This window comes from Poecile atricapillus, chromosome W (assembly GCF_030490865.1).
Source record: "Poecile atricapillus isolate bPoeAtr1 chromosome W, bPoeAtr1.hap1, whole genome shotgun sequence".
Taxonomy (NCBI): domain Eukaryota; kingdom Metazoa; phylum Chordata; class Aves; order Passeriformes; family Paridae; genus Poecile; species Poecile atricapillus.
In genome coordinates, this window is record NC_081288.1 from 102,508,405 (window position 1) to 102,580,493 (window position 72,089).

Consider the following 72,089-nt stretch of genomic DNA (forward strand, 5'->3'; position numbering starts at 1 on the left):
AGGAATAAAAGAAAATCCAGATTACATTTACATATATTAATTTCATATATTCATATATTCGTTTCCCCATTCAAAAGCAATGTCTTTCATAGATGTGTGTGACTTCTGCATATGCATTTAAAGAAGTCCTGAACATAATTATTTCATTTCTTTTCAGCCATTAACAACTGTTGCAAAGTGACATTATTGCAGCTGGTAACATTTAATATTTTTATTTCTATCCTAAAACCCACCTATTTTTCCATCAGTCATAGTAATGAAAAATCCAGATCCTGTCATCCACACATAAACACACTGCTCCAAATAAATTTAGTATTATTTCCAATTTTCTAAGGACAAAACACAGGACTGAGCCTAGAGTTACATTCATGCAAGAAAGGATGAAATATTTTTAAATTGAGGGAAAATCTTGAATACACTTGAAACCATTTAGAAATATGAGGCTGTATTTTGATATTTATACTTGCTGTCTGTATTTCATTTTCTTGTAAGGAGAATTTTAGGAATTTGACTGTAATCCAATATGCAGAAATTAACTACATGTCCTTTCTCTTCCATTAACTTTTCTTTTTATCCTTCAGCCAGCTCCATTTTCTTTCTGTTTGTATAATAATGATAACAGAATGGTACAAGTGTAAGAAATAAGGTTCTGAACATGCAGAAAACTGAGGGCAATTTTTGAATAGCAGCCAGAATTCCAGGTTTGTAATGCTGGCACTAATTAGCTCAATTTTGCATTTAACTTGTTGGTCTTCAGAAGCATTTTCATTTATTCAGAAAAAAAAATACAAACAAACTCATGAAGTTGTTACTGAGCTGACAGCAGGAGAGAATTTTGAAGAAGTTTGCTGGTTGAAGAAATTATGCATTCAGGTAGGTAAATGAGGTGTCTCTGCTGTGAATGGAAGTTTCTAGAGCTGGCTGCGTGGAAGCCAGTGAGTCAACAAGTTGAATAATAACAAAAATAAATCACAGATACCCCCATATTACACCTTAATCACATAATTTATCATGGCAAGATAACTCTGGAAAAAGAGAGACAGAAAATGTGAAATATTAATCCTGGGGAGCTGGAGAACATCTAGAAAGTCCTAATGTAGATCCATGAATTTCAAGATTGATATGGATGTTGGCCCAGCAGCCTTTAAAGGTTTTTAGCCTTGTTAATCTGGATTGGATTCTGGTTTCTCAATAGCGTAAAACAAGGATCATTATTTCAGCTAAGCTACATCATAGTTTTTGTAATGTGATTGCATATAAGACATTACTCCTTAATCACATTCTAAAAGTTAGAAAGGTGTTGAAGGCCTTACCCAAGACTTTTAGGGCTGAAAATGATCATTCATTAGTGGTGACAAGGAAGACACTCCACTCTGCATCAGTGAACTCTTGGCATTTTCTTGTATACTCTGCAGAAAAAAAAGTAATTGTTAATGAAAACAAAAACTGACCTAGGTAAAGCAATGGTTGGATTTGGAATGACTGTTTTCTTATTGCTTATTTAGGCAGAAATTTTGCACTTAACACCCTGTCCTAGTTTAGGGCAAATTAGGGAGGAAAACTCCAAATGGGGATTTCCTCAGGGAAATGCCCCTCCCCACCAACTGGTCCGGGAAAGGGAAAAAAAATTCCTTGGAGAGAAGTGGAAAAAGCTGTTTATTTAACAGAAATTGAATAATATTAAATAATAAAACCTCTTGCTGTTCGATGGGATGGCAAGTCTAGGAAGAAAAGTCCTTTTCATGTGGTGTAGCTCGGCTCGCTCAGGTTCTTATCAGTCCTTTCAGCGCTGGAAAGTGCCGAGGCCCAGGCCCCGGTGGGCCACAGGCGTGAGCTCCCGGGGTTTGGCTGGGTGTTCAGTCCAGAGCAGGCTTGCACAGATCCAAGAAAAAAGGAAAAAAAAACAAAGGTCCAGGGAACTCCTCTGCCTCAGCTAGCTAAAACTAACTAAAAACTAGAGAGAAGCTCTGTCCCGCTCTCTGTCCATGCTGCAGACACCACAGTCCAGGAGCGAGATGTGTGGGAGTGATGTTTTTCTTTAACACAAACTGCACTTCTTCTTCCCCCTCTCTTGCTCTCAAAGCCAGTCTTAAAGGTGCAGAACTTAATATATAACATAAACCAGACGATTGGAGATACCAGTATCATAAAGTCACCCCAGGACACACCCACTCAAAGATCTTGCAGTGGCAGTTACCCCACCAATCTTTTAACTCCATTTATTTTACTGAAGTTGACACTTATTTCTTCTCTGTGTGACCAGGGACAGGCCCCAAAGGAACGGCTGGAGCTGCATCAGGGGAAGGTTAGAGTGAGTATCAGGGAAAGGTTCTTCCCACAGAGGGTGCTGGGGCACTGAACAGGCTCCCCAGGGAATCGTCACGGCCCCAAGGCTGCCAGAGCTCCAGGAGATACACAGGGTGGGGTTGTTGGGGTGTTTCTTTTGAGGGAAAAACTTGAATGCACAAAATAGCTCCTGGACTTGGTGTTTAAATGGATTTTTACATTCTATAAATATATTAATAAATGGAAGCAGTATCTAATAACCAGTCAGAAAGGGTTAATTGGTTTGATTCAACCTAACGTTCCTTCCCAATTTCAGACACCTGTTAGAGAAAAAGGGCTGTTAAACCTGCAGATTACAACCATGAATATGTCAACTCAGAGAGGAGCTGAGCTGGCCTAAAAATCAAGCTAGTTTCTAGACTCATGGAAGGACTTCTAGCATCATCAAGTCCAACCATCAACCTAGCACCACCACGTTTGTCAGTAAACCATGTCCTCATGTGCCACATCTACGTGTTTTTGGAGCATTCCAAGGATGCTGACTCCACTTCCTTGGGCAGCCCACTCCTGTTCTAGTACTTGAGAAGCTGTTCAATGAAAAAAGTTTGTATTATCTAATCTGAATCACCCTGCTTTAACTTCAAACCACTTCCTCTTGTCCTGCCATTTCTTCGCCAGGAAAAGAGACTGACCCCCACCTGGCTACAACCTCCTTTTATGGGTGTTTAGAGAGCACCAAGATCACCCTGAGCTTCATTTTCTCCAGACTAATATAGAAAAGGCTTCTCCAGCCTTCTCATGGGAGACCCGTACTCTTTAACCAGCTTCATTGTCCTTCATTGTGTACCAGTGTGGGTAGATGGTGAATGCTGCCACCTTCCCAAAAGCATCTTCTGGTGAAGGCGTTCAGGTAGGCACACAAGCAGTTACACAGTCCACACACACACCATGGACAGCTTTCAGTGAAGAGTCAGGAAGGGTCTTTTGTATGGAGTTCCAACAGGGTTTATCAATCCACACATCAAAGGGGTCCCAGGACAAAAGACAAAACTGGGTGGAGAGCCCAGGTTATATAAAGGTAAAATGGGGTGCATCAAAGGGGCAGGGTCCAATGGGAACAGGCAAAAGTGGTGCAGGGGCAGGGATAGGGACAGGAACAACGAATAGGAAATCAGGGGCAGAGGATAGCACCAAACTGGGGCCAATGGGGATTGAGAGAAGGGAGAACATTCTAGGGAAGATCCATATAGGGTAAACAGGGGCTGAACAGGGATTACATCAACTTGATAAACCCATGGGGGAATTAATTTAACAATACATTAACATATAATTGTGAAGACCTGTGGGAGAGAGGCCTTCCCTCACCTCAGCCTCGGGAGGTGTTATTTGTTGCCTCCTTTCCAGGATTGGGGTATGGGGATTTTAGTCAGAGGCTTTTGGGACTCCACATCTTTGGATGCAGTCCAGCCTCTTTGGACACAGGCCAGGCAGCAATTCCCAGGGTAATTCTGTCACAGACAATGCACATGCAGACTGTGCCAGTCCTGGTTTGTGTGCTGTGTTAGCTTAGCAAGATCCTGACCACACCTGGGGTCTCTGAGAGCCCCTGGAACTGGACAACCAGTAGCCCATTCCTCATGGCATTCTGCTGCCCAAACCTGCAGTCATCCTCCCCTTTTGTCCCTGCTTGTTGCAAGAGTTATGGTGGAAATAAATTCCAAAGAGACTGGGACCCATTGAGTCTTCTGCATGTATGTTGTAAATCTTTCTATGTTCTAATACTTTCTCTTAGGATGATAGTGTGCATGGAAAATCCAGGTAAGATGAATGATGGCTTTTAAGTCATTTATATTTCAGCACCTCTGAGAAGGGCGTAGAAAAAACAGGGTAGATTGACTCATGGCTGTTCCCATTTAGAAAAAGTCACTTTTCTAAATCAGCAGTGAGACACAGAGTATAACTGACAATAATTAGCTACCAGGTAAGGAATGGCCGGAGTGACTTCCCTGTCCTTTAGAATGAAGACTTCAAGCATAACTAGATGGAAAATACAGCTGTGTGCAACAGGCTGTTGATACTTGATCGGGTGCAACTGGATGAAATTACAAGGTGTGTTAGACTTGTGGTTTGACTACAGTGGCTATGTGTCGCCCTGAAAACTCAGCTTCTGAGCTTGCTGGCATGGTTTTCTAAGGACTTTCCCAGGACAGTAACTATAAACATAGATATGTGTACATTCTTTCTGTTACACGTCCTGTGATGGGCATCTCTCATGGCCAGTGCAGTGAGAAAGTGTTATCCTGACCATCCAATCCCTGGCTGTGGTCAGGAGCCTATAAATCCTGGGAGGAAAAATAAACTCTGCTCTTTCTTTCACCACACCTTGACCTGTGTCCGCGTGATCTATTCATCTTCAGCGGTAACAGCTATGGAGCTATTTGTACCTTTTAGTCTAAAGCAAAATGCTGTCTCCAATGATGGGAGGAGTTATGAGCTATGTTCCATCCCAGGAAAAGGGCTGGACAGCTGTACAACATCCGTTTTGAAAGCTTCCTTAAGAGCCACAAAAAGCGGGTGTTTTTTTCACTCTGTCTAAGACTAAAATAGTGTGTGGCAGAGAATCCTGATTTATTCTTGTCTTGTTCTGAGCTACATCCCAACTCTGTCAGAGAGGACAAGTGTGCACTAAGAATTCTCTTTCCTGTTTAAGGCATCTATGCCTGAAGAGTTCATGTAACACAAGAACGTATTAAAAAAAACATATTAAAATATTAACAAATGTATTAAAGTTCCTAACAAGAGAGAAGAAACGAAAACTTTGCAGGATATTACCCAGCCACTGGATGACACAAAGGCAGAGAACTGACAGGAAACTTGTGCTTCACTTATCCAGTCTGGATCTGGCCTGCGTTTTGCTTGCTGTTCCCATCACAAATCACAGAAAGCTGTTACAAGTGCCAGCCAAGTAACTTCCCTTTGGACTTTGGAATGAATTTGTCTGTCCAGGAGTGACTGCTTTGGGCAAGATTGAGCTGTATTGGAGCTAGCTGGGAAGGAGTCAGTTTTCTTCCTGGTGCTTCCCGCTCCTCTCTATCATTTCCTGATTTTCCTGTAGCAATTTACAGCTCATATCTAATAACTTAAGACTGAGACACCTTAAAGAACCTTGAAATCAGGGATAATCTTAAGATGTAGTTGTGTCCAGGGGATGCTGAATTTAAAGGCAGTGTGTGGACCAACAGGATAGCATTTGCCCTCAGACTTTTTTCTGTGTTTAGTGATGCTCCACATGTTGTAGATCTCTGAAAAACCCATCAAAATGCTTTTCTTTCTGGACTTTTTCTGGCTCCCCATAGGATACTTTAGCTTAATATTGCACATGTGCTTCAAAATGTTTCTGTCCAGTTACACTGAGAAATCAAAACAAGTTGAAATAATTTCCAGCCACCAGTAAGGTCCTAGTGCCACTTGAAGTGCTTGTGCACCAGTAATAGCAGAGTGACTCATTAGTTTTTGTAATTAATTCCTGGGCCAACAAGTCAATAAAGATTAGCAGAAAATAAATCAGGCCTACATGGCCTGTCCTCTCTCTGGATTCCTAGGAATGCCCTTAGGCAACCCTGCCCTGACAGACGAGGGAGAGGGCTTACCTGGCTGAGCCCACCTGCATGCACACAGCATCAGATTTTTAGACCAATGAAGGTTTTAACCCTTCGATTTTCCTTTCTGACCACTTGTCCCACTGCCTCCCCTTCATGTCCTCATTCTATGTGTGTTCACGTCCCAGAGGTGTCGTCATGTGCAGCTGCAGGGCAGGACCTGAAGAGATAGCAGTGACCTGAGTGGTGGCACTGGCCTGCCACCCTCTGCCAGGGCAGGGCTCTGCTGGCTGCAGTGGCACTGTTGTGATTAGCTCTGATTAGCTGTTTCAGTTGTAGATACAGCATGAAGCATCCACAGGCGATGACATCTTAAGAGGGATGGAGGGACTGAGAGCACTCAGATGCTGCAGGGAAGCCCTGTCAGGAAGAGAACTGCTGTTGGAAGTGTACACGGATCCAGTACAGCCCATTTCAGTAAAGCAGCCATGGCTAACTCACACTCCCTGATAGCTGGGACCTGCTCACTAAGGCAGAGTCTCGATGTGTTGTGGGCAGCCCTACACCCATCCTGCCACTGAGTTTCTTTAGAGCTACACAGAAACCCAGGGTGAGGTTCCTAAATTCTCAGCATCCAGACACTGGATGAATGACATTGGACCCAAATGGTCCAAGCACTCGTGCTGCATCCATCGTTTTGCAGGCTGTCTCTATTAAATAGCCATTGGCCATAAACTTAGACAAGGCACTTCATTTGTAACATTAAAATAAATAGGGATTTCACTGAAACATTTCAAGGGAAATTCTACTCCCAGGTGCATCAGGTGAAGTTAAATGCTTTGTCATTTAGGGACATGTGGGTTCATCAGACCTGGAACAATGATGAACTGGAGGCATTTCAGATCTTGGCCACGTCAGTTTTACCACTCCATTCATTACCACAACACTGAAATATTTCACAGCTTTAGGACATTTCAAAAAAAGGAGAAGCCTGATGCTTGAGAGTGCTAGCTAAAACTACTCAGAACCCTGTGGATGTGCACCCAAATTTTCACCTGTGCAAACAACACATGGCTTTGCCTGCATATTTCCACAACATCACAATGTGTTTTCAGCATGTGCTGCCTGAGAGGGGTTTGGAGGGGAACAGAGTGGCCTCAGCTGAGAAATCTTCAGCTGAAGGAGATGTACATGGTACTGCCATTTATCAAGCAAAGAAGAGAATGGTGAGTCTGAATTGGAGCTTGCAGGGCAGAGGCAGGAACAGAACAGACAAAATTTTAAAGTCATTAAAAAATAAATTTCTTATCGGACAAGGTTATAGATGGTAGAAGGTAAGCCAGATATGGAGACAGGAGGAGCTGGACTGAAGCAGGGTCCAGCTGCCCAGCTAAGTTTGGCTCAAATAATGACGAATCCCCAAAATCCAAGTTTGGCACTGCTCCCCAGCAAGACACACCTGTGAAACCTGCTGGTAATGTGTGCAGTCCATTAGTATGGATAGCAGAGACCAGGACAAGGAGAACTTGGCACTGGGAAAAGCTCCTCAGAGTCTGCTACAGAGATCAGGCAATAGGTACTGCAGTCCTGGTGTCTGTATATACATGTTTACGTACACACACACACACACACAGACATACATTGATAAAGAGGAAAATCAAACTTGGAGGGAGAGTTCGGCACAGTCTTCTTTAAACTTGTGCTCTCTGTACAATGCAGTTATAACAACATATTTTATGGCAATGTAGTTAGCATGGTTTTAATAATAGCTTTTTCCTGCAAGGTGCTGAATATTCTCTTGTTCCTTAAGTTGTTGAAATTCAGGATACTGCTGCCTTGCAGGGATAAGCCTTATTTTCCAACTACAGGTAGCATTTGGGGACAACAAAATTCAGTTTCATTTCCCCTGGACTGCCATTACACATACTTATAAAATATAAGATACTACAAAAAGCAACTGAAATGAGCTAAAAGAACTGGAATTTTTCTAGCTACTGTATTGCTTCTGTTTTACACCTTAGCAATTTCTGTTGTGAATGATTAATTCAGGTTCAAGTTGTTAGATGAGGAAAATGCACTGATTCAAAATGTAGCAGGAATGCAGGAGGAAATGGAAGAGAATAAGCATGGTAAATATGCAAAACATTTTACAATGAGATCACTTCTTCCAGGTCAAGGCAGTAAAGTTTTACTGGCTTGTGCTACATGCCTATAACCAGAATGATGACTCACAAAATCAGCCTCAGAAATCTGTGTATACAGATTAATATGCACATTCAGAATAACACAGGAACTAGATTTTTTATGTCTTTTGGACATAGTTTTGCAAGTGATAACTCTTTAAGGACAACTTTACAGTTGAGAAGGTCACTTCTCTTTTAGGGTGAGAAAGGAAATGGGGGTGGGGGGGAATCAATTTTACATTGCTGGCTTTTCTGGAGATTGGATTAGAAATAAGCAAGCAGAGAATCTGGTAAGTGTCCATACTCATTGTGAGCAATCCTGGCTGCTCAGGTGTTTATCAGAAGGGTATGTCTATTTATTAACTTCTCACCAGGGCTTGTGGGAGTACATCTGGGAATCAGCTCCTCTGACCAAACCCAAGTTGTTATTTATGATAAAAAAAGAACATTAGTAAAGCTGGAAAATTCCCAAAGCATTGCTTCATTTTAAACCAAGATTTCCAAGGAGGTTTTTGAGTTGAAGATATTGAAGGGCCTTGGCTGAATATGTTGGAGGAGTCTTTCAATAGGAATAGTGAAGCCACTGGATTTTTGAAGAAAAGAATTTAAGAAAAGAATAAATTAATTTGTGGCCATTGAAAGGAAAATTGAAAATACTAAACATTCTAAAATGTTTTCATTCAAAACTGAGCTATTTGTTTTACTGTGATACATTCACATTGCTTAAGGTCACATTAAACAAAAGTGAAGCTTTCCGTTTGAAAAATATTAATGATAATTTCCACAGATTCAAATTAAAACAAAACAAACATTTGAAAACAAATAATTAATGGAGAGCTGCGTCTTTCCAGACAGTGACTTTTGTATTGATAAATCTGCATATTCTATGGAAATATTTAAAAATCTTCAACCACTTTTAGTCACAAAACACACGGGATTAAAAGCAATGTTAAATATCTACATAATACATCTATTTAAATATCTGTTTTCGTTTGGGGACTTTTGTTGCTTATACTCTTCTTATGGAGACATATAACATCTTAAAAAATGATTGTGCCTCTAAATATCTCTATTTTTAAGATTCCTCAGGCTGAAATCAGAAAATCTTCAAGACACTGGTTCCAAGCACTTTGAATCAATTTGTATTTTTGCAATTTCAAGCTGTTATATAGTTGATAAAATAAAACAAAACAAAATTTCAGTCACATAAGACATTGTTTTTCTAATAATCAGAATTATTTTAAGATGCATCTTTTTTCCTTAGAAGATAAGAATAGTTTCCAACAAAATATAACTTAAAGAATAATCACATTAAGAATATTTTAAGCCATCATATAATGTTCATTCTCATTATTTTTCACAATTACATTTTGACCATTACCTCATATCTTTATCTGGAGAGCCAATAAATTACAAATGGGATGGATTTTTCATGACGCGGCATTTTGGTTATTTATTAAGTTAGCTTTAATATTTCAGTTGCCTTTATCAACCACCTGAAAAAAAAATCAGTATCTGATAGGGCATTGTGGCAAAGTATATAAGCATGAGGTTTGTGCTGCTCAGTCTCAATTTGTCACTTTGAACCACCTGACTAAAAAGTGACTTTTAAATCTTTCTCCTATCCCTGTTATCTGATTTTCAGGAACCCAAGACTTAAGCAACCATGTCCAACTCCGGCGAGCCAGAGCTCCTGCACACATTTAAGGGGATTCCCTTTACCACCAGGTCTTCTCCAGAACTTTTAAAATCCTTGGATACTTTTGATGCTAGAGAAGATGATGTCCTTTTGGTTTCCTATCCCAAATCTGGTAAGTTCTAGCTTTCAATGTTGCAAGAACTCTTAATTTTGTGTTTCATGTTCCCTGCTTAAACTACTTGGGAGATGTCTGTGTGAAAGAAACAGTAGAGGATGTTTAAGTATGTGAATATATTATTCTGTCAGTAAAAATTCATATTACAAGAAACATGGGTAATTTCCCTACATTTTGGTTCTGTAATTGAAAACAATCTCAGGTGTTTTCATGTTGTAAAGCAAGTATATATTCCTAAGCTTTAAGTAAAATCTGTACTTGAAAGATTTTCTTGAGGACTTGCTACATTCAATTATGAGCAAGTCAAGAACGGTATGAAGTTATTTGTGTGGCTCTTGACTGTAGATTTATTAATTTCTTATCCCCTCTCCACCCACCTCTCTTGCACAGAGGAGCATACACCTAGGGGGAGCTCAATCAGTACTTTCAGAAATAAAACAGACTCAAATTATTGTAAGGAAAAAAACCCCAAACAAACAGGTTATTCTAAACTAAATTATAAAAGCAATATAGCTACGTCTCAGCTGACAGCAGTTTGTCTAATGGGATGAGTTTGGTACCAATATTAACACTTCTCTCAGAGTTACATTGTAATTCAAATATAGCCCTAATTTTTTTTCAGTGTTTATATATTTGGAGTCAATGGGATTATTTAGTCATGTAAAGCTTCTTGAATCTGGAGGATTAGAAATATAACTTGTTTGCTAGCAAGGTGTTTCTGTATGAAAAATGCATGTTTCACAGTAATAAATATTCATCCTTTTTTGTTGTTGTTGTTGTTTGTTCTGTTTTCTTAAAATTATTCTTCTTTAGGCACTCACTGGCTTGCAGGAGTTATAACAAAGCTTTACAATACTCAAGTCACAATAACATCTCCCATTGAATTTGGAGACATTTCCCGACTGGAGGAGCTGAATAAACTCTCATCAAAGAGAATCATCCCAACACATTTAGACTACAACATGTTGCCTCCAAATTTTAAGAATAAGAAATGCAAGGTAAGGCAAAAATGATATCAAAGCAGTAAAATATGTAGAAAGTCTGCTAGGAATCTGTTTTGTCCTGCTGATCCTTAGTAATTTTTGAATAATTTGCAGTTGTTAGAAGTGTTTTGCTGTGAATTTTGAAGACACAGCTGACCACCAGTGGAAGGCACATGAGCAGAGACTTGGACTAGGGATTAGGTTCTGCTCCTGCCCCACTGGTCCCATGGGGTGACTTCTACACCAGGCACTACACAAAATAGGACATCAACATCTTTCAGTCAGAAATCTCTCATTAGTAATGGGGGTATACTCATGACCCCATTTCCTACTGTCTTAGAAAATCCTGGATACTCACAGGCTGCTCTGGGATTAAAGGTACTCTGACCCTCCTGCTGGAGCTTTCTGAAGAGACCATAAAGGTATTGGGCAAACAGAGGAGAAATTAAATGTGGCAGGCAGATTCAGAGCACAGTTTTGAGTTCACAGAATCACAGAATTACCTGGATTGGAAGAGACTTTAAAGATAATCTTGTTCCAACCCCCATGCCGTGGGCAGGGACACCTGCTAAACCAGTTCCTCCCATGCTAATGTGGAAGATCTTTAAAAAATAAGCTCTGGGTCTCAGATTTTATATTCAAAGTCAAAAATTTCAGGATCACTCAGATCCAGACTTTTGGAACACAGCTGTTTTGAATGAAAGGCCAAAATTTACGTTTTGCAGCTACCCTTTGAATGTTAATTAGCTTTCAGATGTGAGAGATATGAGATAATGTACTGACTCAAAGTTAACACAGGCTCTTTCATAAAACATAAACATTACCCATCTCTGACCACATGGAATTGTTTACTAATCACCATGGACTCCTTACTAAGAAGAGATTTCTAATTTAATGGCACGGTCACTGAAGGAGGAATCCTAAAGGGGTTTTGACACTGCAAACAGCCTATGACAATGCTCTATTTACACACAGAGCTCCTCTAAAATAACGGGAGGATATTATTGTTAATAACTACATTTTCTTCACTTATAGATGATCTACATTAGCAGAAATCCAAAAGACACTGCAGTTTCCATGTTTCATTACTACAGAGATAACCCAAACCTTCCTACTGTAGACACCTGGACTGCTTTCTTTGACCTGTTCTTAAAAGGCAATGGTAAGGGTAAATGTTTTCTCTTTGTTGCTCATGTCAGTTTATTATGCACAGAAAGACTTAAGAAATTTGGATGGTATGAAAATTCCTTATTGAACTCCTTATTCATATGGGGTTGGTGGACATACATCTTAATGCCAAGCTAAACAACAGCAAATAATAGGATGCTCTCTTCAGCCCTGCAAGGAGTCATTCTGAGAAGGAGCTGCATCAATCCAGCACAGCTCTTTGCAGGTTTTTACTGCTCTTTGCTGCTCTGGGAAAGCTGGGCTGTGTCTGGTGACAGAACACATGAGGGGACTGTGACCAGGTTGCAGGGACAGCTGTGACTGCAGGTCTGGTGTCTTCTCCAGGCTGGGAGACAGCCCAACAAAGGAGCCTGGACCTGTTTCTTAAGCCCTTTTGCACACTCTGTCTGATGTGTTTTCTCAGAAATGGGGTCCAAAGACCAAGGACAAGAGGGAGATTTTTTAGAAGTGGTGGGATGGCAGCTGGCAACAGGACCTTGTTCACGTTGTCCACTCCCATTTTTAGTGTTTTATTACTCCTTTGAGGACATATGTCACCACAGTGATGATAACAGCAATAATGATTGATCACCTTGAAAACTCCGAAAGAAAAGTGCCGCTGCAGTCATCACAGGCTCACATCAGAGCTCCAAGAGTCAATTTTTTTACTGCCTCCTCCAGGCTCTTTCTCAGATCTGGTGTTTTCACAGGACCTGTTTTCTTGCTTCTGGCATTTCAGAAGCTTCCACAGTCCAGAGCAGCCCTAAGGCCCATGCTTCAGTGATTTGCAGGATCTTGGCTCGTTAGAATCAACTCTGAACATACAATAGGGAAAAAAAGAAAAGAGAATTCTATTAAAGGCCAGGATGGATGGGGCTCTGAGCAACCTGCTCTGGTGGAAGGTGTCCCTGCCCATGGCAGGGGGGTTGGAACTAAATGATCTTTAAAGTCCCATCCAAATTGAAGCATTCTATGATTCAATGATTAAATTTTAAAATTACCTCCTATTTCCCCATAACTTATTAGCCACCTTCTGTTTCCCAAGTGCTTATGTGTGGCATAGATAGATAACTATGTTGGTTACAAGAGAAATTTAGGTGAGAGATGATGTGGAGGGAAAGGTGGTAATTTTTGCTCCTAGTAGAAGCATTTCAAGGTTGTGCTGCTTGATCCAAATCCTGCAGTACTCTTGCAGAGATAATATCAGTTCAAAATAAGGGTTAGGACACACTGTAATGAATTCTCTGGAGTCTCCAAGGCTCTCCTGAAGCCACCAGAACTGTGCTATCACTGGCCTCATCCCCGGAGTACCTGGCCAGCAGAGCACGGTTTAATTGCACACTGTGGAGCACACATGCCTTGCACTTAGAAACTGCTTCATGTGCTGGAGAGGGATACAGACTGGAGCATTCAGCTTATTTATAGCTATTAATTATAATTTATACTTAATTACAACTCACAGTTTGTGACTAAAATTATGCCCATTACAAGATTAGAATTTTCTGGTGGTGGTGATTATAAAGCAAAGTCATAGTTCTGGGGAATGCTGGCTGAGCTTTCTCTGCTCAAGCCTCTTTTCATTGCCCTGCAAGAGGTTTTCATCATGCCTTTGAAAGGGAGAGGTCAGAATTTTGGTTTTTAAAAGAAAGCTGAAATTTAGCTGTGTTCCCATGGTTTACCAAATGGGGCATTCAGACAAAACAAGTCAGCTACAAACCCTTTTATCTGTGTCACTGGCTGAATGAGGCATTTGCATGAGTTCTTTAAGTAATTCTTCAGTGTTTAAAAATTATACAGCTTCCCTTCTGCTGGGATGAAAGAGAGGTAAAAACAGTGTGCTCCATTTACCAGACTGTTCATCTTCTGCTGAGGTGATCATATCTCTGCAAGCACAGACATGCAGTCAGTCATCTGTGAAATGTTCAGATCTTGTTAGGCCGCTACATTTTACTTCATTATCGGCCTTTCCTTAGATCAGTAGCCTGCTTCCACTACAGAATCATATGGCAGAATAGTATCTGGTAGGAAAACAAATTCCAGCAAGAATGGAACCTCTTTAGAAGTTACTTTTGTGAACTTGTGACACTTGACACAAAGAGCTGCCTCTGTTTTAGAGGAATATGGGATGCATTTTATGAAGGGATCATTCCCCTAAATGTGTGAGGTAGCATTACAGCTATTTCAGAAGAAAGTTTATCTGGATATATTTTACATGGGTTTTCCTTTCAGTTGTTTGTGGATCCTGGTTTGATCATTTCCTAAGCTGGGAAGAACATGAAGATGATAAAAACATCCTCTTTTTGTTCTATGAAGACATGAAGAAGGTAAATATGCTCTCTGTTCTTGGTGCAGAAGGCGTTACTTGTAAATTAGCATCATTAAAACATCAAAGAGAAAGTTAAAATGAAAAGGGAGAAGGAAGGAAAATGTGAATATGTATCTTTGGGTGTAGTTTTCATGTGTATGGAATTTTGTATTAAGTCAATAATTCTGACTATACAAGTTACATAAATATCAAATCTTGTGAGAGTCACATTTCTTAGATGTGGAATGGGACTCAGACAATATTCCTCAGGCTCAGGCAGAATTTAAGGTTCTTTTTTTTCGTCCTATGGAAAGACCAACCAAAGACATCTGTTGAGGGCCACACGTTAATTTGCTATGTCTGACATTTCAGGTGAAATTTTCAAAACGTGATGTAAGACAACAAAACTAATCACATTTGGGACTTGTGTTCCCAACAATAAAGAAAATTAGAGGCTGGAGGGGTAGGGAAAACTTCTCTATTCTTAAAAAGGAAAAATTAAAATATCAACATACCTTAGCTTTCAGAGAATGGAATTTTTAGGCGAATAGAAAACACTTTCTAGTGTCTCCATGAAAATAGATTTGTTCATTTTTTGGGGGAAAAAATAATTCAACTATTAGGAATATAAACAAACCATTTGGGATGCCAAGTCACTTGTCAGATCTCTAGATATAGCATGTCCAATGAAATAAGCTCCTTGGAGTAGGCTTTGAGAATTCGTCTATTTCCAGGTGAAATAATTCTGAGAGACAACATTTTATCTGAACTGGGAGGTAAAACATTGACAATGTGACTGTGTGTGATATGACATACTCTGTACTTATTAATTTCTGTGAATATGGCTACGAGGAGAATCAGGTTTACTGTACCTGTCATCTGCACAATCTAATGACATATTTAGCTTTGCTTGAAAGCAAATTAATGTGTAACAAACTCATTATGTAATAAAAGGGATCATTTTCAAATCAGCTAAAAGTCTGATATTCAGCCCAGAAACATAAAAGCTGTATTTTTCTTATACCTTAGGATCTCCCTAAGGTTGTAAAGAAAATTACTTTGTTCCTGAGTTTAAGCATCAGTGACAATGACATCCAAGACATCTGCAAGAAGTCCTCATTCTCAGAGATGAAGAATGACACAGAAAAGGAGAACAGTGATCCCAGCCACACCGTGTGTGCTCTGACATCGAACAGGAAACTGATTTTCCGAAAAGGTAAATTCCTTTATGCCTCATACAGAAGAAAGAGTGGGAATCTAAACAAAGACCAGAGTGCAGGTCTTTCCTGGAGCCTTTCGGTCAGCCCTGGGAAGTCATGACAAGATTCTTTGATCTGAAGCCTTCTTAAAGATTTCATCCTAACTTCTCTGGCTGCAAATTCAGACTTCTGCTAGAGAAGCACAGACGAGTCTGAACTACAGCATGGCTATTGCTCCGTTGGAGCTGTTGAGCCAAAAGGAAGAGTTCACCCACCATTACTCTTTATCTGTCTTTTTTCTGAAAGTTGACCACTTCAGTGTTTTACATGAAGTTTTTACATGAACATGTCTCTCTGGTATCACCTGCCAAGGCCATTTAGTTGAATAGAATCTGAAAGAGCCAGACACATTCCTTCTGAATGAGACTGCTCTTATCACCCCTTATCTTACCAAAATATTCTTGAGGAAGAAATATGCTGACAACAACAAAAGAATGGTCATAGGTAACTTCCAGACCTTGGAAAATTTTCTACAGTTTTCAGCTCAGATGTGATTTTGAAATACCCTCAGGAGCTGTTTTTTTGCTCCTGGCATTTCAGAAGCTTCCACTGGTTTGGATAACAAGTAAATCAAACCCACTGTTTTTACATAGATTTTGATTATTTTGATTCAGTTAATTTTCAAACAACAATTGACGGTTTAAAACTAAGAATTGTTTCAGTTAATAAACAGAGAAATGTTACCCTCCATTAATTCATGATGGTTTTCATCATGAATTTGTCAGCAGAAACAAATGGCAACATACAATCTGTCCATAAAAAAGAAACATATAAACAAGATGTATTTTTCTAAGTCAGTGAACTTTGTCAAAGATATGATGAATTTGGAAAAAATCCCAACATTTTCACTTCTATGTAGTACCTATGCAAATCCCAGATGTTTAGTTTCAGCCAGTTTACAGAAGATTTTTATACATTTAATGCTTCAGGCTCCCTTTTCCTGTCCTTTGTGACTGAATACTATTTTAGTCAGAAAATGGGATGACTACTTTAGTCAGGTTTGGGATGCAGGGTCTTTAGAGCATGCTCATGGGTGGAGACTATAAGCATTGTCTCACAAAAATGTATTGGTTTAAAGAAAAATTTCCTTTTTGCTTAAACTGGGTAACAGTTGAAACACTTTTCTGATCACCAGTGTCCATGGCCACCTCAAAGTATATAACTGCCCACTTACATAGCTGGACATGTCATCCATAAAAAATCCTAGAAATTAGAAGCAGGGGTGAGGGGGGTTTTAATTTGTCAGGCCATTCTGGGCTCCTTTTTTAGCAATCTTTTGCCAGTGGCTTTTGGGCTACCACTCATTTAATAAGTTTAGATGGTGACTACAATTATCTGTAAAGGTCCCTTCCCACCCAAACTGTTTCATGAACCTATGATTTTTTAGACTATTTACAAGACCATGCAGTAGAGAAACTTTTTGGGGTGACAGGACAAGGGGGAATGGCTTCACACTGACAGAAAGTGGGTTTAGATTGGATATAAGGAAGAAATTGCTTCCTGTGAGGGTGCTGAGGTCCTGTCACAGGTTGTTCAGAGCAGCTGTTGCTGCCCCATCCCTGGCAGCATTCAAGGCCAGGTTGGATGGGGCTCTGGGCAACCTGCGATAGTGGAAGGTGTTCCTGCTCTGGCGGGGGGGGGGGTTGAACTGGATGATATTCAACCAAAACTGACTTTCCAACCCAAACCAGTCTATGATTCTATAATTTCCTCTATTGACTGTGAGAAAACCCAGGCAGAGACTTTTAACTACAGTACACTAAAGCATGGCAAGATGTCCCTCTGCCCAGATGACTGGGAGCTGTAACTCCACCTTGGAAAGCTGCTTTTCTTCCTCCACCACTTGTGTTGCTGGCGCTAATCAACTCTGAGGATGAGGGTTCATCAGCCTTTATGGTGATGATCCAGCACCTTCCACCAGAGTCTCACTAGAACAATTCTGATCCTGACCCACCACAGTGACTATGGTTAAGAATATATTAATAATCTGCATCAACTGCAGCATTAACAAAATCAGGCTGGTTTATAAATAATTTTCTGCTCCACATATTGCTCACTTCACTGTTCTTTCTGTTCCTGCTTTCCTAGGTGCTGTTGGTGATTGGAAGAACTACTTCACTCCAAAGCAGAATATTAGGTTTCAGGAGATATTTAATGAGAAAATGAAACTCAGCAAGATGGCAGACAGTTTTATCTATGAATTCTGAGTCCACGTGAAGAATAATATCCAGTTATCAACAAACATGCACCAACCAATTGGTGGGAAATTCTGAATGGGTGCTCCCATCAGTTTATGTTTACAACTGGAAGGTTTGTAAACATGGGGTTTTTGGAAACAGGAAAGTTCTGACACAGTGCCAGAGCTGAACTTAGTTCTCAGAGGGCAAGGTGTACATGGCTTCACAGAGTCAGGTGTCAGACCCATTGTTTGACAACCAACTCTACTTCATAATTTATTTATTTTCTTTGCTCCAAGGGGATATGAACTTTGTAAACCTGAATTATAAATTTTACCCAAGATAATATGAAGAGAAAAACAAAAAACAAACTTGCAAGAAACTGAATATATAAGAAATCTAAAAACACATCATAAGAAAACAACCAAAAATTTGACTCCAGACTTGTTCCTTCTGTGATACAACATGATTTGGGAGTGCCTATCTTACTGGACATTGGTTTTGATAATTAAGTTGAAAACTGCATTTGAAGATCTGAAGTCTGTTTACAAAAATGTTTCTTTTTTTAATTTTCTTTTTTTTTTCCAACAGTATATAGTTCTTTGATGTAACTTATTTCTGGATTAGGTACCAAAGAGTCTTTGTGTTTTAAATGCAACTGATACAAATCCAAATAAATTTCAGCACCACACACTGGGCAACCGTAAATGCGTTCATTTTCCATTTGATTTTCTTTGTGCAAAATGCTTGTTTTGGTGAGAACTATTTTACTTCCTGCTTCTTGAGCAACAGAACGAATCCACAATGCACAGACAGTGTGGTGGTTTTAGCTCTAGCTAGAATCAGCAGGGTACTTACTCATTTCTTGCTGTGAGATATGGATTAGGAGAAGGGCAAAACAGGCTCAAAACTAAAAAGGAACAAAGAAAGTTTATTAACAGAAGTACAAGAATAAGAAACCAGAATAAAACTTTCAGAAACCTTTTCTCCCCTTGCCCCCCCCAACCTTTTCCTTTCCCAACTGACACCATAGAGACAAAACCTGGGATGTTAAAGCAGTACCAACCATACAATAGTCTTTTCATCAGTCTCTATGGGAGAGGAGTTTTCTCTTGTTATTCCGTGGAGAGTTCTCCACAAGAAAAAGTTTCCTGTGACTTTTCATTTCCATGTCTGGCAGCCACCCAGAAAAAACTCTGCCATCATGTTTTTCTTCCATTTTCACATCACTCTAAGGTGTGTTCATGGGCCATGAACTCAAGGGGTATTATTTTAAGGATGAGTAATTCAAAGGCAAAGGCTCTCTTCATCTGTTTCTATGATCATCTCTGGGAACAGAGGTTTTCTCCTTTTCTCCCTTGGGGCAAAGGGTCTTCATCAACTCTCACTTTTCTATCTCTGTTCCAGCATCTCATGGGATTACAGCTACTCCACTATCTGCTTAGCTTCATCAATGGATACCTTTGCTCAGATTCACAGTTTGAATAGCTCATTCCGCCCCAATATTCTTTCATGAATTAAAGGAGTCATTCAAAACATTATTGTCCATCTCCATGGCCTTCCCAAAAGAGTATTTCAGCTTATTAAAGCATCTCCTCATTCTCCTTCTATCTGAGGCTGACTCCTTCCTTTACTGACCCTGATGTTTCATGTTGTCTCTTTACATGTTGATCACTCTCACTTTCCTCTCTCTGTAGAGGGAATTAAGTCTGCAGGTCTCATCTGGGTGGTGAAAAGGTTAAATCTTGCCCAGATATTGTGGATGCTCATGTGATCTCTGCTGGGGCAGCGGCTGGGGCTGTTTGTGATGGAGGCTTTTTCAGTGGCTGTGCTAGGGGAGGGTGGCGAGCATCTCAGCAGCCACGCTAGCACTCAGAGGCAGCACGCTGTGGGCCGACGGCTTCCCCTCCCCCTACTTGGCAGTCTCTGGTGAATCCCAGCAGTGGCAGAATTTCAGCTGAGACAGGGGCTGGCCTAGCCTGGCAGCGCCACTGTACAGGGCTCAGTGGGCTTCCCGAGGGGGCTCAGCCCCTCTGGAAAGGGGCTCCTGACACCCCACAGTCCCCATCCCCTGCTCGAGAGCTGCTGGGCTCTGGCCCAGCCCCCCTCCTTCCCAGGCTGCATAGGCCGCGGGGGAGCGGGCCAGCCACACCACAGCTCTGTTACCTTTCAAGACCGGAAAGAAAAAAGCCCAAAGTTCCTGTGTTTCGGTTTAAAAGGTGGTATTCACAAAGTGATCTCACTTTTCAGTGGTCCAAAATGCTGTCAATTCTCAGAACTAGCCAGCTATTGGCCTGATCTCAAGCAGAGAAGAAACTCCCAGCAGCCTCTGTCAGATAAATCGCTTCTGTGGATGTTTCCCACTTTTTTCCTAAATGCCAAACTATCACAGAGAGCTTAATTCAAACAGCACTTATTTATTTACTCTGCCCTGATGTAATAAATTATTGTTGTATTAAAAATTCGGAGTGTATATAAGAAAGATATGTTTTGTAGGAACAAAACAAAATATAAAGCATGGAAAAGCCTCTCCTCAAAGTAGGATGAGGCTTTTCTCCAAGGAGTTGCTGATTGCCAGCAACGCCCAAGATAACTAACCAAAACCGGCCCATCAACCCAAACAAACACACAGGACACGGACCATCAGGAAAACAATGAAACTAGCTCGGGAAATTATCTACCTCCGGACCCAAGCAACGCCCTGCGGATTCCAGTGGGTAGAGAAACCGATCAGTGGGAAAAAGACAAGTTCCAAAAGAAAGACTTCGCCAGACTTAAACATTTCTGTGTTGAAAAAGCAATCAGGTGAGACAAAGGAGGAAACCCGGCCGAGATACCCATCGGCACCAGCCCGGATTCCACCACCCTGTCATGAAAAACCTAACATTGCAACACACAGAGTCTCCTTTGCATATGAGGAGATTCTGGCCGGACACGAAATAATGTCATCATTCTATGTCAGGAAATCCATTCACTGGACAATCAAGGACACTTGGTGAATGGAACCTGCCTGGAATTTTGGCCTGAGGACTTAAAAATCCTATAAAACCCCAATCCTGAGGATGCTCAGACGTGGATTTGGGAAACCTATACCTCTGGTGTAGACCCCTGTCCACCCAGCGCTGCGCTGATCTTTTTATTGTGGGTTTTTATCGCTATTTCTACTTATTATTGTTTATTAATAAATTTCTCTTTGATTTTATCCCAAAATTGCCTTTGCATTTATAACAGATTGGTGCCGTGACTCGGATCGGAAAAACTGTGGGAGAACCTCGCTATCCAGGGGGGTACCCCCGCTGATTTCAGCGGCCTGGGAAGCCGAGAACCTCCGCAGTTCACTCCGACACCCGAACCAAATTTAGGCTAAGGTAAAAACCACAATAAAAGAGGATACGGATCCAAGAAGAGCTCGGGAAAAGAAGCCGCGGCTTGGTAGCTCATAAAAAGTCAGTTGTGCACGAAGACATCCTCGCAAGAAAATTGCTGTAAGTACTGCGAGGTTGAGCGGGGTGATTGGGCAAGCGTGTGTGAGACGTGATCTGATCACGGAGCGAGTGCGGACTCCAAAAGTCGCGGTTCCATCCTCCCGCGAGGGAATTGGCCGGCTACGGAGGAAGCGAATCGGTGTGAGAGGTCTCTCTACGCGTTTGTAAAACCTGGGGCCAAAGGGGTGCTCTGGGAGACCGATCAAAAAAGGGCTGGAAGAGGAAGAGGACGTCCAGTAGAGCTCGGGAAAGAGTAAACTCTTCTAGCAATTAGGATCCAGGAGAGGTCCGAAGGAGAGATCAAAGCGCTAAGAAAAACCCCGGAACAGCAAACCGCGAAGGTGAGTATTAGCAGACTTTTTGACTCTCAAACCACAAACACAACGCAGAGTACTAGGTAAGACTCTTGTTTTTTTCTTCACCATGGGACAGAAAAAGAGTAAAATACAAAAGCCAGTAGATAAGAAAAACCCTTCCATAGAAACGAAGGAATTGTTAGACATCCCACCAGAAAGTCCTTTAGGTTGGTTGTTAAAAGATTGGGAAAATTGCCCGGAGAGGAAAAAGAAGTCCAAGGCAAAAATGATCTACTATTGTGCCGAGGTTTGGGGTGAACAGGAACTGAGGCCCCATCTCACTTGGCCAATATTAGGAACATTTGAAAAGTGGACGTGCAATGAGTTACTCTCTTATGTAGAGAGCAAGGTTTCCTCGGACTCCGAGGAACAGGAATATGCCCGACTCTGGCTAAAGGCCAGAGTAGGACTATTTCCGATGAAACTAAAAAGTGAAACAAAAACAGAAACCTGGGAGCCCCTTGATCATTTACCTCCTCCATACCACGGGCCGGCAGGGTCTCCCGTGGTGGATCAAGTGGTGCCATCAGCTCCCACGAGCTCGCCGGCACAACCAGGTGAAGCACACACATCGCGAACAGGGGAACCGGCGCCAGCAGTGGTTCCGGTGGCCCCTCCTCTGGCTCCTCCTGTGGGAACCGCAACCGCCGCTGTTTCCCCAGAAACCATGGTAGCGCAAAGTAGGGGATCTCCGTATCCCCCATTGCCCGTCCCGCTGCCCCAGCCAGGTTCCCCGACTTTGGCAAGGGGAATCCTTCATAATAACCTAGTAGCGACTGATTTTTCATCAGCAATAAAGGAACAAACTCTCAAAGACCCCTATTCCCCCCCCGCAAGCAGGACTCGGTTTAAGTCTAGACAGATGAGTGAAGAATGGGAAGAGAATGAGAGTAGGCACAGAATGTTCCCTCTCAGGGAAGTGCCTACTGCTCCGGGAGTGATTGGATTTGTGAATGTACCCCTAAATTCAGGGGATGTGCGAGCGTTTAAGAAAGAGATGGGAAGATTGTTGGATGATCCGTTTGGAGTAGCAGAGAGATTGGATGAATTTTTAGGCAGTAGCATTTATACATATGAGGATCTCATGGCTATCTTGAGATCTCTGTTTAGTCAAGAGGAAAGAGAAATGATTAAACAAGCTGGTATCAGAGACTGGGAGCGGCGAAACCCTCAGGGAACGCCAGGCGACCAAAAGTGGCCGAGCGTAAGCCCGAGTTGGAGCGCCCAAACAGATGATGGCAGAAGGAGCATGAATGATTTAAGGAATATAATTGTGCAAGGAATAAGGGAAGCGGTTCCCCGGGGCCAAAATATTAGTAAGGTGTTTGGGGAATGTCAGGGGAAGGAGGAATCCCCCACCGAGTGGTTGGAGAGATTGCGGCGAAGTCTGCAGATCTATTCTGGGACAGACCCTAGTTCTCCGGTAGGAGAAGTGTTACTTAAAACGCAATTCGTGGCGAAATCATGGGAGGATATTAGAAAGAAATTAGAAAAGATTGAAGGGTGGCAGGAGAAAGGTCTCCAAGAGCTTCTGAGGGAAGCTCAAAAGATTTACATGAGGAGAGAGGACGAGAAACAGAAACTTCAGGCCAAAATACTAGTGACCGCAGTAAAAGAAGCTCAGAAACAAGAACAGACGCACGGCAAGTTTAAAACAGCGCCGAAAAAGCCGCAGGAGCCACAGAAGGATGGCTCCGCCCCGCGGAAAGATCCCCCAGAATGTTTTTACTGTAAGAAAGTAGGACACATACAACGGAATTGCCGCCAGAAAATAAAAGATGAAAAAGTATTTCAAGAAGATTAGGGAAGTCTTGGGCTCTTTCAGATGGGGACGATAACAGCTAAAGAGCCCTTGATAAAATTAAAAGTGGGTCCCCATCGTGAGGAAATAGAATTTTTGGTCGACACGGGAGCTGAGAGAAGCACCCTGCAAAAATTACCCAGGGGATGCGTAGCAAGTAAAGAAAAGGTAGTGGTAATCGGTGCGAAGGGAGATCCCTTCAAAGTTTCTGTAATTAAAGATGTGGAAATAGAGTCTGAAAATAAAATATGCCTAGGAAATTTGTTATTAGTAGAAGAAGCCGATTACAATTTGTTAGGAAGAGATATGATTGTCTCGTTGGGTATAAACATTGTTGTAAAGAATTCTGAATTAGTAATAAAGATATTTCATTTAACTCCGAAAGATGAAAGGGAAATCGATCCCAAAGTGTAGCATTCAAAAGGGGAGGTGGGGAAATTAGATATCACCCCCATCAAAATTGAAATAGAAAACCCAGAGGACCCGATAAGGGTAAAACAATATCCCATCCCGATAGAAGGGAAAAGGGGTTTGAAACTAGTAATTGATGACCTCCTTAGAGGAGGTACCCTCGAACCCTGCATGTCCCAACATAACACCCCCATCCTGGCAGTGAAGAAAGCGGATGGGAGCTTCCGACTGGTTCAGGATCTCAGGGCAGTAAATGCTAGAACCCGAACCAGGTTTCCGGTAGTGGCAAATCCTTATACTTTACTTAACAGACTCTCACCCGAGGATGTATGGTACAGTGTAATTGATTTAAAAGACGCATTCTGGACTTGTCCTTTGGATGAAGGGAGTAGGAATTTCTTTGCCTTTCAATGGGAGGATCCGGACACGAACAGAAACCAACAATTAAGGTGGACGGTCCTCCCCCAGGGGTTTGTGGAATCACCCAATTTATTTGGACAGGCATTGGAACAATTACTTACTGAATTCATTCCAGAGGAAGGGACAAAGCTCTTACAATATGTAGATGATTTATTAATTGCTGGAACCATGGAGGAAAAAGTCAGAAAAAGTACAATTTCATTGTTGAATTTTTTGGGAAAAAAGGGTTTGAAAGTATCAAAATCCAAACTGCAGTTTACGGAGCCCGAGGTAAAATATCTGGGACATTGGATTTCTCAGGGGAAAAAGATGTTAGATCCTGACAGAGTGGCCGGGATTCTGGTGCTCCCAGCCCCAAAAACGAAAAGACAAATCAGGCAATTTTTAGGGCTCCTGGGATATTGCAGACAGTGGATTGAAGGATACAGCGAAAAAGTAAAATTTTTGTATGAGAGATTAAACACAGATAGAGTGAAATGGACCACTCAGGATGAAAGCAAGTTTCAGGAATTGAAAACTGCACTTATAACTGCCCCTGTTCTAACCTTGCCAGACACAAATAAAGAATTCCAGCTATTTGTTGATGTAAGTGGACAAACAGCCCAAGGAGTTCTGACCCAGGAGTGGGCAGAAAAGAAAAAGCCCATAGGATTTTTATCAAAAATCCTAGATCCAGTCAGTCGAGGGTGGCCTACTTGCTTGCAAGCAATTGTTGCAGTAGCTCTGTTAGTTGGGGAAGCAAAAAAGATAACTTTTGGAGCCTCTTTAACAGTCTACACCCCACACGATGTAAGAAATATCTTACAACAAAAAGCCGAGAAATGGCTAACTGATTCAAGACTTCTGAAATATGAAGCCATGCTAATTAGTTCACCAGGCCTCGAGTTGAGGACAACTACTGCCCAAAACCCGGCGCAGTTTTTGTTTGGGGAACCAACAGGTGAGCTGTTGCATAATTGCATTGAAGCAGTGGAATTGCAAACTAAGGTAAGACCGGACCTGGAAGATCAAGAGTTAGAAGGGGGGGAAAAATGGTTCATTGATGGTTCATCAAAAATGGTAGAAGGAAAAAGGAAGTCAGGTTATGCCATCATAAATGGTAAGACCGAACAAATCATAGAATCAGGTCCCTTGCAGGCATGCTGGTCGGCTCAAGCCTGTGAACTGTTTGCACTCTTAAGAGCCCTCAAAGGCCTGAAGGGAAAAAGGGGAACTATTTTCACGGATTCAAAGTATGCATTTGGGGTAGTGCATACTTTCGGAAAAATATGGGAAGAAAGAGGTTTAATAAACACCAAGGGAAAAAGATTAATACATGGAGAAATAATTAAACAAATTTTAGAAGCTATCAGAGAGCCCCAGGAGATATCAGTAGTCCATGTAAAAGGACACCAAACTGGGTGGCGGTTTCACACCAGGGGAAACAATCTAGCGGACAAAGAGGCGAAACGAGCTGCGTTACTGGCGGTAAGTATTCCCGAGATCAGTCCCAAAGAAACCCCAGAAGTGTCCGTGCTTCCTTCAGAGAAGGAGCAAGAAGATTTCAAGAAGGTAGGTGGATATTTTAAAGAAAATAAATGGTGGTTGCCAGACGGGAGGGAGCTGGTTCCAAAAAGTATAGCGAGAGGAATACTCAGGAGATTGCATGAACAAACCCACTGGGGAACCAGAGCACTGGCTGAACAATTTTTAAAATTTTTCGGATGTAAAGGAATCTTTGAACTTGCCAAGCAAGAGGTACAGGGGTGCGTGATATGCCAGAAAGTAAATCGTGCCAATTCAAAACAAACAAATTGGGGTGGCCGGCCACTTTCGTATAGGCCATTCGAGAGAGTCCAGGTAGATTTCACGGAACTACCAAAGATTGGGAGAAATAAATATTTATTAGTGATAGTAGATAAACTGACACATTGGGTCGAGGCATTTCCCAGAGCAAAGGCTACGGCCCAAACCGTGTCTAAAATTCTACTAGAGGAAATAATTCCTAGATATGGAATAGTAGACCATATCGATTCGGATCAAGGGACTCACTTCACCTCCAAAATCATTAAACAACTGTCAGAAGCATTGGGAATCAGATGGCAATATCACACCCCCTGGCACCCTCAAAGCTCGGGACAGGTAGAAAGGATGAATCAAACATTAAAATCGCAATTGTCCAAATTAATAATCGAAACAAAAATGACTTGGGTCCGATGTCTTCCTTTAGCTTTGTTAAACATCCGGACCATGCCTCATTCTGAAACCGGTTTATCCCCTTTTGAAATGCTATATGGAATGCCATATAGGCATGGGATGCCGGTGGCACACCCTCAAATAGAGGATGTGCAATTACAACCTTATCTCATTTCTATAAATAAAAATCTACAGGAACTCCGGAAAAAAGGATTGATTCCTCAAAGCACGACATTGGGATTTCCAATTCACAAAATCCAGCCGGGCGACAAAGTATTGATTAAGGTGTGGAGGAAACTTCCCCTCAGTCCTCATTGGGAAGGTCCCTTCCTCGTTCTCCTGACCACGGACACCGCTGTACGAACGGCCGAGAAAGGGTGGACTCACTTCTCTCGGGCCAAGAAGGTTCCGGATTGCCAAGCCCCCGAGTGGAAGATCACCACCCCGCCAGGAGATTTGAAAATCAAGCTCCGAAGGCACCACAAATGAACAATAGCGAAAGGATAAGTTGCAATATCCGCGATTGTTATTGTTTCCCGTTTGTACATTTTAAGTGCGCTTATTGTAAGCAGATTTGGGTAACTCATTGCATAAGGGGTTATAAACCGAGAGGATTGTGCACTAGGTGCTACGAGAGGGAGTTAGACCAGACCAATCGATTCCTGATACTTGCAACTCGAGCGGGCCTTTTAGAACTAGACTCTCCGGAGTGGTTCCTGTTTTATCAAAAAGGATTAGGGGGTCAGCTTGATTGCAAAGCAGACCCCTTGGAAATTGAGTGTCGGAGGACCGTAAAAGTACCTTGTAGATTTGAACCAGTTAAAGCATCTCGGTGGGCAACCTTCAAGCGGAGGTTTGCCATCAGGACATCAAGGGCCCCTGAAGACAGTCCTTGCTGCCGGGAAGATGGTTATCCCCGCCGTATACTTTTGTACGGGCGGAGGGAATGGCAGAGGGATGCAATTGTGGGGAATCCTGATGTCCCTGAGCCTAGTCATGTACTCGATCAAGAAAATAGAGGCCGAGGTCCCCCCAGGGGAGGTTCCCCAGGGGAAGTGTGAGCAGTGTCAGACTGCCACAGAAAACGAGCTCTTGACCGAGTGCCCTTCAGAACTACATGCAGGTATTTGTTGGTTAAACGGCACTCAGTTCGAATTGTGTAAATCAAAAAAGAAAATCTGGTGCTCGAATTCGAGAGTAAGTATCAAGGAAAAACCCATTCGGAACTTAGAAGGAATAGGGGTTGTAAGGACCCGCTTCCGAAACAAAAGAGAAATAAAGGGAATTCCCCCAATCGAGGTCTGTGAACAGTGTAATAAGACTGTCTGGATTGGGGGAAAGAAGCATTCGACGTTTTTGGCATACCACCGAGTTAACCCTACATGCTACAATGAAGCAAACTTAAAACCATGCATGATGGGGGGAAAATTGTACTGGGAAGGGAAAAATGTGAAACACGAGACAAGGCTGACGTTCAATAATGAACCCATAATTTTGGAACTATTGAAGTCAGATGATGAGAACTCGTGTCTTCAATTTGACCCAGTGTTCTGCTTTTCAAAGGATGAAAAGGGATTAGATCCAGAGAGTAAAATAAAGCAAATAGCTATAGACTTAAAACGACAAGAAATAGAAAATAAAAAGAAAAGGTTGGAGCAAGAGAGGTTAAACTCTCTCAGTGAACAATATGAATTATTAAAAAGACAATACGATAATTGGAAATTACCCAGCCCCAACCAAAACTTGTTTGTTGATCTAATGCAGGAAATAGCCACCGAATTAGGTATATCCAACTGCTGGATATGCGGTGGCTTAAAATCAGCCGAGAGGTGGCCATGGAAAGGAGAGGGATTGACCCCGGAACAAATATTAAAAGGGACAGAATTAAAATTCTCAAAAACAACCCGGAGGCCAGAAGGATGGGTCATAGATGACCGAATAATTGGGACTTTTTGCATTAGCCGGGAGGGAAAAGAGTTTACCGATTTGGTAGGATACACTCCGTGTGTGAATACCCTCACAGTAAACTCAGAAAAGAAAACAAAAATCTGGCACCCGGAATCACCCGAAGGATATTGGATCTCCTATCGGGAAAACAATTGCGAGTGGATAGAGACTATCGGATTATGTTGGAACAAGAAACCAGGGGCCAATCCCTTCCATACTTTCATAGGCCTGAGGGATTATTGGGAGGATCCGGCAAAAACTAATAAAAACTGGGAAGCTCCCGATAGAATTTACTGGATATGCGGGAAAAAGGCATACAGTGAATTACCTCGGAAGTGGAAAGGGTCATGCACACTCGGACTAATTCGGCCATTTTTCTTCACACTACCAAAAGATGAAAGTAAGTCCCTAGGGGCTCCCCTCTTTGAAACCTTAGCTCGACAAAAGAGGGACCTAAAAAAGATATTACCGATAGCAGGAGGGAGCCAGAAATGGAACGAGGAGGAATGGCCGGCCGAGAGAATCATACAATACTATGGTCCGGCCACTTGGGCGAATGATGGCAGTTGGGGTTATAGAACCCCCATTTATCTCCTCAATCGGCTTATTCGACTGCAAGCGGTAATGGAGGTAGTTTCAAATCACACCTCAGAAGCCCTGGAACTCCTAGCAAGGCAACATTCTCAAATGAGGGCCTTTGTTTACCAGAACAGACTGGCTCTCGACTACTTGCTAGCTGAGGAGGGAGGGGTGTGCGGGAGATTTAATGAATCAGAGTGTTGCATGGAAATAGATGATTATGGCGAAACTATAAAGAGACTAGCTGCGGAAATCAAGAAAGTGGCACATGTGCCAGTTCAAAAATGGAATTCTATTTTACAAGCCTCTTGGTGGGACCAAATTTTCGGGCAAGGGGCTTGGTGGAAAAAGCTAGTATTCTTTATAGGATGTTCAATAGCCGGAATCATCTTTTTGCCTTGTTTAATTCCTTGTCTGATTAGGCTAATACAATCTGTAGTGCAAGGAATGCAAATTGCCGCCCTCCCAATAGATCCGGAAAAATCACAAGATAAAAATGCCCTTCTTTCTAAATTACTTATTTTAGAAGAAGAGAAAGAGAGTGATAAGGCATTAAAGGCCTTAGAAAAATTTGAAAACGAACATATGCTGACCACTAAAATTGACAATTAAACAAAGAAAAAATGATGATGAAAAAGGAGTAAGAAAAGGATACTTTTCTTTAAAAGAAAGTGTGAAAATAACGAATTTTTAAATGTGATAAATTATTAAGTGGGGGACTGTAATAAATTATTGTTGTATTAAAAATTCGGAGTGTATATAAGAAAGATATGTTTTGTAGGAACAAAACAAAATATAAAGCATGGAAAAGCCTCTCCTCAAAGTAGGATGAGGCTTTTCTCCAAGGAGTTGCTGATTGCCAGCAACGCCCAAGATAACTAACCAAAACCGGCCCATCAACCCAAACAAACACACAGGACACGGACCATCAGGAAAACAATGAAACTAGCTCGGGAAATTATCTACCTCCGGACCCAAGCAACGCCCTGCGGATTCCAGTGGGTAGAGAAACCGATCAGTGGGAAAAAGACAAGTTCCAAAAGAAAGACTTCGCCAGACTTAAACATTTCTGTGTTGAAAAAGCAATCAGGTGAGACAAAGGAGGAAACCCGGCCGAGATACCCATCGGCACCAGCCCGGATTCCACCACCCTGTCATGAAAAACCTAACATTGCAACACACAGAGTCTCCTTTGCATATGAGGAGATTCTGGCCGGACACGAAATAATGTCATCATTCTATGTCAGGAAATCCATTCACTGGACAATCAAGGACACTTGGTGAATGGAACCTGCCTGGAATTTTGGCCTGAGGACTTAAAAATCCTATAAAACCCCAATCCTGAGGATGCTCAGACGTGGATTTGGGAAACCTATACCTCTGGTGTAGACCCCTGTCCACCCAGCGCTGCGCTGATCTTTTTATTGTGGGTTTTTATCGCTATTTCTACTTATTATTGTTTATTAATAAATTTCTCTTTGATTTTATCCCAAAATTGCCTTTGCATTTATAACACCTGATAAAACAGATTTTCCAAGAATCAGTTGTCTGTGTCCACATCCCAGGGACTGTTCTACCCCACACATAGTTCTAAGGCAGAACACAGTTCCTATGTGTCCTCTATGTTTGTTTCTGTGTTACTCCTGAGGTACAGCCTTGTTTCATCAACACTAATCTCCTTCTAGCCACACACTTCACACTTGCCAGGCAGCCCTTTCATTTCATACCTGCTCTGTGCAAGCTAGCATCTAGCTAATTAAATAAAAATAAAATAAAAATATATAAATAAAAGCCTGCTGATTTTGCAGCTACACAAAGACACAGAAGTTATGGTACTGAGGAGAGCAGGAGAAAAGCCTGTGTGCAGTCCTTTGCCATTTACCAATTCAAAACAGTCTGAGGGAGATGATGCCCTGCTCTATGCAAATAACCATTTGACATGTTACTTTGCTCTTCTGACATTAAAATCAGTCACTCTTCCCCCAAAATGCCACTGTTGCCCTCTTTTCAGGTGTTGTTCTTCCACTATGTAATAAATTATGTGTAAATAAAAATTCGTAAAGATATAAATGAGATGTATATATTGAAATAATAAAAAAACCAAAGATGTGTATGTAAAAAGAAAGAAACCCTCCTCCCAAGCCTGGCCGGGAGTTCTTCTCCGAAAGCAAAGGATTGTAGCCAACACCCAGATAACGAACATTAACTCGGAAAATAGACAGGACGAGGGCCATCAAGGACAACAAAAGGACTAGCTCGGAGGAGGAACCCAACTCCGGACCTGACCAACGTCCCTGCAGATCTCGGTTGGGAAACAATCAAAGTCGACAAAGACGAGCCTCAGAAAAGTATCCGCCGCTAGTCCTGAATCGCCCACCTGTCAGACCAGTGTTGGAGATACAATCACTGGAAACAAAGGGGGAGACTCCGCCGAGATTTCCATCGGCACCAACCCCGGATCACATCACTTCAGCCTTGATAACCCAAAATTAAAATACATACAGAGTCTCTTTGCATATGAGGAGACTCTGTCCGGACACTGGTTAGGTCTATTTTTCCAAGCCAGGAAATCAATTCACCGAGCAATCAAGAACACTTGGTGAATGGAGCCTGCTTGGAATTTTAGCCTGAGGACTTAAAAATCCTATAAAACCCCAATCCTGAGAGCGCTCAGATGTGGATTTGGGAACCCTACACCTCGGGTGTAGACCCTGTCCACCCAGCGCTGCGCTGACCATTTTTATTGTGGTTTTTTTCTCTCATTGTTATTCTTTGTTGTTTATTAATAAATTTCTCTTTTTGATTTTATCCCAAATTTGCCTTTGCATTTATAACAACTATTAATACGTGGCAAGAGATCAGCTAATAAAAATAATTGAACATTTCACTTAGAGACTTATTTTTTTCTGGCCCTTTGAGTATGTGAAAAAAGCCAGAGGGTCCTTGGGGAAGTGAGGTTTGCAAGCGAGTTTAGCAGCACTAAGACTGCTGTAATCAGCATTTGCACCACACAATGTATGCACATGCAAAAAGTATCATTAATGTCAACATCACATTCACAACATGGAACTGTGTGTGAAGAGACAGAATGAGGACTTGTCTTGTGCATCAAGATAAGGTTGGTAAACAACTCAAACCTACCCATCAGCCAGGGAGGTAACGCTGTGCTGCTCAAAGTATAGTTAGCTCCTGAGCTACTTCAGGGGATGTGGAATTAATTAGTTTACAGCATTGCCTACTGGCTAAATTGAGGATTTACCTAAATTAAAATTAACCCAAAAGAAGGTTTATCAGGACTTAATCAGCAGGTGAATGAAACAGAACTAGGCCATGTGTCTCTGTGCTATCCAAGCTCTGACACCAATGACAGCAGCCTAATTGCAGCAGCCTTAGGCTTGAGTTCCCTTGCTCCTCAGCAGGAGCAGCAGTAGAGGCACTGCAAGGCACAGGTCCAGTTTGCTCTCCACATTGCCATGCACTGCCTGCAACTTTACCCCCAAATCTCCTGAAACCTCTTGATTTCCATAATAACTCAAATGTGTGCTTTCTTTGAACAAAGTGCTCAAAGTGTTGATATACTGATGTGGTGAGTCAGGACTAGGGCCTCTTTGCTAGTTACCACAACTATTGCCCCAGGTCCTTTAAGAGGCAGCATTCAGAGAATGGAATTGATCCAAAGGTAGATCATAATAAATATATTCAGGAAAACTTAGAAGTTCATTAAATTAAATGAATGGGAGTGTTTTATATTTTTCTAAATTGGGTGTGAGGGGAATGAGGAGTGGCTGAGGGCACTCGGTGTGTTCGGCTGGAGAAGAGCAGACTGAGGTCAGAGCTCACAGCAGTTCTGCAACTTCCTCATGAGGGAAAGAGGAGGGACAGGCCCTGATCTCTGCTCTTTGTGACCAGGGACAGGACCCAGGGAGCGGCTGGAGCTGTCAAGGGAGAGTTAGTGTGGATATCAGGAAAAGGTTCTTCCCCCAGAGGGTGCTGGGGCACTGAACAGGCTCCCCAGGGAATGGTCATGGCCCCAAGGCTGCCAGAGCTCCAGGAGCTTTTGGACAACGCTCTCAGGGATGCACAGGGTGGGATTGTTGGGGTGTCTGTGCAGGGCCAGGAGGTGGACTGATCCTGATGGATCCCTTTTAACTCAGCTTATTCTGTGATTCTGAGGTACTTCATCCCTTTTCAAGCTTTTGTGGATTGTTATTCTATTAACTTTTCCTGATGAATAGAAACACTTCCACTGGGCCTCACTGCTCAGAAGAATCAGTGAGTGGTGACAGATCCCCTCCCAGCTTGAGACTGAACTGCTGTGGACAAAATGTAAACATGAAAAAAAACTTGGGACAGTAAAAACAAAATCCTACATGGATTTTGTATGAATTCCTACATCCATAAACAGGTGTGCAACTCTATCCTCAGTTAAAAGTGACATCCCTGGAAATGGATATATCTCCTTGTTTAATACAAGAGTAGCCATAACTAGTCCAGATACATTTCAATTTAGGCCAGAAACTTATCTGCAAAGCATGTAAACAATCAGGAAAAATGTGGTACTTTCCAGAATGTTCTCCAAACCTCTGAGTACATTTTGGCCAAAAACTTTTACAGCAATTTACTGTGAGAATCTCTGACTAGTAATGATAGTAGATATATCGATAGTAGTATATAGTATATATATATAGTATATATATATAGATAGTAGTCAGACTACTGCCTATTACTAATAATGACCACTGATTCATCTGGTGTTTCTAATCCAATGTACATAATTCTGTGTGTAGTTTTGCCCTATTTTCATTAATTTTCCAAGATTACATTTGTCCTATTGATAATAGTAATGCCATGTCCTGCTGCTCACTGTGTCAGAGCTACACATTGACATGGAATGAACCACTAACACACATTGCGAAATAAAGATAAAATGCAGTTGGGTATTTCCTACACAAGAAATAGGAAGAAGACTCCAAGGTTCAGAACCAGAACTGTATCAAGTGTCAGACTCATGAAACATGTGGCCAAGGCCTTTTTTAAGTGTTCTGATGTTCATTAAATGTCTGTAACCTATGTCCAACCTTGGAAATCCACGAGCTGCAAATGTGCTGAGGCCATGGAAAAACTGGAAAGCACCACCAAATACAACATGGTAAATTTATATTCCTCAGGCACCTGATTTTGCTCACTGCTAGATCCTTCAGTGGCCTTTCCACGGTTTCCTGTCCTTAATTTTACACATATTTTAATACAACTCCCTTCAGTCCAAAGTGAAGAATCCTTCTTCCAAAGCGAAGAATTCTGAATTGGCTACTGCTGCCACTGAACCTGATTCCTTTCTTCATCCATTTTATCCTCCCACAAACCTTTGGAATGCTACAGACTTTTCAACACAAAATAAACAAAACATGCAGTATTCGAGACATATACAAGCCACTGAATTATACAGTGGATTAATTATTTTTATCCTATTTGCTATTTGTTCTTTTTCTAATAATTCCTTTTTCAACTGCTAGCACACACTCCAAACCACTAGATACTTATCTGAGTTATAACTGCTCCATGAAAATGGATATTTTAATTAGGATTGTTTTTCAGTTAAGTCCAGGTCATTTTATATTTATCTTCTCAGTTTCACCAGCCCCTCTATTTACTAAACTGAATAATTCGTTATCATTACCTTCACATTGCTCACTGCTCATTTGCTTTCATGCCTCCCCCAGAGCAGGGGGGTTGCTCTATTAAACCAGAGCCACATCCATAAACATATCTAGTATCAGACATGGGGACAGACCAACCTGTCTCAGAATGAAACAAACCCACCATCCAAAGATTTTTTCATACAAGTGTATTACTGATAAGTTTTTCTAACCCATTTATGCATCAGGTTCACACATAATGGTGTTTTTTCTTCTGTACAGCATTACTGCTCTTGTAATGGTAACAGTTAGGAAGATTGGTCCTGCTGGCTGGAACTAGACTCATGTAAGACATTTCTGGAAAAAGTAAATAGTGTTTTAATACCACACTAACAGAAAAAAAATATAATTAAAACAAAAAAACTTCCCCCACCCCAGGCTCTGGAAAAAATAGTTACCTAAAATGTGTTTAAAAGTTTAAAAGGTTTAAAAGTCTTAAAAACTTGAAATCTGCAAGTATTAAAACATATGATGACTTCAAAAGGTTGAGATATATGTGATTCATATTGATTTGAAAGTACTTAAGGCCAGAACTTGTTGCATTACCTAACAGGAGCTGGAGAGGAAGATAAACTGAGTAGAAGAAAGAGCAGATAAAAAAATGGAGTCAGAAGTAGGTGAAGGTGTGCATGTGATTAATTTGAGCATTAAATCTGTCCACCTTTGCCATCATAAATCGTTTGTGTGGCACATGAACTTGGGAGTGTATGATTTGCAGTGCAGAAATTCAGCACAATCCAGCCCATAACCATTCTCTGCTTAAAAGACTAGAGAAATCTGTTTATTTAAAATAAAATTTGAGGTAATCAGCTATTTTTTGTAATAGCTTATTACAAATGTTTACATAAGTTCCTTTTTTTCCTTTTCACATAATCATGACTGAACAGCCCACATTACCTAAGATCTTCTTTAGAATACTTTAGGTTAATTAAAGCAAAAAAACCAAGCGCTCACATGGCCAAAAGGTGATCTCAAAATTAGCTTAGAATAACAAAAGTGACCATTGAAAGATACTCTGAATGAGTAATGCCCCTCTAATCAAAGGCAGTTGTGGTGTCACATGTACTGGAGCAGGCCTTGGAAAAATATTCTACATATTTGAACCTTTCCTGGGACTTAGGATTTCACCTCTAAGGTGACAGACTTACCCTCACTGTCTCTGCCTCTCTGACCCCTAAATCCTTCATATGATTGAGGCTCTTCTATAAAATCAAGAGGAGTAATTAAGGCATCCCTCTTCCTACTCTATAATTAGGCTTTCCACTACAATGTGGGCAATACAAATCTGAACCTTTCAGGCAGCAGATCCTGCATATCCCATATCTTTTTTGGTAAACAGTCTCTAGAGCTTTTATCCTTCATATTCTTCCCCATGTAAGATTATACCATGTTCTCCTAAACAAGAATCCATTGAAGTGAAAACACTGATGTCCAAAATGCAGCTCTCCTCTCATCAAAGTCCATGGGATTTATCCAGCACAGGAACCCTATGGCGTGACTGAAAGGAGACACTTAAATTTAGGTGACTTAGAGCTGATTAGTATAGTAAACTGTAGATAGGCAGTAAATAATTTCAGTTCAACATTTTGCTTTCTGAAAGGAAGTAAACACAAAGTTTATCTGAGGTCAATGTATCAGGTGATATACTGGGAGTATAACTATTTACACAACACAATATTTAGCAGAGAAGCAAAATAAAATAACAAGCAATTATCATTCATGTAACTTGTAATTGCCTGTGTACCATGGTTATTTGTACTTTTTAGCATACCCCAAACCAGAACTTGACTCTGATACATATTATTGTATTTGTAATGTACAATACAAATCCTATTTTCAATAAATACAAGCATGTGAGCTTTAACATGCTAAAAGTACTCTGCTTACATATTTTATATAAACCCACATCAACCATGGTTTGGTGTTTCCTTTTTTTTTTTAAAAACAGCAGCTACTTTTCCATACAATAAACTTAAAGACTTTAATTTGGCTTTAATTCACTTATGTTGCAATAAAGTCTTCATAGAAAGAAACTGAGTTTCTGCAAAGATCTCAAAGACAACAGGAAATTTAACTCCAAATTTGGCAAAATATTAATTTAGGCACGTCAATTAAACCCAAAATAAACAGATTCCAAGAGGCACAATTCCAAATGTGATTTAATTATTTATAAGCTGAAAACTGAACACATGCTAAAGTGCTTTTTTAAACAAATATTAAATTGTTTTACAGTAATTGTGTTGTATTTTAAAAATAGAGGAGGAAGTTTTATTGATAGTATTTTAAACCTGACCTCTCCAGCATATGTTAAAACTCTTCTTTGCTAAGGACAAAGCCTGTAAAATGTAATCACACAACCACAACACCATGCATTTCATAAAAGAAATGCAAACCACATGAGCAAAACTGACAGAAGTTTTGGTTTTTCTAAGCCTGAATTACAAATCTTCAAGTCATGCAAAATCATTGATCCCTGAAAACATTCAGATTATGAAATAAAGATGCATCATTCCTGCAGGACAGGTGTGATGATTTAGAGTAGATTTTCAGGGAACTCTCTTTTGCAGCATTCCTCCCATTGCACTTAAATGGCTTTTAAAATCATCATGGAGATGATCATATTCTCAGCATATAATCATGAATGTGAGACCTGGAATTAGAGGGAGACATCTTTTTAACTCTACTGTGCTGTAAAGTTTGAAAGGTAAGCATTCCTTTGGGATATGGATGCAATGAGGAAGAAAAGCAGGATTGATCAACGGCATTACTCTTTTTCCATCAGTTCCTTATTTCCTTTCCTGCTGTTCTCATTTCTTCCCATTTCCTTTCCTGCTGAGCTGATTTCTTCCAGTTGCTTCCTTGCAGAGTTCACTTTCTCTAAGAGCAGGAATATGTGTTCTGCAAACTCCCGCACAGCTCCACAGCCACCTCTGCTCTTACAGATGTAACCAGCAGCCTTCTGCGCCGCAGCACAGGCATCAGCAGGCACACCACTCATGCCTGCCTGCTTCAGGCACTCCACCTCTGACTCCTCATTTCCTATGGAAGAAGATGACAGGCAAGGCCAAATATCACAGAAGGGAAATAATCAGTATTTTTCTCAGTGTTTTTCTGTGAAAGCATTGATCTGGTTTTTGAAATTTGTTTTTTGTGGGTTTTTTGTCACAATGTTCATCTCAGAAGCTCAACAGCACTTTGCACATGTATGTCAATTGTTGGAAAATTTTGGTGATCTATGTAAATGCTGATCACACTTCACAATCTTTAGGCAAGAGAACAGTGCTTCTAAGAGCAGTAAAATTATGTCAGCAGCTGAATAAGCATTGGCAGGACTCTGCACTTAACCTGTCACTGAAATACAGTTTAGCACAGAACCGCATGGCTTTCAGTTCTAATTCTATCCATTTCTGATTACCATCTAGAACGTAATCTATACAATATCCCTCTGAAATGAACTAGAATCAGTTCAAAACTGTCAGCTCTAAGTATATGCTTATCAACATTTTGAAATCAAAATGTTTCCTAAAAACAAAAGCTTTTCTATATCCCACTGGAAAACCAGTGAAGACTTCCCTTATCAAATTACACAGATTCATCAATGTCTGTAACATTTAGATTGTACCCTAACAGGCCTAAAAATACCTGCTTTTGATGACTCTGTGCTGCAATGTGCACAGCAATCCCATTAAATTTGGTGTATTTACAAAGAGAAAAGTGGTTTGAATCTCAGCAGCAGTACAAAGATTCTATTTGTCTATACTATTTAAATTAAATAAACCAAAAGAAAAGGAACTGACCTAAGTAAGCCACCTCTTTCCAGCTCAAGCCCATGTCTTCCTGCCAATCCTTCAGAACCTGCAGTTTATTTGTTACATTGACTTTTGCTACACATCCCAGCTGCATGGCTGACAGTGTTTTTGAGCAGTCTCTGTCAGAGATGAGTCGAACCTATTGAAATAAAATTAGAGTAAGTTCTATGTCTGAAGAAATACAGAGAGATATAAGTTGATTTACTGTTACAAAATAAAGCAGTTTTGCTTGTAGAACCTCTCTCAGGTACCAGAAAAGCGTTGAATGACGGATTTTCAGAACTCAGAGCAGAAGTGATTAGCATCCAAAACCAAACAGTCTTGAGGTTCCTTTAGGAAAGTGAAATGCCTTTCTGCAGCCCTCCCTGATGTTCAAAAACAGTTTACATTTGTCTTTTGAAATGCAACATGTACTAAATATCACAGTATGGTGGCATAGTGACTGTCTAGTGCAGTATGATCTTAGTAAGTTACAGGGTGGAATGAGAAAATTCCCAAGAAAGATTTCTGAAATATTTGACAAAGTAGAATATGAAGTTTTTTCCTTGGCCCCTCTATTTAATAACATAATGTTATTTATAGCAGCATTTTAGAGCATCAAACCAACATTACACAGACTGAAGCAGCACAGCACATTTATCTCTGGAAGTTAATTCCAAGTATGAAGTTTCAGGAATGATGCACAAGGTAAACTAAAACCAGAAGATAATTGCAGCAGGGTTTTTAGAAATCTCAGATGCAAATCCTTCAGGTTTTCTGTCGAAGATGTAGACATGCTTATCTTCCCTAATTGCTTTTAAATACAAACAAATGCTTGGCACTGATTTTAAGTACAGAAGGAAGAGAAGTGGAGCACAAGGCATGATTGTATCAGCAACGTATACTAGAAATAAAGTGCAGCACGAAGACCTAGAGGCTTTTAATGAAACATTCCAAGTCAAAGAAGGTATGGAAATGGGCTCCTACAGGTAACAAAACAGTGATTACAAGCTTCCTACCCCTCTGGCTTCCCAGAAAATGAAGGTGAGGGACTGCTGAAAAAACGTCTACTCCATTCCACAGGAGTGGGCTCTGGGGTGACCTAAAGGCAGCCTTCCAGAGCCTGAAGGGAGCCCACAGGAAAGATGGAGAGAGATACTTTATAAGGGCCTGAAGTGACAGAACAAGGGGGAACAGCTTCACACTGGCAGAAAGGAGGTATGAGGAAGAAATTCTTTGCTGTGAGGGTGGGGAGACCCTGGCACACGTTGCCCAGAGAAGCTGTGGATACCTCATCCCTGGAAGTGATCAAGGCCAGGCTGGATGGGGCTCTGAGCAACCTGGGATAGTAGAAGATGTCCCTGCCCTGGCAGAGGGGTTAGAACAAGATAATTTTTAAGGTTCAGCCCAGGCATGATTCAGTGAAATGGAGAAAGAGCTGCAATTACTGTGATTGAGAACTTTCTCAAAACACTTATTTTCCTCTGAGGGTTCTGGGGATAACATTTGTCCCAACAAATATATTATGCTGCTTGATCACAAATACTGTGAAACAACCTTGACTTCTATGCTGCAAGAATATAATTTTTTAGAATCTTTTCATATGCAGGTTACATGAGACATGCAGGCTCACTCTTCAGAACAGCACTTACCTGAATTCCTCTTTTCTTTAACAGATCAATGCCAACAGTATCTCTGTAATCGTAGGAGACCATTTCCTTGTGATCTTCTGTCACATAAATGCGACCATCAGTCAGGCATCCATCAATACTGCAAACCAAGAGCTTCACCTCTTTTAGTGACTCTTTGCCAAAATATCCAAAGCTAGACAAAGAAATTATCTTTTTAGGATGGAAGGTTTTACACACTCCAAAACCCCAAATATTTCCCATACAGCTGTAACCTTCAGACAGAAGGGTCAGCTTCGAAATTCTTTTCCAATGTTTTTTCTCATCATCATCATTCTCCAGCTACACTGTTCCTCTTCAAAGAAAGGAACAGAACCAACCAAAAGATAGCTCATTTAAGTCATCAGTTTAAAAATTAGGATGAAAAAGACATAGAAAATATACTCCATTCTCAACCATTATTTCCTTAGAGCAGCTGCAAAGAAAAGGCAGCTGGTGATGTGGAATCAGCTCATGCCCTCTACAAACACTTCCATTCCTGGGCATCAGTTACAGTCGTCAGGAGCATGGATATCTGGGGCACCTCAGCTGGGAAAGCCAGAGATGATGCTAACATCTCACTGTTGAGGTATAGTGGGGCTTACACTCTTCACCAAACTGAACTTTAAGGAAAAAAACAAACTATCGAAATCCCACCATGTAACAAAGGTAATTTGGTTGATTTCAACAGATAGAAAAAAATGCTGCGCAGAAATAAAACTGCCCAATTCTCTATGATCTCCATTGCTTACATTCCATACATTACGAATTCCATACATTATGCATCAAAGAAATAAGGGAATAAAAAGAGCTTTTACCTCAACACTCTCTGCTCTGCAATAGGCCAGTCAATGTCTATATCAATATCCACACTGTGCTCTGCACGCATTTCGTAATATGCCATTTTACCACCCTGAAGGAAATAAAACCCACACAAAATTTCTGCTTGAGTCAACACAAACACAAAACTATGATTTAGCACCATGCAATGAAAGCCAGATGCCTGGTTACACAGTGGCCACCATAGCTTATATGAAAGTGAACCATCAATTATGTTTTTGCCAGTAACACAGAACCATTTGAAGGAACCCTCTGCAGGGTTAACAACTATTTCCATTTTACAACTAGAGAAAAGTGTGCAAGATGTTATCCATTATAGCAATTACTTCACACTAATTCCACTAGATATTTTAATCAGGAAAACAGTAATACCTTCAGGATTTGCTTAGGAAGACTATGATTATTATTTGCTTACTGTTACTTAATTTTCAATGAGAAAATATCCACCACACCCCAGTGTTGTTCTGTATCACTACATTGGGATGTAAACAGATTGGGAAAGGGAAAAAGACTGTTACAGTAAAAAATTGGCATAAGATTAAACTGGCTGAAAATACAAATTTACAGATTATGACAAGGCTCTGACACTGCATGAAGCTCAGTTTCACACCCTTAGTGGCAGGAAGATTAATTAAGATACACTGGTGAACTCATGCAAAACTCAATTCAGTATTGTATTGGTTTAGGGTTATAGGTATATAATACATTTATTTGCATAAATTTATTTGCTATGGAGGATGCTGTTACTGAAACTGTTTTAGCTATAACTAGCCCTGCTAAGTTACAAATAATTAGCAGACTGTTCTGAGGTCACACTGACTGTATCAGAAATCAAAACAGAGTATTAAATTCAAAGCCCTCTAGAGCAAGAATGGATGTGTTATTCTAAAGAGCATGAAAAACCAAAAGCACTGACCTGCAAATAGCCTTTCTCAATCAGATGTCTCTTGGCAAAATAAAATGAGCCATTTTCATAGAGCTCCCCAGGCCAGTCTTGCCTCCGGTACCGCTTTGCTGGATTCAGGTTTTGGGGTTCTGTCATCTTGTTTTCTGTTAACAGAGGAAAAAAAAAGTCAAAATAAGCTTTAAATAATCCCTGTTCAGTGTCACTTAAGATCCTAAATAACTTTCTGTTGAAAAATTAAGGGCATAATTCAGACACCAACTTCTCTCATTATTGCCTCTTGTTGTTAACTTTATGAAAAATCACAGAATGGTTTGGGTTGGAAGGGACCTTAAAGATGATGGGCAGGGACATCTTCCACTATCCTGGGTTGCTCAGAGCTCCATCCAGCCTGGCCTGGAACACTTCTAGGGATGCAGCATCCACAACTTCTCTAGGGAATCACTGAATTACTTCTCTTTCTTGGAACTGTGGATAAACTGGAGGACTACTCTGTATGCCTAGCAGTGGAAAAGGAAATTTTTCATTACCACTTTAGGAAAAAAAAACCAAACCAACTAAACAAAAATAACAACAAAAGCCCAAGAGGTTATTTGCTTCAAAACTGGTTCCTACAAGGAGTGGGAGGGACATTCTTCCAGACTGTCCTTGCCAATGTGGAAGAAATACTGTTCCTGTACTCCCTCTCCCAGTGCACACAGGAATCCCTGACTGCAACTGATACTTGAAAGGACCAACCTGAAATCTGGAAGGTGAAAAAAGAGCATACGTGAATAACTTCTGCCTGTGAAAACACCTTGACACTTCTCCAAAATATATCTTATTTAAAGATATGCATTATGTTAACTCTTCATAAGCAGTTTAATCAGTGTCCACAAATAAACAAGCAGCTGTCTGCACAAATACCATCCCAAAAGATCCCATATTATTACCAATGACAGTTGTACATGCAGCAGAAACTGAACCAGGGACCAGAGACTTTTGTCCTTAAGCCCTTTCAATCCAGATGCATAAAGCGGCTAAAATTCACCAGTCTCATGATCCAGTAACCATGGAAAAGTTAAGAGGGCATTTTCAAACACCCAAAACACCCTGAGGCTTTAGTAGATATAGACACACCTTGTGCTTCATAACTAACTAAAGCTTTGTGCTCACTGAAGTAAACATTTTCAGTCGGAGAGAAACACCTTCCTCTTTCAGTGTTTATCAATATTAAACCTTAATGCAGAAGAAGTAACAGAACTACACAGAAAAAAAACTAAACATGAAATTCTTTTAGCATAATCGGTACTCTAAAGCCACATGGAAAAATAAAAAGAAGAAAAAACATTGTAAAATATTGCTGTGAATCACTGTCACCTGAAACACCACACTCCTGAAAGGCCATTTGCTTTTATCCTTAAGCTGCTCATGTTGGCACAATGTGTTTCCAGCTCTCCTCAGTCCTTGCAGTTGAATGATTTCTCATATCTCACCACATTAAAAACATTTTGATGTCATTTTATGCTGAAGAATTACCTGTTTTTTTAGGTAAGCCTTGAGGCATTCTTATTTAACAATCTGCTTGTGGCATACAACCACTTCAGGAAGCCACATGTCACATCCACATGAGATTCATTCTTTCACATTTGTCCCTTCCAGCATCTCAAGATGTGCATGTGGCTTCCTAAACTGCAATCCACAGAATCCTGAAATTGCTACCCATGATTTTATAGTCCTCTTAATATTGCACAGTGTCACTTATTCCTCCTCTTATGAGGAACAATGACAGTGTTCAAGTGTTTGTTCTAAACAAAGGCTTAGCTTTTATTCCAACTTACCTCTCAGATCAAGCTTCATTTATTACACATGCTCTTTTACAGCATGATGCTTTCTAAACTCACAAAAAACAAATTCATCTGAAGCAATTTATATCTCAACAGAGTAACTGTAATGCCTGAGTAACTTTCATTAAAAAGCAAACAAAAAAAATCCCAAGAAGCAAACTCAACCCAAAATGCCAGTATGACAATACCTGAAATAACCATTTTTAAAGATGAAGAAAAAAATTCTGCTTTAACCATAGAAAGAAAGCCAACATACATAATGTATGGAATAGCTCTTTGTACCAGGACAAAAGGTGCTTTATGGCTAAACCAAGGTACAGTCTTTATTTGTAAAATTTCAGCCTTTGGTCATCTTGGCCACTGTAGCTGAGAGGCATATTTTCTCTACGAAAACCAGTCACATTTTTCTGGATAAGCTAACCAACATGAGTTCAGCCCTCATGACTCAAAGGCATTTTGCAAAGCAACACAAGTCAGCAGCCAAATTATCACGATGAAACAAAGCCTAAGTCTCCAGGCCAAGAGACTGTCATTCCATCCTCACCAAGATTTATCTTGCATTATTGGTCATTTGTTAGCTACTGCATAGCTAACAAGCAGTTTTCTAGTTAGGACATCAGTGTCATGTCTGAATACACGTGAATACCCACTAGGAAGAAGTTAACATATAAGGTTTTTTTTGGAACTGTATCTTCAGCCTAGACAAGCTAATATAATTTAAATTTCTACAGAACAGTTACAGAAAGGCTGAGCAATGCTCAGTAATATCAAGACACCAGTGCTTGGAAGGAATCTCTAAGCCCTCACAAAACTCAGAGAGAACTCAGTCCATGCCTCAGATATCACTTCCTAAAATAGCATAGGTATGAAAAGCAAGAATTTGAGGGGAAAAAAAAAAGTATAACTGTAACCAGAAACATCTAAATATTACCTCCTTTCTTTACCTCACTCCATCTGAATTGATGCCGCCTGACAACAGAGAAGACAGAATCAAACCCCTCCTTCTGGATCAGATCTGCTACTTTTATAAGGTCACTGGGATGTAAACAGGGAGATGTTGCTTGAATATTTCCTACAATATCAACCTCTAAAGAAAAATAAAGAGATATTTATGAAATAATTCATGTCTTTAGTAACACAACTGCAAAGTGTGGTATGAGTAGGTACCACACAACAACAACAAAAAAAGAAGAATCTTTCTAGATTTATATACTCAATGCTTTACTTATTTTTCTAAATAATAAGTGCATCATCCCTCTGGGGCTACAAAATAAAAGCTCAGCATATTTCATCCCTGATTTACCATGATGATGATTGAGAAACTCTGTGATGGCTTCTAGAGAAGTTGAGGAGTCTTGAGAGACTTCAGGGCTTCTGCGATGGACTTGAGCACCAAACTGCTTCGCAATCTTCTCGATCTCATTGTGGTCTGTGGAAACCCATATGCTGTTGGCAGACAGTAACAGAAATTAATACAAAGAATAAATCCCACCATTGTTCACTTGCCTGTTGTAACTTAACCTGAAAAAAACCCCAGCTTATTAATGTCTCTACTATACCTTGCAATGAAAGGAACTTGTTCTTGTATTTGTGTTAATAAAACTATCACAGTCAGCCCAACAAGCAGCTTTTAACAATGGGAGTAAAACATACACATTCACCTGAGTGTAAAAAGCTGAATCTTGAGTTGCATTCCATGCAGGAAGCTTAGGCAACATAAAATTTAAAAGTACTACCAGAAAAATCCAGTGTCAGCACAAAGAATTTGTTAGGCCTGTTAACAGATCAATGAATTGTGAATGGGTTGGATGTAGCATTCAGAATCATGTAAGAGTTTAGTCTACAACAAGCAAAACTGCCACAAAGTTAAAAGATTAGCTTATGCTGCAAGTGTGTTAAAATGTGTTAACTGGGTTCCATACAATCCCAGAGAAGGAGCTGTTCCAATTCCATGTGCTTTGGCACAGAAAACTTCCAGAACTGGTAATGCAAGATTGCGACTGCCCAGGTAAAATAAACATTTACAAAAGGAAGGGCTAATTCAGAGTATCACGTGATGACAAACACTGAACAACTGTGAAGCCACTGCTGTCATCATTGTGACAAAAAAGCATGAGAGGTGCAAAAACAAAAGCTATGGAAAGTCACTCTTCCTCTCTCACCAGTGCTGGCATTCTCAGTGCACTGTCCACAGCAAATGGTACTGCAGTTAACACTTCCTCTCCCAAACTCATTGTGGGATGATCAGAAGAAAAATATGTGTGACAGCAACAGAAATGTCAAGTCACACCCACAAGAACAAATACACAAGAGGTGTTTTCCAGAAACTGCTTTGGGATGGTGAATTTAAATACGCACTCCCCATTCAACCATCGAAGTTGTATTGTGTAACAGGTACCCTGCACAAAGTTCCAAAAGGTGACCAGGCAAACCTGTCCACCTACTGCACCTGCCATGCCTCAAAGTCAGGCTGCACAACCCTGACTGGCTTCCTGTTGGGAAAATTCAGATGCCAAACAGAAGCCACAGCAGGTCGTTCACCAATATAGATTCACAATCATTAAGAAATTATCAGTAACCTTGGTCAGAAGTGTTCTTGTCTGTTTCTTTATTAAAAACAAAACAGTGCTGTACTGTATACTTTTCAAATACAGCAAGAAACATTTTCCAGGCTACATAATGATAGAGCAGCTATGAGATACAGAGTGCTCTGGATCTAACCGGGCTACACTTAATTTGCTCTGAGCATTATGCTGCAGGCTTGCACTGGGGACCTGTGTTGCTATATTTTATATATTAGTAAAGGCCTGTATGCACAAACCAGCCTTTGAACTAAGTCGTAATATTAAGGGCTAAAGTCCTTGAAACCTTCATGCAGAAGAGAGAGTAAAGCAAAACAATGTCCCTGCGTGTAAGAGAAAAAATGTAAACTGTGTGTGTTAGCCAATAGTAGCTTGTTCTGCCTGCAGACCCTGTAGAACCCTATAAAAGTGTGCTAAAGATAGAAATAAACTGGCATTCACGATTACTTCTGTGAAGAGTGGTGAACAGCTCGGGGGTCTTCCAATATTTGGCGCTCCGACCAGAGACACCCTGCGGGCAGAAGGGCTCTGGAGTCATCGGAGTGGATCTGGGCGCTACGTCGTGGGCTTGGATCGGCACCAAATAGGCAGCCTGAGCGCGGTGAGACGCGGAGCGGTTAGACGTGGAAGTAGGGCTGCTGGGGGGGGCCCAGAAGGCAAGGGCGTGTGTAGAAGGGTCGCAACCTTCCCTCTTGCAGGGTGCCGTCAGCATGGATGTGGAATTTGCGGCGGCAGATAAACTGCTTCTCTGCATCCTCGTTAAACGAGGCGAAGCAGCCCAGGAAAGGGACCTGGATATGCTCATTATATGGGCTAATTGTCTTGGGCATTTGCAGTGCTCACTGCTTTTTGCGGAGCAAGAACGGACTGATATATCGGCTCTGATATGGGAAACGGCAATTACGGAAAAGAGCAAGGACACTGGGTCTCTCGGTCGAACTTTGCAAATTGTAATTAATATGCTGAGGCTGTGAGCTCCGTAATTCTACCTGCGTCACAGCGGCAGATGCCTTTACCTCCCACTGCTGGGCAAACACTCCTATCTATGCTGCCCATTGAGAGAGGGAGAGAGAGTTAGGGAGAAGAAAATAATGAGAAAAAAGTTCCACAGGGAACGCTGAAACAACGAACAGAATCTGTTCAGTTATGGCAGGATGTGATACATCCAGAACTATTTGCTTCATTTTTGGAGTCACTTTTAGCACTACAACCTTATTTAAGTTCCATCTTTACCACCCTGGAAGAAAAGAAGCCAAATTTAAATTGGTTTCCACCCGAACCAGAGGGACATGAGGGAGCGAGGTGGGCGCAGAGAACAAAGGCACCCTGGGGGTAGAAGCAGCGCAAGAAAAGTTCCAAGGCCACTCTGATCGCCGTTGTTAGCACCTGGCCGTGAGAGACTTTTCGTGTAAAATCGCCTGCTTTTGCAAAATCGTGCCTTTCTTCCTCTATCGGCGAACGACAAGAGAGATTGAGAGAAAAAACTGCATTTGTTAAAGTTAACTTTGTGAGGTTTTTTTTTTCTTTCTCTCCGTTTTTCCTCGCTGCGAGAGTATGTGGAGAATGTGAAGAAAGATAAGAGCAGAGCTGCAGCAGCGGCGGGGCGGGCAGTCCACCCCCCCGCTCCCTCTCTGGGGGGGGGCACTGGGATGGTGCCTGGTTTGTTGCAGGGTCGTGATTTATTGGGTTTTCGGAGTGTTTTTGTATACCCTTTTGGAGTTAGTTTTGTGTTTTAAGTAATTATGAGTTTATGCAATTGCAGTTTTTAGAGTTTTACTAGAGAAATTATTGTGGTTCTTTAAAAGTTAAAAAAAAAAAAAAAAAAAAAGGGAAAAAAAAGGTGCTTAACAGAAGTTGCCTTGCAATAATTGGTTTTAGAACCCAAGGTTAAAACATGGTGTGATTTATAGCTTCTAGGAAAACCTTCTTCCAATTAGTGTTATCTACAGAAGAGATTTGTGGTTTAAAAAATAATTAGTCAAGAGAATTTTACTGTATAAGACAAAGCTAAGTTAAAGTATATATTATCTATTTGCTTGTTTTTTCCACAATTTTAATAAGGGAATTTTAATGTGAGTTTTTTTTGTTATATAAAACACATATAACTGCATATTTACCAATTTGGATTTTGGGTTTTAGTTTAAAAATTGGACTTAATGTTTTTGAAAAGTGCTACAAAAGCTGGATGGCAACTTGCCAAATCCCATGTTGTTGTGGTTTTTCTCCAGAAAAACTGCACTTTAACATCCTAACCAATTTAAACATATACTAGGCAAATTTCTATTATGAATAAGTATTTTTAGTAACATTTGCAGTTATTGTGGGTTATTCTCAAAGCTAGATGACATAGAATTGTGATGTGTTTGCTACATTTTTATAATCTTTATAGTGAATCCATGTTATTGTTAAATTGTGTTTAAAAGGTATATATTAAACTTTTAGTTGCCTTTTTGTAGTAACAGAATAAGATTAAGTTATGTTTTCATTTAATATAGATTAAGTGCTAATAGAATTAAGGATAGTCAAGTTTTATAATGTTTAGGCTTGAATGCTTTTAAGTTTTAAATTTTAAGTTAAGTTTTCTAACTTAGATATTCTTTTAAGGTTAAGTTTGTTATTTCCTTTTGTCATATATAATTATTGTGGAGTTTAGAACAGTTTGCTATGCTGTAAGCATCTCATAGCTGCTACTATTGAGAACCTTGTTTTAGAAATGAGTTAAGAGGCATCTTTCCAGTTTAAAGCCTAGGCCCTGGCCAAGCCTTGACTTTACCTGGATAGAATGTTTGCCAGCAGATCCAGATGTTTTCTGTCCCAAATCAGTATTTGAGTCACTTTTTGACTCAGCAATTTGACCCTATTAATATGACAGCTGGATCAATTTTGAAGTGGGCTTGGAGAATCATTTTCCGGAGGTGATGATCCAATCCTTCACTGATTTTTGTTTCTGTTTGTTTGCTAACTATGAGATGCTAGTGCAGTGTTTTAGTAATTAACAGTAGTTTTATATTATATACCCTATTAATAATGTTTAAGATTTAATTGATTTTTAACTGGTATAAGTTCTTATTAATTGTGTATATGGTTTTGTGTTGTTGTTGCTTATAACAGAAGTACATCTCATTTTTTTTTTTTTTTAAGAAAACGGGGGAGATTGATACCCTAAAAGCATTTAATTAGTGTAATTCATTAACTTCAAGGAGAGAAGTGTCTGTGTTTTGTTGGCAGGTTCAAAAAGGTCACCTGTCCATCTGACCAGACTGTGTGCCTCTGAACACACGAGATCCAGTGAACAGAGATGTCATCACACAGCCTTGGTACTCCAGACATGGATCAGAAGTGGACCTGTCAGGACACAGTTGTGTCTGAACACTATATAGACAGTTGCCAACAGAGATTTTATGTTGTTATTATGATGTTGTGTCTCTACCAATTTTCAGGTATCCTTTGTTTTAAGATTTAGAAGGATCTGAAGAACAACTTGAACATCAAAGCCCTCAGTCATCAATCAACTGCCAGCTGACATCACGAGAGCAGTGAACGTTCCAGGACTGAATCGTGCTGGAGAAATTCTGTAGAAGATCTAAGAAGTGTAGAGACTCCATTTAACTGTATATAAAGCAAATTGTAGTTGTGTGTTTACCCTTTTAGCAAATTGCTTTCACGCTTAGACTACACATATATCAGAGCACCTGTGTTAAAAGTAGTTAGATAATAGTTTAAGTGTTTAGCTTGTGTAGTAATTGTTATGTTAGTATAAAGTATAAGTATTCCCTTTTCAAGAGGTAGTGTAAGCATCTTTGAAAGTTCATTTAACGATTGAAGTTCTAGCTGTGAGTTTGCAAATATGGTGTCATTTACATGGTAAAATGCTTATGGTAATTGTGTTGTGTATAGTCATGACCAACTGTCTGCTAACTAACATCTAAAAGTGACAGAACATATGGGTCACTCTGGCACATTGAACTGGCCAAAGGTCAATGTGTTTGAGCCTAGCCACCCCTGGAGATCCTTTCGCACCTGTCTCGTAGGAGTCCCTGAATGGGATCCTCAAGCATTTAAAGGTTTAATTAGTAACAAGGCTCGACTGAATCGATTGGCAATGTTGCAAGAGTGTAGTTGCACTGTTGGCTTCACATTAAGACAACTTGAAGCCTGTTAGCAAGCAAAAATTACCAAAGTTCTTAATGTTACAACCCTCAGAAGAATTAGATTTGTTATGTTCCACCAATACCTCAGGTGGATGGATAATGTTTGAACCCCCGACAAAAAGTCATTCTAACAAAGTAATACAGCACTGGGTTGCAGTCAACCCTATAGCTGATCTCGTTACTACCACTGTAAGTAAAGCCTTTATTTGTGGTGCAATCTCACAGGACAATTACCAAAGCGATTACCTAGTTCCATATTCCTAATCTGTGGAGATAGAGCATGGAATTAGATTCCTGCTAATCCACACAGAAGACCCTCTTATCTTGGGAAACTCACTTTGTTCCACCCAAGCTTACATCAATTGTTGAATATAGCTAGCAAAATGAAGAACATCAAACAGTCAAAGTGAAGCCTGAATGAATTAAGGCCTAGCAACTCTAAAAAGGCTCGCTTGTTAGACTAAGGAAGAATTGAACTTAACATCCACAATGTTAAGTGAGCTTTCAGCTGATGTGAGTAGTGTGTATCATGTAGTACTATGAAATCAAGTTGCAATTGACCTTTTGCTCTTAGCACAAGGACATGGTTGTGAGAAGTTTGAAGGCATGTGCTGCTTAGATCTTACTGATCATTCAGCTTCCATCCATGGGCAACTACAACAGCTACAGGATGGGTTGCATGCCCTGGAGGAGGATGGTGACCCCACTGGAGGTTGGTTCGCCAGCTGGGGCATCGCTGGATGGTTGAGGTCTCTTGTGCTAGAAGGGGGACGGACTTTACTTATAATGTTAATTGGGACGACAGTCTAAGTTATATGTTATCTTATCCAAAGCCTGGTTTGTGCAAAAAGAGAAAGGGGGATTTGTTGCTATATTTTATATATTAGTAAAGGCCTGTATGCACAAACCAGCCTTTGACATAAGTCGTGATATTAAGGGCTAAAGTCCTTGAAACCTTCATGCAGAAGAGATAGTAAAGCAAAACAATATCCCTGTGTGTAAGAGAAAAAATGTAAACTGTGTGTGTTAGCCAATAGTAGCTTGTTCTGCCTGCAGACCCTGTAGAACCCTATAAAAGTGTGCTAAAGGTAGAAATAAACTGGCATTCACGATTACTTCTGTGAAGAGTGGTGAACAGCTCGGGGGTCTTTCAATAGACCTGCCCCTAAGTGTGCTATGCACTAAGCACATCCTAACCATGGCTTTAATTATCAGCAAATGTGTAGAAAATACGCAGTCTTGCTCCTGCAGAAAAACCTGTAATGCCTCTATTCTCAAGACCAACAATACACGTGTTTCTATCTAGCTCTAATTATTGCTATCAAAGTTGCAGGCACTTGGGGACCAACTGAGCTTCTCTTCTGTGTCACATGGGCACACAAGATTCTCTCCTGAAACTTGACATTTGAATGAGACTGCTTCTGATGTGCTGTGTCCAGCTGTGAAGCCCTGACACCAAAAAGGAAAACAGGAGCACGTTCAGCAGGAGCCAGCACAATGACTGGGCCTGGGACCACACATATGCCAGGAGATGCTGACAGAGACATCTCAGCAAGGAGATGATTTCACTGCTGTCTTCACTGCTGGGCAGGTAGAGAGAAAATAAGGAAGATTTTTCTGGGTGAATGCAGTTAAAGGAACAGAAGAGCTGTGGGGTCTCCATCCTTGGAGATCCCAAGCTCAGTGCATGCTGTCCTGAGTACCCAGATGACCATGAATCAAAGTCATCTTGTGCTTCAGCAGTTCACAGGAGATCATCTCCAGCCAGGCAGTCCCATTTAATGAGGATGTCTTAATAAAGCAAACCCATCAATATTTACACAGTCAAACATCACCAGCTAGTCACCACCCAACCATGCATCAGAACAACTTTAATTTCAAATTACTATGTTGTAAGACTTTAATTCCTTTATTCCTCTGCTGCTCACCCTCAGCAGGAAGGGACAGCTGAGTTCCTGGCAGGGTGCTTGCCTTGCCTGACCCTTAACCTGGTGCCCCAGTAACTGCATCCCCTTGTCTTAAGTGAGGATCAATCCTGCCTCATTGGCAGAGTCATAGCATGGGTCAGACCGGAAGGAACCACAGCGGGTCATCTGTTCCCACCTCCCTGCTCTAGCAGGATCACCTGCCAGGTGAGCAAGTTGTACAGAATTCCATCCAGGCAGCTTTTGAGTATCTCCACGGAGGGAGATTCCACACAGGGCAGCCTGTTCCAGTAAAGAAGCTCTTCCTCAAGTCCAGGTGGAACTTCCTGGGCATTGGTTCCTGCCCAGTTCCTGACGCTTCTCCTGTCCCACTGCTGGGCCCCAAGGAGCAGAGCCTGATCCCTGCTCTAAGTCCTCCTTGCAGACACTGACAGTCACCCCGAAGACCCTCTTGATGAAACGGCGGCTTCCCCCAACCCCTCCCTACGCCAGGGTCCCTCGGCACCTTCACTCCGAACCAGAACACTCCAGGGGAAGGGTAGACGGAAGCGGCGCATGCGCACCTGTGGAAGACGCCGGCGTCGATGGCGGCGCGCAGCACCCAGCCGATGAGCGGCACCCCCGCCAGCAGCTTGATGTTCTTCAGCGGGATCCCCTTGCTGCCGCCCCGCGCCAGCACCAACGCGGCCAGATGGGGCTGCGCCCGCCCCTCGCCTGCATTCATGGCCGTATCTCTGTCCCTGTCCCTGTCCCGCTCCGCTCCTCTCCTCTCCCTCCGCGCCCTGCCACGCGCACGGACCGTCCCCCCGGGGCTTGCCGGGAAATGTAGTCCTGCGCTGCCGCGCATGCGTGTGCGGAGAGCGGCAGAAGGAGGCCGAGGGGACAGCGAAGGAGGCGCTATTTGGGGGACTCCGGGGAGTGGGGTGGGGAAGTTACCCTCTTTTAGGGAGGACAGGATGCTCTTCTGGCATAAGGTGGCCCACAAAGCCCGGTCTTTGTGGCTCCTTGGACCATCCGACGCACCTACCTCTGTGGTGTGTATCTCTCTTGTCTAGAGAAGACGGAATCTCATTAATGCATGTAAATATCTCAAAGGGTGCTAAGAGGGTGGTGCCGGACTCTTTCTAGTGACAGGACGGGGAGCACTAGCCATAAACTAAACACAAGAGGCTTAGCATGAGGAAGAACTTCTGTACACTGAGGGTGGCAGAGCCCTGGAGCAGCTGCCCAGAGGAGCGTGGAGTCTCCCTCTGTAGAGACAATTCCAACCCCACCTGGACACACTCCTGTGTCACCTGCTCCAGGGGGCCCTGCCTGGGCAGGGGGGTGGACAGGGTGATCTCCAGAGGTCACCGTGACGATTCTGTGGTTCTGCAGCTCTTTGTGGCCGTTAGCAGGACGTGGCTGCCATCCTGTGGGCACACAGGACATGGCTCTAAGGGAGAGCTCATCCGCGGAGCCCCTGCCCCCGGGAGCTGAGGGCGCTGCCCAAGCCCAGGCACCGCGCCCAACAGTTTCGGGTTTTCTTCTGTCCCTAAATATAAGCGGTTTCTCCAGCGTCATTCCCTTCCCACTTGAGCAGCCCCGGCAGAGGGCAGAGCACCCACACGGAGCATTGTGGTGGGAAGGGGAGCTGGAATGCGCTCCTTGCTTCTTTCCAGTTCCTAAAAGTGTATTGAAATATGAAAACACACGGTGTTTGTATTCCAACTGTCTTATAGAAACCGAATGGGCAAAATAAAGTAATCCACTGCTGACATAAGGCTGCACGGAAATTTGGAGTTTAATATAGTTTAGAAACTGAAAAGTAGAGGCTGTTGAAGAAGTCACAAAGTCACTCCTGGAGACTCAGGATCTCTGTCTTGTGGAACAGAAGGACCTTATCTATCACTGTCAAAACATTTCCATTTATATTCCTCAGTAGACAGGCATTTAAGAAGAATATTCATACTGGTAGGTTGGTTGTTCTTTCTGAAGTGTTCCAAGAGACTCAGCAGAGATAGAGACTGCTGCCCTTCTACTCTGCAGATCAAGGCAGCACCTTTCAGGCTTCTCTGTTTTTTAATACGATGAAATTAGTAGCTGTAAGGTTTTGAGGAGTGTGATTCCTGCAGGTCACTTTCCATGTACTTGTTTTTATTTATTTTATTTTTTTTAACTCTAGGATTGTAAGCCTTTGCCACATCCAGACTCCCACACATTTAGCCCTATGCTTCTGTCAGTTTTCTGTGCCCACAACAGACCAAGTTGGAAAAACCCTCCAAGATTATTGAGTCCAAACTTTGACTGAACACTACCACATCAATGAGACCATGGCACTAAGTATCATATCCAGTGGTTTCTTGACCCCACCACCTGCCTAGACAGCCCATTCTTTACCACAGTGAGGAAATTAAAACCACCTGTAATTTGGTTCACCACACTGTGAAATTTTTATGATTTATTAATAATAATACTTTTGCTACATAATACAGTTTTTTCTCACAGTCTAGCAATATCCCAAGCAGGGAGCTGAGTCTGTGTTCAACTTTTATTTACAGAGAAAATAAATGACATTAGGACATCTGGCACTGTTGTAGTTAAGGCCTTGCGCTGCGGAAGAACTCGGGATGTAACGGAAAGCTAGAAACCCACCCCTCTCTGTTAGGATAGCAGGGCCCCCCTGCAATTAGCCAATAGCACCTAACTGTGATGTAAGCAGATGGGAGTAACACAGTGACCCCCAGGCTATAAAATGTTAAGTTTCCCTGCAATAAATCGCCATATTTGCCATCCATCACATTGATGCAGTGGGATATGGACCGCGCGGCTGAGGATAGCTGCCCGTGCTGGTTCCAGCCAGGGTACCAGCCTTGCTTGGACACCCACATATGGTGCCAGAAACCCGGGAGGAAGAAAAGTGGGACAAGAAGAAAGCAAGGATACCCTGAGTCAAGGAACAGCGGTCAAGATAGTGAGTCTATTCTTGACGGGAGAGCCTGGGCCCAGAAGAATGATGAAATCATCGAAAAAGGTTAGATTGTAAGTTGTAAATTAATTAAGTTGTAAACCTAATTCGCTTGTTATTACAAGGCTTTGGGTTGTAGAAGTCGTAAATGAGTTTGTAAGGTTTATCCACCCTAAGGTGTGGGACAGATGTACTAAAACGCTTGCCAAAGAGATCTGGGGAACAACAAGGAACTGTATGCTGGCTACCCTGAAATTTAGGGTTAGACCTTTACAGCCCCCAGACGGGAGAAGCTCAACTGAGCCAGGAGGGGGGCCGGGAGTCCCCTCAGTCCCTAAATTCTTATCTGCTCTCAGAGAAACAGCGAAGAGCAGAAGATTTTTGGAAAAAGTTAACAGAAATAGCCAGAGGTGTGGCAGAAAAAATAAGAAGAAAACATCCCTCCAAAGACATAAAGATGGCACAGAGAAAGAAGTTGTAGCGCGGGAAAAATATGTCTCTAACAAAGAAAGAGGAACGTGGTCGGGGGGCATGGGAAAGAAAAAGAATGTGAAGAAGAAAGATAAGGAATGTGAAAGAGATAAGACGCGGGAGGCACAGGGATTGGAATGCAGGAGAGGAGAGAGGGGAGGAGCAGAAGGTGGAAGGAAAGGTGGGATGGAGGCGGAGTGGAACCATGGGGGAAGGAACAGCCTGCCCACGGGGGTGGTAGCGAGGCCGGGGCCCAAGAAAAGGCACGGCAAACAGGAAGTAACCGACCAGTTTTGACTTTGACTGAGATACGAGCGGTTCGCACACACACACACACACACACACCCCCCCCCCACTCCCTCTCTGAGAAGCGGCGGGACAATACCGAGTTTGTTACAAAGTCATAATTTACTGAGTTTTTAAAAGGTGTTTATGTACCCTTTTGGAGTTAATTTTGTGTTTTAAGTAATTATGAGTTTATGCAGTTGGAGTTTTCAGAGTTTTTCTCAGATTTAAAAAGTAGCCCGGCACGGCCCAGTTCAGGAAAACACACGGCAGTACGCTGTCGCCATGGCAACCACCGCTGAAACAAGTAACAGCTACTTCAATGAAACCGCGGAAAGTAAAACTACAAAACAAAAGAAGAACAACAGAAAGCTGGACATTTTTGAGAAGGATAAGAAAAAGAGAGAGTTTTAATTAGACAATTTAAAAATTAGAAGCTTTGTAAATTGTATTGTTTATAAATTAGCAAATTGTTGTAATTAAAATTGAGATTTAAAAATAAGTTTCTATTGAATTAAGTGCCTTTAAAAATAGATTAAAAGGTTTAAATGTTGTATTTTTGCATCCCAAGAAACTTAAAAGATTCTTGTTTTGTTTCAGTAATTTTAAAGTTATGTTAATCATATATTACCCATTTGCTGAGTTTTTGACAATTTTAATACGGAAATTTTAATGTGAATATTTTTGTTATACAAAACACATATAACTGCATATATACCAATTTGGATTTTGGATTTTAGTTTAAAAATTGGACTTGATATTTTTGAGAAGTGCTACAAAAGCTAAATGACAACTTGCCCAATCCTGTGTTGTGGCTTTTTTTTAGAGAGGCTGCACTTTAGAACTTTAGCTAATTTGAGCATATACTAGGCAAATTCTTATTGTGAATGAGTGTTTTTAGTAACATTTGCAGTTATTATGGGTTATTCTCAAAGCTAGATGACATGGAATTGTGATGTATTTGTTAAATTTTTATAATTTTTATAGTGAATCCATGTTACCGTTGGCTTGAATGTTTTTAAGTTAAGCTGTATAACTTGGATATTCTTTTAAAGTTAGGTTTTGTTATTTCCTTTTGTTATAAATAATTATTGTTAAGTTTAAATTTTTGTTTAATTTGAATTGTTTTATGTTTTATTGAAGACACTTGTTTAAATTGCAAAGTATAGTTATTTTTCTAGAAATATGAAGACAGCTACAACTGAAGCAACTGTGATAAACCACTGATGAACACCTGCTTGTGGACAGAAATGAATGCAGACTGTGACACCCTAGACTTCATTGAGAGTTCTATTCAGTTGTTGCAATTTTTGCAGTTTCGTTTGCTATAACTTTTTTATTTTTTAGTGTTTCCAGAATTTTAAAAAGATGTACCATTGCTGAAAATCAGCTGCCATAAAAGAAGCTTCAAATTAAACCAACTGCTGAATGATTTAATTAGTCTGGTACCTAAGGTTTTTAATTATTTGCTTTGTACAAATGCATTTTAACAGTTTGCTGTACTGTAAGCATCTCATAGCTGTTGCTATTGAAAACCTTGTTTTAAAAATGAGTTAAGAGGCATCTTTCCAGTTTAAAGTCTAAGGCCCTGGCCAAGTCTTAACTTTACCTGGACAGAATGTTTATCAACAGATCCAGATGTTCTTGTACCAAATCAGTATTTGAGTTGCTTTTTAACTCAACAATTTGACCCTATTAGTACGACAGCTGGATCAATTTTAAAGTGGGCTTGGAAAATCATTTCCGGAGATGATGATCCAATCCTTCACTGATGATTTTTGGTTTTGTTTGTTTATTAACTATGGGATGCTGGTGCAGTGTTTTAATAATTAACAGTATTTTTATATTAATTGATTTTTAACTGTTATAGGTTCTTACTAATTGTATATAAGGTTTTGTGTTAATGTTGAACAGAAATACATCTCATTTTTATTTTTTAGAAAACGGGGGAAATTGATACCCTAAAAGCAATTTGATTAGTGTATTTCATTAACTTCAAGGAGAGAAGTGCCTGTGTTTTGTTGACAGATTCAGAAAGGTCACCTGTTCATCTGACCAGACTGTCTGCCTATGAACACATGAGATGCAGTGAACAGAGAGGTCATCACACAGCCTTGGTACTCCAGACATGGATCAGAAGTGGACCTGTCAGGACACAGTTGTGTCTGAACACTATACAGACAGCTGCCAACAGAAATTTTATACTGTTATTATGATGATTATATGTGTTATTATGATTTTTCAGTTATCCTTTGTTTTAAGATTTAGAAGGGTCTGAAGAACAACTTGAACATCAAAGCCCTCAGTCACCGATCAGCTGCCAGCTGACATCATGGGAGCAGTGAACATTCCAGGACTAAATCGTGTTAGAGAAATTCTGTAAAAGATTTGAGAGGTGTAGAGACTCCATCTAACTATATACAAAGCAAATAGTAATTGTGTGTTTATCCTTTTAGCAAATTGTTTTTATGTTTAGACTATATATATACCAGAACACGTATGTTAAAAGTAGTTAAAGAATAGTTTAAGGTAAAGTGTTTAGCCTGTGTAGTAATTGTTATGTTATTATAAAATATAAGTATTTTCCTTTAAGAGGTAGTGTAAGTATCTTTGAAGGTTCATTTAACGTTAAAGTTTTAGCTGTAAGTTTGTAAGTATGGTGTCATTTACATGGTAAACTGTTTATAGTAATTGTGCTGTTTATAGTCATAACACCTGAAGCAGTGAGCCCCAACCTTGTGGTACAAGCTGAAAACCCATGATCTAATAGTCAAGCCCTTGCATTTATACCCAAAGCTTTAACTCCTCTGCTGACTTTTGTGTATTAGCTGTTATCATCCCCAGAGTCCTGTACCACCTGGATGAAGAGTGGAGCCTGCAAGTAGAGAGACTCACCCGACTTCAGAAAAGAGAAGTGGTGACAGGTGTAACCATAGCGATGCTGCTTAACCTGAGAGCAACAGGTGCTGCCACAGGTGTCTCTGCCATCGTGACCCAACAACAGAGGCTGTTTCAGCTACAGATGACTGTAAATGAAGATCTACAAAGAATTGAGAAATCCATATCCTTTCTAGAAAATCAGTCTCCTCACTCTCTGAAGTTGTTTTGCAGAACAGACGAAGTCTCGACCTTCTATTCATGCAGCAAGGAAGCCTCTGCATCACCCTGAAAGAAGAGTGCTGTTTCTACGCTGACCACACCGGAATAGTGAGAGACACCATGGCAGACCTACGAGACAGGCTGTCTCAACGAAAAGCAGAGAGAGAAGCCCAGCAAAGCTGGTTCCAATCCTGGTTCGATCAGTCTTCGTGGCTAACCACCCTGGTGTCTACCCTAATTAGACCAGTTGTAATGATTTTACTTGTGTTAATCTTTGGACTCAATTTATATTATCCATTTTCAATACTTTTATATTTTAGCATACTAGTTATTCATGGAGAGAGGGGATATGTTGTAGTTAAGGCCTTGCGCTGCGGAAGAACTCGGGATGTAACGGAAAGCTAGAAACCCACCCCTCTCTGTTAGGATAGCAGGGCCCCCCTGCAATTAGCCAATAGCACCTAACTGTGATGTAAGCAGATGGGAGTAACACAGTGACCCCCAGGCTATAAAATGTTAAGTTTCCCTGCAATAAATCGCCATATTTGCCATCCATCACATTGATGCAGTGGGATATGGACCGCGCGGCTGAGGATAGCTGCCCGTGCTGGTTCCAGCCAGGGTACCAGCCTTGCTTGGACACCCACATGGCACACATCATAGATACCATATTAGATGGGGTTCAGCTAGTAAGAATATTTTTACATGTCTGTGAATGATTAAAACTGATTTTTTTTCTCTTCATATCAAAAACAAATCTTTCACTCACAGGGCTGAAACAGTCCTCAAACAAGCATCTTAAATACTTCTGTCTTTTTTCATAGACATGTATGTAACCCAGTCCTGAAGACTTTCAGTGATGTTAGTTGGATAACCTGTCCAGGCAATACAGAGATTTGTATGATAGCAAAGATTTTCCTAATATTTACTAAATCTTCTTTTCTGTAACATGAGTCCATTCATTCCTGTCTTATCGAAAACAAATCTGGAGATTAGATTCAGCAGGCATGTGCCTATTTGAGAACAGGCACCATCTCAACTTGGACTTTTCCTTTTCGGGATCAGACCTGCGAGTTCAGTCTTCTGGTTCAGCTCTTCCAGACTTCCCATCATCACCATTATTCTCCTCTGGGCTGCTTATCATTTAGTGCTCAGAATTAAACATTATATTGCAAGGGAATGAAGCAGAAGGATTACTGTTTCACATACCTCATTTATACACCTCTATAATTTACCTTTTGCACAACATTGACATAATTCAGCCAGTGGCTTGCTTTGACCTGCAGTTTTTTTCTTCAAGAGCTGGGGCATAGCCAGATACTTCCAGCCCTTTGCCTTTGCCTCTGGCTGTGTGTGCCCCAAGGAAGTTTCTTGCAGTCATTCCTACAGCAAACAGAGCTGTGCCCACGTTAAAATAATTTCATGAAAACCACATTCCTGTAATGTATTTATGTGAAAGCTTTTGAGAGTTTCACTGAGCTTATGATATAGGGCATCTACTCTGTCTCCTCCTAGCCACAGGTCTGGGTTTGTAGGTTAAAATTATACTGGTTTGACTCAGTCTCTGTAAATTTTTATTGACTGCTATTAACTGCTTTATTTTATGTGCTCACCAAAACTTTTTGATTATTTATTCCAGCTTTTTTTTTTTTTTTCCCCCCAGGATCTAGTGTTTGACTAATGATTCAAATGCATCTGTATCAATATTTTAGTTCAGATCAAGGGTTCATTACTGAACTGAGTCTCCAGCTACCTAAACTGTTGCTGTGTGGCACTGCTTGCCAAAGCAGACAGAGGAGATAGTCCCCAGGCCCTTTCTCCCTGTTTTTAACACAGGGAGCGTTTTATACTTTCTGGTTTCAGTAACTCTGCTTGGTTCAGAGGGTTCATCAGCTGCCTGCTCCGGTATCCAAGGATGAAACTCAGCTCTGAGCACACATTACTCACTGAAGTACGTCCTAATTCTTTTCTGTGTTTGTACTGACATCTTGCTCCTGGAGGGACTGCATGGGCCACAGCACTCAGGGAGATAAGAACATTTGCTATTCTGATAATAGAGAACTGGAGAGCAGAACAAAGAATATAATGCTTTGCACATCTTTGGAGCATGTACCTGGTTTAGGGCATCATGAAAGTGGCCTGTAGGCACAGGTTTCCCAGTGTGGAGGATGGGGTTTCAGCTCCTCCATCACCACCAGCTAGGGCAGCACTCATTCCCACATCCCATGGTGTGGACAAGGTCTTGGAACTGCAGAGGTTCCCTTCCCCTCACTAATATTCCCATCCTGTCATTCCCAACTGTCCCTGAGCAAGAAGAGCCAAACTGGATCATATCAAGGAAATGCTGGTATAGAAGTAAAATCACTGGGAATAAATCTATTTTTAAAATATGTTCCATGCCATATGACTCCATTGGGAATAGTAAAATCTCTGCATTTCCTTTCTGGCCACCAGTCAGTTGCTATAAACTATCAGATTATTGTTTTTCTGAAGAAAGAAGTTCAATCATTCATGTCCATGTGTAAGAGCAAATGGACAAACCCAGAGGTGTTCAGTAGGTGTGTGCTGAGCTGTTAATGCTCAGAGAGCATTAACTACCAGGGGAGCACATCATGGAACTTAGCTAATTAATTAGGGAAATTTTCTGCAGTGTGGAGCTGCTACTAACATGTATCAGGCATGGCTGGACAAGAAACCTCTCAGTAGTGATGGCTGGGGTCTGCTTTCACACCAATACCCTCTGACCTGCCTGGCATGGGATTAGCTCTGCCCTTCCAAATTGCCCGTCTGGAGATCTGCTCTGCCCTTTCTGTCAGCCACACTTTGTGTTGTGAAAAGACAGGAAAAGCAATTCTCACACTGGAACCTTGTGGAGTGTTGATCAAAGCCAAATGCATTAAAAAAGTAATGGCCAAAGTACTGTTGGCCCAACTGGGTCTGGGATTTAATTTTGTGTGCGTGGAGTCTAATTCAGGCTCTGTAAATAGCAGTGCAGGTGGGCCCAGCTGCAGGGTCCTATCTTTTTCTAGGACATACCTAATTTAAAAAATACCATGGAAACAGGTAAGAAAGGCTCAATGGTAGCATGTAGTGGGGAGTTCTGGGATACACTTTCAGGGTGAACTGGGATATGCTCTTTCTAGGCCTCTCTGTAGCAACAGAAAGTTCAGAATTCCAAATCTCCTTTCCTGAACCATGGATACCTCCAGTGAAATCCCTGCAATTATGCTAAAGTCAAACCACTGTAAAGGAAACAGGGAATGGGCCTGGTAAGATCTACCAAAGTACCCATTCCTGCTATTGGAAGCCTTGTGCAGATCTTGGGCTAATACAGCTTGTCCATACACGAGAGTTAGGTGAATAAATGTTATCATGTTTATAAAAAAGGCCAAGGAAGTGTACAAGGGTCTGAAATTTCTTAAAAGCAGGCAGGAAGGAATATGTTTACTCAGAGTTTATGCTTGACCTGGTGTATTTCTTGGACTTTCTGCAGAAATGAAATGAAGCAAACTACTTTGCTGCAGCAGATTGAAATGCACGGTGTTTAATTTGGTGCCTGCTTGATGGACAGTTTCTTTTGGCAATCTCTTGGACACAGAAGAGATCAGAACTGAAATATGAATATTTAAGAGTAATTTTAAACTGATGAAGTATTATTATTATTATTATTGGTATTATTACCAATACTATTGCACTATTTGACAAATAGTGTAGACATTGCCTGTCTGGATATAAAATAATTATCAATTTTTGCCATAACAACACTGGTTTATTTTTACTAGAAAAGGATCCAAACACCTTGGTAAATCAAGTCAATGTTGCAGACATTTACACATACACATCATTTTTGATACCATGACTTAGATTCATCTTGCATAAATCCAGGTGTCCAAATGAGCAGTGAGCTGGAAGCCTGAATACCTCAAGTTCTTTGTACAGCCAAGTTTACAGCTCAAATATCCTTCAGAAAGTATCTGTAGAGAACATTTGAAAGCAGCTTAACTTTGGATTGCAGTCAGAGAGGGGACATCAACAGCTTTCTCCAGCTGGAAAATGAATTTTAACAGTGCTAGGTATCCACAAATATTCAGATTTTTTTAGATGCCAGGTTAGTTTGTCCTGATTACATGGACATGGTTAAGCTTTTAGCCAGATCTGCAAGCAGAAAAAGTTTTCCCCTGAATTCAGACTTACAGATACCTTTGTTACCTTGATTTGTTTAAACAAAAGTTATTTAGCAGTATGATTCAATCTTGATCCTCCCTAAAATCTTCAAAAATTCCATCCTACTTAAGGGTCGTAGTACAGGACCGATGCTTTCTTTCTGTAGTTAAAGGCTTTTCACTCCTTTTATTCCAGTTTGTATGTATCTTCTTACAGTGTTGGGGCATGTCATGGTTCAGCATTTTGTGGGTGTTTTTTCTTTTTTCTTTCTTTTTTTTTCTTTATCACATGTATGAACAAATAATTTTTTTTCTAGGTCACTGTTCTTATAGCTTTTCTTCATTAACCAGCCTAAGGGATTCTAAATGAACCCCAACCAAAAATATGAGATAGCTGTTAACATCTGGTAAAGCAAAAGACCAAAAATCCTGCCTGGTTTTCCTTCTTATAGTGAAACTGTGAAGAACTATTGAGGGAAATGGAGCTCTTCAAGTAGAAACTGAGAGGGAAACTGATATTTATTGTAAAAGAGTAAAAGATCTCCACAAGAAAAAAAATATTTGTCATGTCAATGGCTTATTTAAGACAAGCTACAAGAATGAGTTACGTTATGGCATATTTGGTTAGAAATATGCTGTTAGAAATGCTAAGGGTCAAGACATCAAGGGACATGGAAATATTAAAAAAAAAGGAAAATTCAATGTAACAAAATCTTAGAGAAAGAGAACTTTTAACCTATTTATAAAATCTCTGTGTAAGTTGATGTTATGTGCTAACATCCCCTCAAATATTTCACTCACTCACAGTCCCATATCACAGCTGCAACCCCCCATGCATGTCTCCCCAGCAAAGATCACTTGTGTGCAACACAGATAGCAAAGGACACTGTCTGTCATGTGCTCATCATTTCTCTGATGTTATTCTTGATTGACAACAATTAGGATTTTGATGGGTCCTTGATAATCTTTAGGAGTCAGTGTTATAGGGCAATCTGTTGTTTTGGGTTCCTGCTTACTTCAGCCTCCATAAAACTTTGGAAAAGTTGCTGATTTTTCCCATTTTAACTTGTTTGCTTGAAATTTATATCTGTTTTTCCAACAGGCCAATGGGGGAACAAAAGGCTGCAGCCTTGTTGCCATCCTGTTGTGAGGATTCTGGAACATCTGCTTTGAAGCCATCTTGTCTTGTGGGCTTCAGTGCAGGCCTTTTGGGCTTGCCCTAAACATCACATGACTCAATTTTACTGATGAGAACAATGTTCTGGGAACAGTGTCAAGGGAACTGTGTTCTTCATTACCAGTACTGGCTATTCTTTTACTCCTTATTATGCTTTCTCATCTGCTGCTTTCATGTACATGTATTTCCATTCATCCTGTGTTCCTAACACTCTTAATACGTTTCTTCTTACAAATCTCTGCCACTTTAGCAGCCAGCTAACTCATTTTATCTGTGCACTGGGTCATTAAACCAGCTGACTGCATAAACATCCTCAATCTGCTGTAGCAGTTTGCCCACAATGTATGTCAAAACTATTTATGAAATGCATGTTTATTTTACACATTAAAAATTCTTTCACTCGAAGCACAGGAATGTGTATATAGTGCCTCCTTTCTGCTGGACACTGAACATCCCTGGCTGCTGCTAATGGTTTTGCTCTGCCAAGTGCAAAGCTTTGTGTGTTGCCTCTCAGGAGGAGAGAGATCCACAACTTGAAATTGTGGCCTAACCACAACAGAGCTTTATTTCTGCATAGTCTAGAGCAGTTTATACCTCTGTCAGTCTAAAGGAGTAGGTTTAATTTATAGATTCACACAGCTCATAGTCTGCTATGCCTTCTGAAACTCCTGCTGTAGCACAGCCTGGTGTAACTCTAACTCAGAATTAGCAACCCAAAGGTGTGTTCACATGTCATTTTGGCAGCTGGTGGGACCAGTACCATCTAGTGTCCATATTATTATAGCAGCATGAACACCATGTGGCACAGCAACAAGTAATAATCAACAGAGACAATCATCATCAGAGGTGCAATTACTTCTTACTATAACAGTGATGTCAAAATGTGTCCACAGAGAACTCAGAAAAATCACTATTTTTACTGTATACAGATTTCCAGAAAGTTATCTAAGATTGTTGCACAAGGAATAGCTTCTGCTGTTGCCATTATGTTACAACTGCTTGCAGTTTCTAATTACTATATTTTTTGCTTCTTTTGTGGCTACATTGAGTCAGAATTCCTGTTCTTACACATCTAGAGCAGTGGTGGTTTCCCTTTAAGTGAGATGAATCCCTTGTGCACTCATGTTACTCCCTTTCAAAGTAAACACCCTCCCTGTGTCTAGACCTCAAGATGGATGGGAAACAAGTTAAGTGCAGAGTTGTTGTTTGGCCCAGTTCCTGTGTCCAGTCTCATGGCTGGCTGTGACCCACAGAGCAAGCCCGGGATGGAATCACGTGCCCAAGCCAAGCAGGAATTTGCAGGGTTGGATAAATAATCCTCTTCTATTTTCTCTAGAAGCATGTGAATTGCAGAAGGCTGTACAAAAGATCAGGCAGTAATCAGGAGCTCCTGATCCCACCTTTGTAATTCTGTTGGGAAATCCACTTTCCATTCCCTATGGCTTGTGCCGTGGGCAGTAGAGCCAGAGAGTTCCCGAAGCTGATGGGCCTGGCTATCTTCAGAATAATAATATCTCAGATATTTTGTGTTGCATTTGCTTAGGCTCATTTGCCTCAATGCAGCTGCTGAGAGCATTGCAGAGCTCAGGTCTGCATGTATAAACTTCCTATGTCACTACCATGGAAAGTTTTGGAAAAAGATTTTCTCACACAGTCCAACTCAGCAGCACTCATTTTGTACTAACCAGACACCACATTTCACTTGAAATTGCTGCTGGGAAAGCGAATATATATTTGTAGAGGCCATAGGACATCTGTTGGAGTCTGAGATACAGAGTGTATGCCCTTGTCTCTGATGCCTTGCTCTGAGATCCAGGAGAACACTGAATTTCATATAACATGAAATTTATAAGCATGTTTTCATGGTGATACATGAAAACAATTGTTGAAGTTAGATAGAAAAGCTAAAAGTATGAGTGTGTAGATTGGAAAGTTTTGTTAAGTCACTAGGTAAAAAAGTTAGTTTAGAGTTTAAGCTAGTTTAGAAAGCAGAAGACAAGATGGAGGATTTAGAATGTTGTCTCTTTTCCTTCTTCTTTCTTCTTCATTTTCTTCTTCTAGAGGTTTTTGGGTAATAGTAGGTGATTGGATAGAAAATGCTGCAGTGCAGCACACAGGTGTTGGGTCACTGGGTCATTAAGAAAAATAATATACGTGTCTATTGTTAATTGGATAAGAACAAGTATAAAAACAAAAAAGCTTCACAGTTTGGGGCCATTTTGTGCCATCAGAGCCAAAATGTGCCAGGTTGTAGTGAATTAAACTTGTGCATAAAGTCTGGAGAGACCTAACAAGTTTTGTGATAACATCCTAATAAACACAAGAAACAAGATCCTAACAAGCTTTAGAGTTTTCTCTAAAAAAGACCTGACCCAGAGAACTGAGATAAATGGAAATCCCTTTGAGGGAGTATCCTGAAGGAGCGCAGCTCAAAGGAGATTGGGAAATCCACGTGTGAGAAAAATTACAGCAAGAATCAAGAGAGGGAAAAAAAGATTAAAAAGTTACAACATCTGTGATAAATTCCTATTTTTCATTACATTAACCCTACCCAAAAGTAGTACACAAAAAATTGTGGAGTAAGTAAGTGGATTAATATTTTACTGAAGACACTGAACATTCAAAATATCTGTACTATAAAATGATTTTATAGTTGGTTTAGGTTTTAAGCAGTTTCAGTCATGCAATTTTTATTGATTTCACTCTGATTTGTGGTGATCAGCTTCAATCATGGAATTTTGATTGAAGTGCCTCCTGAGGGGAAACAGGGGGCTGAGGTGACCATTCGGACCAAAAGGTGACTAAAATGACACTGAGTAACTCATGTACCCTGGACTTTTTCCTTGCTACATCTTGCAAAAGAGTGGGACACAGGAAGCTCTACTTTTTAGTGACAGACATTATCTAGTCATTTGATCATCTTCCATATTATGATACTCTTATCCTTGCCTTTGCAAGTTTTTTGGCTTTTTTTTAAAATGAAACCAGTCCAGGAAATTTTGGTAATGGGGGAATCAAATCTCAATGTGTGCTACTATGTAACCTCAAATCATACTCTAAACCACAATCAGACATCACACCTCTGCCTTGTCTCTAACGACTCCTGGAAAACTTCAGTAACTACTGACAGTACAGCACTTGCTAAGACCTGTACTGTGAATGGTGCCAATTAGATCTCTTACCTGTCAGAGTGTTTGAAACGCATTACATCTCCTTTAGCCTTCACCATCTGTGAAAACTACCTAAAGTATATATCTTCAACATGGAAATATTTTTCTTAAGCTGGTTTAATTGTACTGAGGCAGAAAGGGCAGGTAGCCTCAAGGGGATGCTATTCTGGAGCCAGAGCTCCTTGTGACACTGACCACAGCCACACCGAACACAAGCACCCAACGATTCCATCAATTATTTTTGTCTCCTGTTTAAGTTTCAGGCTGATTTGTCTCCTGTGTGTGTTCTCATTTCCCCATATCAAGTATTCCACAAGCTTCAACCAGTAACTTTCTGTCTTTATTGATGTATTTCTTAGAGCTCAGGGGGAATGAGACCTGTTGGTCTGAAAACAAGAGATTTTAGTAGAGAGGAGGAGCTTCCTCCTGTGTCACCCTTCTTACAGCTCCATAAGTAGATGGAAGATGCCTGGATGCTGGTACACCTTCTTCAGGTACCAGAGTTGAATGCTTCAAACTGAGAGTGAAAAGGAGTTTTTTTTCAAAATTGTAGTGGCACTTTTACTGGTGATACCTGATACCAAAACACAGAATGGTTTGATAAGAGAACTATTCTACCCTTGTAAATTTTCTTGGTGAAAGCTGAAATGCATATTTGCAGGAGAGAAAGCTTTCTAAACAAGTATCTTGGATTTTACTGTTCAAATTGTGTCCAGAAACTGTGCTAAATTTTCCACTAGAAAATAGCATTTCAGCTTATTTATCAGGATCCCACTTTATTTAGCTCCCCAGATATAATAAAATGTTTAATACACTGAATAACTGCATCTCTCCATATATTCCCCATCTTCTATTACTTCAATTATATCTCTCTTTTTAGGTCTGGAAGTTTCATCAGGAGTTCAAGAATCTGCATCTCCTCCCAGCTTCAGTAGGAACACTGTTAGCACTGCTCCTTAAAAAGACAAGTTAAAATTTTCAAAATATGGAGCCTCGGATTTTGCATTTTGACAATGCTGAAACAAATGTCATAGGAAGAAGAAAAATATTTTTTTTTCACACATAAGAGTTTTCACAATGTTATCATAATTTTCATCTCTACAAATACAAGGTACTATAGACCCTGAAAACATCAGAAAAATATGATTTTCCAGTTTCTTCCTCGGTGTTTGCTTCTAAAAAGAGTTAGGAAATAAAAGAGGGAGAAAAAAGTAGAAATAAGAAAAAAAATACTGTATTTTTGTAAGTAAAAAGTAAATATATAACAGAAATATTTCAATTTTTTTTTTTATAATGAGCAAGACAGAATAGCAAAAGCTTTTAAAAATACAATTCCAACCAATTCTGCTAGTTGTGGTTTTCCTATCAACTAGCATTGAACCAGTTTAAATAAACACCATCTACCTGGGCTGAGTGGTGACTCAGACAGATATCCAGTTCAGATGAAGCCACCTACAAAGCGTCTGCTCAATAAAGGTAAGAAGGATGTGCAGCTGTATTTTCCCTGAAAGTCACAAATATTCCAAGAGATATCCTCTACAGCGTCTCTCTTTTCCCCTCACTTTTTCTCACAGTTTCTTTCCCAATTCTGTGGAACAACATGAATCACAATAGCATTTGCTACTTTTTTCCAAAAACATAGTATTGCCATAGCAACAGATAAAGTGAGTTTGTTGTGCTTTTTTAAGTCTAAAAAAAAGTGCATATGCACATCAGCTCCTGTGGTCACCCTGCAATGTATGAAATGAGTATTGGGCATATGAACTCGTATTCCCATCTAGAATTTTCTGAAGAGGGAAATGGGAGTTTGACCTCCTGAAGATATCATTTAATCTGTTCAGGCACAAGAAGTCATATGATTCTTACCGCTAGTTGGTGTGGCCTTACGGTTCAAATTTAAACCCAGTTATGTTCAGCTGCTCTCAGACATCTCACAGCCCCATCTTGCAGCTGCAAGTTGGCTCACAGAATCTGTCGCATTGTAGATTAAACCCTGAAATTTGAAGCAACTGCTGGATGAACAACTGATGATGCATCTACAGGCCAGATTTGGGTTTGGATTGTACAGATGGGGTTAATTTTTAATTGCAGCTAGAGTGACAGTGCTTAACCCATTACAGGCAGCAGTGCACATAGACCAGCAGGGTCTTCCTGAGATAAATGGGAGGAGGGAAGAATCAGTTCATCAGAATAGCTGAGTGCAGTCCATTTACATACCAATTCACAAAGTAAAGATTTGGCTAGGGTGTTTTTGGTCATATTATTTTGATGGTGCCCAGATTGCCTCAGCGTGCCAGTATTTCATATGCAAAAGTGCAAAAAAAGTCATTGGGCCACTTGAAATGCAATGGTGCTGCTCTTGACTGCTACAGGGACAAGGTATAAAACAAAGCGTGAACAATGATGAATGCCTGTTTAATTCCCTTTTACGTTTCTCCTTTTGCTTTATTACAGCAAATTTGATGTAAATATCCCTGAAGTCATATTAATAAATCTTATGCTGTCTGCCAAGAGTCTGCCTGGAAGCATTGTGCACTTCAGGGAGGTGTTTTGCTACTACTTTTCCACAGGAACTTCTGTTTTCACCACAACTGCTGTTCATTTTCCTATAATTTCTGTACCAGATGGTATTGTGGTTGTCTTGGACCTGGACCAATTGTGTTGTAAAAATTTATCCATTTTTTTCCTTACTTATATGAACTTTCTAACCATGCTGTCAGACTGGTGTCACAGGCCCGTGATGAAGTATTACAGAAGTACCTTAGATATAACCTACCCAGTAGCTTCAGAATTGTTTTTGGCAAATCTGTGGCTGCAACATGCCTTGTGACATAAAGTTTCTGCAGTATGCTGATTACTGGATAATTTAGGAAGTTTTAATTTGTTTTCAAATCTGTTTTCTGTTAAGACCCTACCTTCCACTGCTGGGCTATTGATGCATCCTGATATAAAGTAGTAATTTTGACTTAATCTCAATCTTTTGATTAATTTTTATTCCCAGTTTTAATCCACATAAAAAAAGTTTTGTGTGCTATAAAATGGACTTCAGATTTACATTACCATTTCCTGATTTCCAGCAAGGGTAGTAAATGACATCAGGTAGAAGAGAACGAAAAAAGATCTGAGATCCAGGACATCAGTATTTTATGCTAAATACAGGGGTAACAAATAACACGAAAGACAGGACAGAGTGTATTAAATTGTCAACTACTGCACCTAATCTGCAGCAATTGAATTAGCTGAATGACATATCATTAACTGAAATACCATATAAAGCATGATCACAATGATTTTAAATGTATTTGGGGTTTGTCCTTTTTATGGAAATGAAATTGAACAGAAGTTCTCTTCTGTTTTCAGAAGTCTAAACAGACATTTATTAAGAAGCTTCCAGCTTACAGATACGCAGTTCAGAGACTGAAGGATGAGGATTTAGATAAAAGGCAGATGTGGGACCCTTTATGGTTGAATGTTTCTCTGAAAGCAAGACACTGCACTACATACCTTGCCTTCAAAAAAAAATAAAATAATCCTCTTAAGGATTAAATACATCCTCTTATGGCAGTGAATTTTTAAAGAATGTATTCTATATGGAACAAATAACAGAAAAAAAGCAAACTATATTTTGTATGCAACAGATGCCAGATTTCAGGGTTAGTATAGGCAAATTAATTTTATCTTTTCCTGTCAAATAGATTTATAATGGTTTTGATGTTTTATTTTTCCTTATGCTAGACATTTTTACCAGCATAGAATGGGACAGGTCTCAAGTAGGAAAACTTTTGGAATTACAGTCAGAAATAGAAAGGCATGTGGGAGACATTCTGTGTAGGTTCTACCAGGTGTAGTAAAAATGGTAGGGATGGCCTCTACAAGATACTTGTTGTGATTATTGCCCTTTTAAAATACACGTGCAAAAAATATATCAGGCTGAAAATTTATTTACATGCCTCAAAGAAGAAAAAAAGAAAAAGACAGAGGTAAAGTTTTCAAAACATTAATCATATAGACACTGTCATTCTCCAGGGAGTGAGATAGCCATATCCAGGGTGGAATTAGTTCCCACTATCTTCTATATCTGGTTTATGATGAAAAGAATAATCATCTGAAAATGTATTTTTCTCTCCAAATGCTATATAGGGAGTCTAGTAGCAGGCAGACACATAAGCAATCAATAATCTACCATTTAACCCTGTGTGAGGCGAGTTCTGTGTTGAGTATCTAACGCCCCTTCCAGGCATTCACTCTGAAATTAAACACCTACAATTTTTATTTCTGACTACTACATCTCTAAAATCAGCATTTGTAAATGGAACTGAACCAATGTAGGTGCCTTCCTGAGTTTAATGGGAGAAAATGAACCTGATCCCACATTAATTCTGTTTTGGTTGCAGAGGGTTTAAAATCTGACTGGTGGCTTTGCTGGGTTAGAAATAATGAATATTTTCTGG

At 40.7% G+C, this 72,089-nt stretch overlaps 2 protein-coding genes across 3 annotated transcripts; one reads left to right on the plus strand and one right to left on the minus strand.

The window, feature by feature from the left end:
* The first annotated feature begins 9,723 nt into the window (after positions 1-9,723).
* LOC131592140 (sulfotransferase 6B1-like) lies at positions 9,724-17,803 on the plus strand. The gene is made up of 6 exons (XM_058863441.1): positions 9,724-9,879; positions 10,696-10,880; positions 11,901-12,027; positions 14,262-14,356; positions 15,367-15,553; positions 17,685-17,803. The coding sequence occupies exons 1-6, from the start codon at positions 9,735-9,737 to the stop codon at positions 17,801-17,803; spliced, it is 858 nt and encodes a 285-aa protein (XP_058719424.1). The 5' UTR covers positions 9,724-9,734.
* An 18,981-nt stretch (positions 17,804-36,784) lies between these two features.
* Positions 36,785-53,131, minus strand: LOC131592075 (N-acylneuraminate cytidylyltransferase-like). 2 transcript variants are annotated; one of them, XM_058863346.1, is made up of 8 exons: positions 52,890-53,131; positions 44,972-45,114; positions 44,600-44,755; positions 41,855-41,988; positions 40,917-41,011; positions 40,084-40,255; positions 38,441-38,591; positions 36,785-37,682 (listed from the first exon to the last, which is right to left on the minus strand). In XM_058863346.1, exons 1-8 carry the CDS (start codon positions 53,048-53,050, stop codon positions 37,408-37,410), a joined length of 1,287 nt encoding a protein of 428 aa, XP_058719329.1. In that variant the 5' UTR covers positions 53,051-53,131; the 3' UTR covers positions 36,785-37,407. The 2 variants fall into 2 exon arrangements, with proteins under 2 accessions (XP_058719329.1, XP_058719330.1); XM_058863347.1 differs by lacking the exon at positions 52,890-53,131 and adding an exon at positions 52,527-52,837.
* Between the last annotated feature and the right edge of the window lie 18,958 nt (positions 53,132-72,089).

Coding starts and splice junctions, on each gene's coding strand:
- LOC131592075 (XM_058863346.1), bottom strand. CDS start 53,050: ATGAATGCAGGCGAGGGGCGGGCGCAGCCCCATCTGGCCGCGTTGGTG. Junction 45,115..52,889: donor GACGCCGGCGTCTTCCACAG/GTGCGCATGCGC, acceptor GTCTGCCAACAG/CATATGGGTTTCCACAGACC. Junction 38,592..40,083: donor TAAAGAAAAGAGGAATTCAG/GTAAGTGCTGTT, acceptor TTATTTCAATAG/GTTCGACTCATCTCTGACAG.
- LOC131592140 (XM_058863441.1), top strand. CDS start 9,735: ATGTCCAACTCCGGCGAGCCAGAGCTCCTGCACACATTTAAGGGGATT. Junction 10,881..11,900: donor TTAAGAATAAGAAATGCAAG/GTAAGGCAAAAA, acceptor CTTCACTTATAG/ATGATCTACATTAGCAGAAA. Junction 12,028..14,261: donor CCTGTTCTTAAAAGGCAATG/GTAAGGGTAAAT, acceptor TTTTCCTTTCAG/TTGTTTGTGGATCCTGGTTT.